Below are 72,089 nucleotides of genomic sequence, written 5' to 3'. Positions count from 1 at the left end.
CATGGATCCTTCCATCCATGGAATCCCAAGGTTTTCTCAATTCTCTTATTTTATGAATTTCTCCTAAATTCTAGTTTTGATCAAATTAAATATGGGTAAGCTCAATTATGTTACTATTCAATGTTAATGATATATTCATATATGAGTTCAATTCAATTGCATGTTTTCAAGGTATTTTACAATGACTCATGCATTATGACTACTTTGTGATTACCAATTTATCATTCAAGGCTATACATGCATCATGAGCTTATGAAGTAATGATTTTAATAATCTTTATTGATGAAGTATGAATTATGGATTTTCAATGAAGACAAAGGTTACTTAAAAGTGAAGTATGCTATCATTAAGGTTTTCCATAATTTTCTATGAACAACCTTGACGGTTTAGATAAGTATCTTATTAATATGTTATGATGTCATGATATGTTAAAGGAGCTATTCTTCTGATTTTTAAGTATTTATGATGAACTTGGTATTAGTAAATTCTTACCATCTTCAAAGCTTATGGTATATTACGTATGATATTCCGCTGAGAGTTACCAAGTGGATCTTGGGATAGAAGCTCACCCGTAAGTAGAGGCATGACATCGTTAGCAGAAATTCCACTGTCCCATAACTACGTGCCATCGTAGAAAGAAGGATCACCAGCTAGTATAGGCTTAATTCCTTATAAAGGGTCACTCATTAGTTGAGTCATGATTCCTTATTAGCTTAGTGGTTCCACTTAGGCATCACGCATTCTACCTTGGTAAGTAGCCTCTCTCTTCCCTATGTGAGAGTTACATCAAAATTCCATGTTATAATTCACATGGTATCATATGTTGGTTAATGGTATCTCTCACAAAGATTTTTGGCTCTCAAAATGACTTTTACTATCCCGCTTATGTATATACTATGTTACAAGTCCCTGCGATTATATTTTGATGCATTGACCACATGGTTATGATGTTTAAATATTTTTAAGGTTTTACTCATGTATTGAGATATTGGTCATGCATCACATGTTCATATTGATTATGTCATATTTTTATTATTCATGGATGCTTCTCACATACATAGTGCATTTCATGTATGTAACACCCCAAAAATTTCTACGCCAAGACCCATAGCATTTTTCATGTACGTATAGGATCGTACTCGACGACTTTAAAGGGCATTCATGAGTTAGGATATTCCTAAGTAATTCAAGGGTATTATATGTGATTTAGGGTCATAAGGGATCCCTAAAACCAAGTCGAGTCCAAAGAATTAGTCTTGGCTAAGTTTCCGAATGAGTTCGTATAAGGGTCAACTTCCAACGACCATATTTCCTGGAATATAACGAACTGGGTGGCCCACGACCTACCAAAATTTGAGTCTTCTTTCCAACGCCACGAGTTTACCTCATTCCGAGTTCGGAGTCAAAAGTTATGACCATTTTACTACAGACTAGTACTGTAGGAATTTCAGGCCTGGGCGAAATTTAGGCTTGGCGCTCCAGTGGCGCCCCACGCCACTATAGCGCCAGAAAATGGCCTCAGTAGTTTGGTCTTTGGCGCGACGCGCCACTAATAGATGTGCAGGGTTTTAAGCCTATTTTGACTTGGCGCTGCAGTGGCGCAATGCGCCACTATAGCGCCAGCAGGATTTTTGCCCAATTTCCAGATTTCTGATGAAGGGCAGTTTGGGCATTTTTCCTAAATATATATACACTAACATAGGACGTTTTAGGCTCATTATTTTCAGTCTTTCACCTCTCCAAAGAACCCTAAACTTCATCTCCTTCTCTCTCAAATCATCCTCTCCAATCTTTCTATCAAACTCAAGGATTCAACCTTCCCTTTGAAGACCTAACACCAAGACTTCTTCAATTCTTCTTCAAGTTCCTCCCTAAGGTATGTGGGTTTTCATCCATGGGTTCTTCCACCCATGGAGCCCAAAATTTTTCTCAATCTAGTATTTCCATTTTAAATAATGAAATCTTATGTTATTTTACATAATGGTTCCAAATGCATAGATTATGGTATATTTAGATTTATTTACTCCTATTGATATATATGCATATTGACAATTGATTTCAAGCGATAAGAAATTTTATGGATTTTCATACAACGATTCCAAATGTATAGATTCTTGAATATTTGAAGTTTATTACCTATATTAACTTATGTTGATTCTTATTTACATGAAATAGATGGTTTATTAAGGTACTTATATGAAGGCTTGAAAGTAGTTTTAAAGTGCATATGGTGGGTTATTTTTAAGATGTTTGATTTGATGCATTCATAGCACTCTCATGCATACATGTATTCTTTTAAATGTATTTGAAAGTTAAATGAAATGAATCCACCTAGTCTTCTTATGTTGAAATGAAGTTGGATTGAAAGTTTGACTCTAAATGAAAGTTTATGAAGAAAATGCCTATAATTAAGGGAGTCTTGTGAAATGATTGAATGATTGATTGATAAAAGGGCTTCTTAGCCAAATTAAGGTTTCAATGTGAAAGGACAATTCTCCCATTGAATCAAATGAAATGTCTTTATGAAATGCTTGATTGATAAAAGGGCTTCTTAGCCAAATTAAGGTTTCAATGTGAAAGGACAATTCTCACATTGAATCAAATGAAATGTTTAAGGTTATGATATGGCATGTTTGACCTCCCAATAAGCCGTCAATGCTTTTGAACATTTTCCCAAAATGGAAGGTTCGATTAGCATGATACCCGGAATGCCATCACTGATTATAGACCTAATTTTCTTATAAACCAAGGTTCATTAGTAGAATGGTAAATAGGGCATGGTAGTCATGATGATATTATAAACCAATAGTTTTAATGAGCTATTCCACCGATGATGATTTGATGTCTAAAGTTATATAATGCTTATGTTATTATGATATATAAATGTTATTCCATGGGATTTGACCTAGCACCGAATGTAGCATGTAGATGGGGACTCGACCTAAGGGGTTCTTAAGTAAAGTCTCATGTGGCATTAACTATGTGCCACCATAGGAGCCCTTGTTGGCTAGGCCTTTGTAGCCACCAAATGTTAAATAATTAAATGTAATCTGAATGGAGTTCTACCTGACAAGTAGTCTCCCCGTGCCAACGTAGGGGCTTATGTTGGATTCCATGTAATAGCTTGCATAGTCTTAAATATCGGTTATGGTCATTTCCCCACAAAAATAAATATTTTAAGGTTTCCTATGATGATGTCTAATGCATTCATTCACTTATGCATATTGATTTCTCATGTCTCTCTTATGTTATTCATTTCATAGCATACTCACATACTTAGTACATTCAAAGTTCTAACGCATACTTTTGCCTATATGATATCACCATGTAGGAACCGACATCGCTCCTCGATCTCCTCCACGTGGCTAACTCGTATTAGTTTGAAGATTTGCTTGTGGTGAGTTCCCATGTTTCGGGAACAACATCCTTTTTATTCTAATCTTTTGTTATGTAGAATAGTAAGACTTTTATTAAAGCTTTTCGTGGCACTTATATTGAGGGTGAGCTAGGGACATGTCTTAGCCCCCGCCAAGTTTATTAGTAGAGGTATGTTTGGACATAAATGGATGAAATGTTTTTATTTCCGCTTATTATTGTTTACCATTACCAATGAAATGCTTAATGAATGCTAAGAGGCTTGGGTGAGGTACCTTCGGGTATCTCATTCGCCGTGTCACGTCTAGGCCCTAGGCTTGGATCGTGACAATGTACTAATGCATACATTTTCCTACATTGTATCATAAAATAGTGTCCAACGATCATCACACACCTCCCACTCGTGGCTAGAGATTAAGTATTAATTCTTTATTGGGTGATTCCTCATGCTTCGAGGACAAGACACTTATCTTTTCATCATTTTTATAGCCTTTACTTTCATATATTGGATGATCTAGGAACTTGTCTTATACCCCTAACTAAACTAGTAGAGGCATGTTTAGATGGTCATGTGTTTATAGCTCCGTTTGGGCAGCCCGATGCACTAAAGCTCCCGCTATGCATAGGGTCCGGGGAAGGGCCCGACCACAAGGGTCTATTGTATGTATTCTTACCTTGTATTTCTGCCAGAGCCTGTTTCCAATCCTTAAACCTGTGACCTCCTGGTCACATGGAAGCAACTTTACCATTTATTTGGACAAATTATTTTGAGTTTTCTTTCTATTCGAGATTTTAGCTTGATACTTATCTTCCACTTTATGAGTTTATCGTTATCTTTTCTTACCTTATGTATGTGATGTGTGCTAAGAGGCTTGGTTGAGATCCTTCAGAATTCTAATCATCGTGTCACACCTAGGACCGAGATTGAGTCGTGACATCATGACACCTTTAATGTTTTCTTTTTTTGTAAGATACTTGTGCTTATGATTTAGAGTAGTCACTCTTAAAACTTGTATGGATGTTTAATGTTTTTGAATTTTAATATCTTATCTTAGTCATACCAAGTTGTTGCATTTTGTCCATAGTGTCTTTTGTAATTATAAATGGACAACTAAGAAAATAATACATAACAACATGTCATGACTACATAATAATGCTTTTGAGATATGAAAGTATACTTGATACATAATAATTTACCTGGCACACATCAATGTCATATTTTAAAACACAACTATGTATCAGATACATAAATGATGATACATAAATGCCATTATCAAGAGTTTGTTTAGTTTGTGATAAATGTGAACAACTTGCAGTTATGTATGTAATAAAATAAATACAAAATATAGTAATGCATCTATTAAATCATGTATTTGATTCACGAAAAAAAATACCAGATAAACAAGATTCTGTCTTTAAACAGTGCTACTATCAAAGACAATATTTATCAAACACATATAAATACATATGAATTTTCCTACAAGATGTTTTCATAATCCAAGCACAGTCCTCCGAATAACATTTTAAATCATATCTGCACATTATGTTTATCAATTTATTATATATATCAAATACATTCTGAAACAACACTGTCTCATGTACCACTCGAAAATAAACTACGGTAATTCACAAACATACCAAAATAGATAAATATATGTATCATGCCCATTTTCTTGATCAGATTTCTTACATTCAAATTAATACCACATGTATCTGATATATATTAATGGCTAATCTATATTACATGTAGCGGATACACATTAATGGATATGATACATTCATACAAATTGTAGCTAAACACCCATTCTTTGGTAATGATACATTCACACAAAACTAATTTATATGTATATTATACCTAATAATCACCACACGTTAATGCATAGATCTTAAAGAAAACACATTATGGGCAACCTTTACTTCTCTATTATATCTGGTAGGATTACAATACTTAGCAATTTACTAAATATTTTTCGTAATAGTTCGAAAATACAAATAAAAAAATCTTTGGCCATGATACATTCATAAAAATTAACACTACATATATTTGATATGTAATAACTACCGCAAATTAATGTATCGATCTAAAACAAACACCTTACAAACAAAATGTACTATTTTAATGTATCAGATAGGATTACAGTACTTAACAATTACTAAATATTTTAGAAAAAAGACATAAATTCACCACTGAAGCTATTTCAGTTTTTCAATAAGACACCTTAACTTTGCGGGCGTCCTATGACTCCCCTAAATAATTTTATATTGGTTTTAGTATAACATTTATAGCCACTTGACACAGAGAGTATAACTCACTCTCTCAAGGAGAGTGAGAGAGATGACCCAAAATATATTCTATTTTTTTTTCTATTTTTTTTTATACTTTTTAATTTTTATTTTTCTTTCCTTTTTTAATTTTTATTTTCTATTGAATTATTTGTTTTTTTAGGTCTTCTTCAACGAGTTGATAGAGATTTCCGTCGTCGTGTTTTTTTAATAGGAATGATGAAAAGGTAATAAAAATGAAAAGAAAAAATAAAGAGGGAGATGGTTACTATTGATCACCATTTTTTCCGGTGAAAACCCATTTTCCGGCGACAAAGAGCTGCTTTTTGCACTACTTTGGTAATAAATTTTGTCGTTGATGTTTAATTTTTTCAATAAAGATGATGAAAAGATAATAAAAAGTCAAATAAAAAATAAAGAGGGAGATGATCATTACTAGTCACCATTTTATCCGGCGAAAAGCCATTTTCTTGCAACAAAAAAAATGAAATTTTTCCTCCACTTTTATGTACTTCACTATTTCTTTTATCTATAATAATAATTAATGTGACTTTGAAATAATGGCAATTAAATTTTTTGATAGCGGCACTCGTCTAATGCTAACTCAGTTGCAGTGACTTAATCCTCTCTCACTTTTCCTCTTCTTTTCCTATTTGTCGTGAAGAGGAGAAGCATTTAGGGGGAGGGGGGTTGGATTTTTTAGTTTAGTTTTTACAAAATGTTAGTCTTTTTCTCTTTTGGTTTTTAAATTTGTGATATTTAACATGTGGAAATCAAGGATTGGTGCGTGACATCACATCTTTTTTACAAGTGGGGCTGATCCAAAAATGAGACAATAGTATTACTTTAAAATTATTTGAGGGGGTCCCATGCAAAGTTTAAGTGTCTTTTTGAAAAAATGAGACAACTGCAATGGTGACTTTATGTCTTTTCTCAATATTTTTTTAAATAACATGACTAATACATCCATTTCGAGATCACAAATCAATGCAATGCATCTCTCCGGCCTTTTTGTCTGTTGTATCAATACATAGTGGATATATTGCGAATCTAGGCTCATTTTTTTCACCTACAAATACAGTTTTACTCTAGTTTCATTTCTAATAATCAATGGAGATAAATTACCTTTTATGATGTATCAGATTTCTAGATTTTTTCTGAACTCATCGATCTCCAATTCAGCTTCAAGGCAGATTTGAGATTTACAAAATAAATAGTTTGTCCAAAATCTATTTTCTCATTTTTGTATTGTTCATAACTCACGTCTTTTTTCCAAATCCCTGAATATGTATCATGTATCATATAATGTTTTTAAAGTTTTTGAATATGTTACTAATTGGGAGAGATTTGAAAGAAGAAAAATTGAATTTTGAATTGTTTGAAGTTGATACAATTTGCGAGAGATTGAACACAACGTCATTTGCATGATTTGTGGAATTCATATTCAAATTTACGTTTCCTTTCCTTTTTAATCGTAACATAATTTTTTTCTAATGTATCCGCTTTTATGTATCCAAAAAATTGGGATGTATCCTGTAATGACCCATTCGATCGTTTTGAGTAATAGGACCTTTTAGTTAATAAAAGACTTATACCGCATATTTTTAATGGATATTTGGACTATTCGATAACCATAATTATTTAGTTGAGGGGTAAATTTAAATAACTAATTTAATTAGCGGGCTAAGTTGATAATTTATTTAACACTCTATACAAATTATTAAAGGAAAATGATAAGGTTTATTAATTTTGATACATAATTAAGTAGAAAAGAAACTAAATAACAGAGAGAAAACCTTACCTACGGCGCCGACGAGGGGAGTGCAATTGCTGCAGGTAAATCATCCATTGCATAAGTCTTTATCATGAATATTGATAGTTATATTATTTTATTATATTAGTAACTTGTTATGAAGAAAATCTGTAATGGAGATTGCTTTTAGTTTTTCTAATGATGATATAGTAGGTTAGTGCTACTGTTTCTACAATCACAACTACAAATTTAATAAGGAGGTATACGTTTCGTCAACGAAAACTACTCCTAACTTTTGCATTTTTGGTAATCTCGCAATTTCAACAAGCTTTTAATTTGTCTTATATAAAAAAAAGTGTCTTTCTAGTTAATCATTAAGGACAATAATTTAGATTCAGTATATTTATTGGATTAGTTTTATACAAAACAATGTTAGCATATATATATATATATTAAATAATATTACATGTAATTTTTGTATTGTATTAAATGAAGATCATTAGAATTATGTTATTTGGAGAAATTAAGACTTAACCCCTTCTTAAGATTTAGGAATATAAGACTTGAGATATTAATTGTATCTAAACTTAGGAAGTTGATCATAGATTTGGATAAGTTGTTGGTTCTAGGTTAAATATATATATAGTATGGAGTCTACGAACTCGTTTACTTATGAATACTATATATTTGATATATTGGAATGGTACTGAGGCATTGAAGAAAGGGAAAGTGTTGTTCAATTAGCTTGCTTGATTTTGGTTCTTCGATTGAGGTAGGTTATGGTTTCATTCTATATCATAGATAGACTCTTAATAGCGATTGATAGTCATTGAGTAATGTGTGAAGTTTACTATGTATTTAATTGTTGTGATTGGTCTGAAATCTTGAGATCGTGAAATCCATAATTTTGAACTTGCCCTATCAAAAATGGTGCCTTAAATAAAGAAGGCTTGATGAAATGTTGTTAATGACGTGGAATGTAATAATAAAAAATTAAAAATTAATGATATTTGGATTGAATGTCATATTCCGACATGATATATTTGGATCGGGTGTCACATTTTGACATGGTATATTTGGATTGAGTTTCACATTCCGGCACGGTATATTGGATTGAGTTTCACATTTTGGCACGGTAATATTAAAAGAAACAAATTAAAATAACTTAATGTTACCCAATCTCCAATAATTCATTTCCTAAAAGAGTGTGATAAGGAGGTCTGAGTCCTCATGTGTGGTCTTGATATTGTTGACTGGTTATGTAATGGTTCATTGTGTGGTCATTTGATCTTTATTTTGTTGGTTTCTACATGTTAAGTGCTCTGGTTGATTTCTCGCTACTACTTTATGCATATTGATTTCTATTTTGAGTCGGCCGATGATACCTACTCAGTACATGTTGTCCTGTACTGACCCCTACTTGTATCTTTTCTCTATTTTATTTTGTGGAGTGCAACGAATGTTCCATCGACTTCGACTCAACCTCAGATCTAGTCAATCTCAAGTTCATTGGATTTCAGGATGAGCTATCCTTCTATCTCATGATGGATTCTCTCGGTCAAGACATGTTGTCCTTAGTTTTCGAACACATTATGTTATTTATTTATTCTGGTGTTTGACATTTCCAGACTTAATTTTAGAATTTCTATGTCCTTTATGTGATGACTTTCAGATTTTGGGGAACGTTACGTTATTGACTTTAGTGACTATTGTTATTTCTTACTTTAATAAGGTTTTAGCTTCCACATTATTATCGTGTTTAATAAGTTGAATCGTTAATATAAGTTGAGGTTTGTATTGTTGGTTCTCCCACCTAGGATGTTAAGTGTGGGTGCCACCCATGGCCCATTTTGGGTAATGACAAACTTGGTATCAGAGTTTTAGGTTCAGTGATCTCATCACACAAGGACAGATCTAGTAAGTCTTGCAGAACGGTACGGGAACTGCTTTTCTTTTCTTTGAGAGGCTACGGGACTTTAGGAAAACTCTACTCCTTCTTTCTTTCATGATATTACTTGAATCCAATTGGTATCTAGGTGATACAAATTGGTATCTGACCTTCTTCACTTTACTTTTGCAGATGGTTAGAACTAGAGCAATAAGAGCACCTAAGCCAGTCGTTGGGGATGTACGTAGAGGAGGAGTAGCAACGAGAGGTCGTGGTAGAGGTCAAGGGAGAAAGCCTACTAGGGGCAAGGTTCAGACAGCTAGGTCAGCTAGAGAGAGAGCAGCGATCCCTCTACTAGCTGATGAGGTAGTTAGAGATGATGTGGAGGTGGAGGAGAAGCAGGTTTATGAGAGAGAAACACCACCCCAGCATACTCCAGAGATGATCCACCAGGTTCTCACCTATCTCAGTGGGTTATCCGATCAGGGACAAGCTCCCCCAGTACCTCATATTCCAGGAGTTCAACATGCAGTTGTTGTGGCTCCCTACATGACTACGTCCTTAGGAACAAGTATGTTTCCTCAATTGACTACAGGGTCGGTAATGAAAAGTGACCAGTATGATCTCTTTATTAAGTTCTTGAAGTTGACACCCAGTCTTCAGGGGTACTGAATCTAAGGATGCTTATGATTTCCTTGTTGATTGTCATGAGCTGCTTCATAAAATGGATATAGTAGAGCGATTTGGTGTTGAGTTTTTGACATACCAGTTTCAAGAAGACGCTAAAATATGGTGGCGGTCTCATGATGAGTGCCGACCAATAGAGGCACAACCTATGACCTAGGCAACCTTTTCTGACTATTTCATGGAGAAGTATATTCCCCGGACCTTGAGGGACAAAAAGAGAGATAAGTTACTGAATATAAAGCAGGGGAGGATGTCTGTTGCCTCTTATAAGGCTAAGTTTCTTGCCTTATCTAGATATGCTACTCAGCTTTGATTCAATCCAAAAGAGAGGATTCGCCTCTTTATGAAGGGATTGAGGTTAGATTTATGAATTCCAGCTTTACAAGTTGATGCTTTACCAAAATCTTTTTAGAAAGTAGTTTATTTTGTGATAGAGGTGGAGGGGGTGAAGCCATATAACTTTGCTAAACAGACAACGTTCAAGAAGTTTCGTAAGGGAGGTGAGTTTAGTGGTTCTTACTCCAGAGGATAGAGTTCTGGAGATTATTTAACCCATCCTATTCAGTCTTCATTGCAGGTTTCAAATGGAGGTCCGTTAAAGACTAGTTAGCCCTTTTTTAATTTTGGGGGTTATCTTCAGTCTTCTTCGTCTTCACAAAGACCCACTCTTGATCCTAAGACTTTTTATGGATGTGGTGAGCCTGGATATATCAAAAAATATTGTCCAAGGCAGAGTCAGGCTTGGCATAATCAGGGTTATAGAGTCCCAACAGTTAGAGGTGGAGGCGATAGCTATGGTAGGTGCCGTCATTCTGGAGGACGTAGTGGCCAAGGTCGTGGTGGTCGCTAGTTCAGCCGGGGTGGTGGACAGGTTGGAACTACTATATTAAAGCCTAGTAAGGGAAATGGTCAGACAGGCAATAGAGCCCATTATTATGTTTTCCCCAGGAGGTCAGAGGCAGAGGCATCCGACGGTGTTATCACAGGTACTCTTCTGGTCTGTGTTAGCTTAGCTTTCATATTGTTTGATCCTGGATCCACATTTTCTTATGTATCTTTCGCATTTGCTGATGGACTCAATTTACATTGTGACTTACTTGACATGTATATTCGTGTTTCTACTCCTATTGGTGAGTCTGTGCTAGTTGAGAAAGTGTATAGGTCTTGCCTTGTGAGTTTTGTGGGGAGTAGAACTTATGTAGATTTGATTATTCTGTAGATGGTTGACTTTGATGTAATATTGGGTATGACTTGGCTTTCTCCAAACTTTTCTATCTTAGATTGCAATTCTAAGACTGTGACATTAGCCAAGCTTGGGATGGATTAGTTGGTGTGGGAGGGTGACTATTTTCCTGCTCCAGTTCAGATTATTTCTTTTCTTCATGCTAAGAGGTTGGTGAGTAAGGGTTGTTTAGCCTTCCTAGCACATCTCAGAAATGATAGTTCTAAAGTGACTCCGATTGAGTCTATTTCGATAGTGCATGAGTTTATGGATGTTTTCCCCACAGACTTACATAGTATGCCACCTGATAGGGATATAGATTTTTGTATCGACTTGGAGCCCAACACTTGCCCTATTTCCATTCCACCTTATAGAATGGCCCTGGCTGAGTTGAGGGAGTTGAAGGCCCAACTTCGGGAGTTGTTGGATAAATATTTTATTAGATTGAGTGCCTCTCCTTGGGGTGCTCCAGTTTTATTTATAAAAAAAAGGATGGTAGCCTTCGTTTGTGCATAGACTACAAGCAGCTGAACAAGGTGACTATTAAAAATAGGTATCCCCTTCCTTATATTGATGACTTATTCGATCCGTTGGAGGGTGATTGTGTTTTCTCAAAAATTGATTTGAGGTCCGGTTACCATCTGTTGAAAATACGAGCATCAGATGTACCAAAGACTATATTTTGAATCAGGTATGGACACTATGAATTCTTGGTAATATCTTTTGGGCTTACAAATGCATCTGTTGCTTTCATGAGTCTGATAAATAGAATCTTTAATCCATATTTGGATCTCTTCGTTATTGTTTTTATTGATGATATATTAATCTATTCAAAGAGAAGAAAAGAACATGAAGAGCATCTAATAATTGTTCTGGGATTGTTAAGGGAGAAAAGACTATATGCCAAATTCTCCAAGTATGAGTTTTGACTTAATTCAGTGTCTTTCTTAGGGCACGTGGTTTCTAAGAAGGGAGTGATGGTGGATCCTCAGAAGATTGAAGAAGTGAAGAGTTGGGAAAGACCCACTAATGTCTCAGAGTTAAGGATGTTTAATGGTTTGGCTAGCAACTATCGCCGGTTCGTCAAGGAATTTGCTTCCATTGCTTCCTAGCTGACCAATCTGACCAAGCAAAAAGTTCCATTTGTGTGGTCGGGCAAGTGTGAAGAGAGCTTTCTGAAACTCAAGACCTTATTGACTACTGCACCGATTCTTGCCCTACCAGTAGAAGGTAAGAATTTCATTGTTTATTGTAATGCATCATATTTTGGTTTAGGTGTAGTGCTAATGCAGGAGAAGAATGTAAATGCCTATACTTCAAGGCAATTGAAGGTGCATGAATGTAATTACCCCACTCATGATTTAGAGTTGGCTGCAGTTGTATTTACATTAAAGTAGTGGAGACATAATCTAGATGGGGTAAAGTGTGAAGTGTATACAGATCATCACAGCTTACAACATGTGTTCACTCAGAGAGACTTAAATTTGAAGCAGAGGAGGTGGATGGAATTGCTAAAGAACTATCATATCACTATTCTTTATCACCCGAGAAAAGCTAATATAGTGACCGATGCCTTGAGAAGAAAAGTAGGGAGCATGAGAAGTTTAGCTCATTTGCAGGTTTCCAAACGTCCATTGGCTAGAGAGGTTCAAACTCTGTCTAATAGCTTTATGAGGCTAGAAGTAACTAAGAAAGGAGGATTCTTAGCCTGTGTGGAGGCAAGATCTTCTTTCCTTGACGAGATTAAATAAAAACAGTTTCATGATGAGAAGCTGAGCTGGATTCGTGATATGGTCTTGCATGGAGAGGCCAAAGAGGCTGTGATCGATGAGGAAGGCGTCTTGAGGATTAAGGAGGCGGGTATGTGTGCCCCGCATTGATAATTTGATTCAGACTATTCTTATAGAGGCTTTTATTTCGAGGTACTCTATATATCTTGGTGCAACCAAGATGTATCGCAATCTGAGACAATATTATTGGTGGAGCAGAATGAAGCATGACATTGTTGATTTTATTGCCTATTGTCCAAATTGCTAGCAGGTAAAATATGAGCACCAAAGGCTTGGAGGGACACTTCAAAGAATGCCCATTCCTGAATGGAAGTGGAAAAGGATTGCAATGGATTTTGTGGTTGGCCTTCCAAAGACATTGGGTAAGTTTGATTTGATATGGGTGATTGTTGACCGGTTAACTAAGTCTGCTCACTTTATTCCAGTCAAGGTGACTTATGATGCAAAGAAGTTAGCAAAACTCTATATCTGAGAGATTGTTCGATTACATGGAGTTCCGATTTCTATCATATCAGATAGAGGTACGCAATTTACTTCTAACTTTTGTTGGACGTTGCATGTTGAGTTAGGTACTAGATTGGATCTTAGTATTGCATTTCACCCTCAGACCGATAGGCAGTCCTAGAGGACAATTCAGATGCTGGAGGATATGCTTCATGCATAATAGATTTTGGTGGTCATTGGGATTAGTTCCTACCCTTGGCAGAGTTTTCATATAATAATAGCTCACTCGAGTATTGATATGGCTCCGTTTGAGGCATTATATGGGAGGAAATGTAGGTCTCCTATTAGTTGGTTTGATGTGTTTGAGGTAAGACCTTGGAGAACTGATCTTTTGAGGGAACCACTAGAGAAGGGAAAATTTATTTAGGAGAAGCTTCTAGCAGCTCAAAGCATGCAGAAGGAGTATGTAGACCGAAAGGTCAGGGACATGGAGTTTATGGAGGGAGAGCAAGTGTTGTTGAAGGTTTCACCCATAAAGGGTGTGGTGAGATTCAGTAAGTGAGGTAAGCTCAGTCTGAGGTATATTGGGCCGTTTGAAGTTTTAAGCGTGTTGAAGAGGTGGCCTATGAATTTGACTTACCTTCACGTTTGTCTGGAGTACACCCAGTGTTTCATGTGTATATGCTAAAGAAATATCATGGTGATGAAAACTATATTATTCACTGGAATTCTGTCTTGCTTGATGAGAATTTGTCTTATGAAGAGAAGCCTATATCTATTCTTGATAGGGAGGTCCGCAAGTTGAAGTCAAGGGAGATTGCGTCTGTGAAGGTCCAGTGGAGGAATCGTCCTGTTGAGGAGTCTACTTGGGAGATTGAGGCTGATATGAATGGAAAATATCCACATTTGTTCGTCAAGTCAAGTACCTTTTCTACCCTCGCTCTTTTTTTGAACGTTCGGGGATGAACGATGGGTAAATTGGTATTTGTTGTAATGACGCATTAGGTTGTTTTGAGTACTAGGACCTTTTAGTTCATAAAAGACTTATTCCGCAAATTTTTAATGGGTATTTGGACTATTCGATAACCATAGTTGTTTAGTTGAGGGGTAAATTTAAATAACTAATTTAATTAGCGGGCTAAGTTGATAATTTATGTAACACTCTATACAAATTATTAAAGGAAAAGAATAGGGTTTATTAATTTTGATACATAATTAAGTAGAAAAGAAACTAAATAACAGAGAGAAAACCTTACCTGCGGCGCCGACGAGGGGAGTGCAATTGCTGTAGGTAAATCATCCATTGCATAAGTCTTCACCATGAATGTTGATAGTTATATTATTTTATTATATTAGTAACTTGTTATGAAGAAAATCTGTAATGGAGACTGCTTTTAGTTTTTCTAATGATGATATAGTAGGTTAGTGCTACTGTTTCTACAAGCACAACGACAAATTTAATATGGAGGTATACGTTTCGTCAATGAAAACTACTCCTAACTTTTGCATTTTTGGTAATCTCGTAGTTTCAACAAACTTTTAATTTGTCTTATATAAAAAAATATCTTCCTAGTTAATCATTAAGGACAATAATTTAGATTCAATATATTTATTGGATAAGTTTTATACAAAACAATGTTAGAACATATATATATATATTAAATAATATTACATGTAATCTTTGTATTGTATTATATGAAGATCATTAGAATTATGTTATTTGGAGAAATTAAGACTTAACCCCTTCTTAAGATTTAGAAATATGAGACTTGAGATATTAGTTGTATCTAAACTTAGGAAGTTGATCATAGATTTGGATAAGTTGTTGGGTCTAGGTTGAAAATATATATAGTATGGATGTCTACGAACTCGTTTACTTATGAATACTATATATTTGATAGATTGGAAAGGCACTGAGACATTGAAGAAAGGAAAAGTGTTAGTCAATTAGCTTGCTTGATTTTGGTTCTTCGATTGAGGTAGGTTATGGTTTCATTCTATATCAGAGATAGACTCTTAATAGCGATTGATAGTCATTGAATAATGTGTAAAGTTTACTATGCATTTAATTATTGTGATTGGTATGAAATTCCGAGACCGTGAAATCTATAATCTTGAACTTTCCCTATCAAAAATGGTGCCTTAAATAAAGAAGGCTTGATGAAATGTTGTTAATGACGTGGAATCTAATAATAAAGAATGATAATTTAATTATATTTGGATCGGGTGTCACGTTCCGACACGATATATTTGAATCGGGTGTCACATTTCGACATGGTATATTTGGATTGGGTGTCACGTTTCGGCATGGTATATTGAATCAGGTGTCACATTCCGGCATGGTAATATTAAAGGAAACAAATCAAAATGATTTAATGTTACCCAATCTCCAATAATTTATTTCCCAAAAGAGCGCGATGAGGAGGCCTGAGTCCTCATGTGTGGCCTTGATATTGTTGACTGGTTATGTAATTGTTCATTGTGTGGTCATTTGATCTTGATCTTGTTGGTTTCTACCTGTTAAGTGCTCTAGTTGATTTTCTGCTACTACTTTATGCATATTGATTTTTATTTTGAGTCGGCCGATGATACCTACTCAGTACATATTTTCTTGTACTGAACCCTACTTGTATCTTTTCTTTATTTTATTTTGTGGAGTGCAGCGAATGTTCCATCGGCTTTGACTCGACCTCAGCTCTAGTCAGTCTCAAGTTCATCGGATTTCAAGGTAAGTTATCCTTCTAGATCGTGATGGATTCTCTCGGTCAGGGCAAAGTGTCCTTAGTTTTCGGACACATTATGTTATTTATTTATTCTGGTGTTTGATATTTCCTGACATAGTTTTAGAATTTAGATGTCCTTTATATGATGACTTTCAGATTTTGGGGAACGTTACGTTATAGACTTTAGTGTCTTTTGTTATTTCTTACTTTAATAAGGTTTTAGCTTCCGCATTATTATCGTGTTTAATAAGTTGAATCATTAATGTAACTTGAGGTTTTTATTATTGGTTCTCCCACTTAGGAGGTTAAGTGTGGGTGCCACTCATGATCAATTTTGGATCGTGACGTATCCGTATGACACAAATTTGAAGGAATTTTGTAAATTGCCAAAGGGTAGGGATATGATGTAATTTACTCCTTACACTATGGGGGATTCCCAAAAAAAATTTCTAAATAGTTTCACTAATTGGTCAAATTTATGTAGCATTTCCTATAGAATTTTAATTCGGTATACAACAATATACATCCAATACATAACAACATATAAAACATTCATCTTTTATTTTTACAAAAATATTTAAAAACTTAGTATACAATCTTATATACCAATATATAGTAATACAAAATTATAAGAAATATTTATATATCCATACATAATAATATAAAATTTTATACACTATTTTATAAAAATCGGACTCTGTTTGTTTGTTGGATCTAAGCACCAAATTTATTCAAAAGCAACTAAAAAATATACCAAATCACATAAAATTTCAAATTTAGGCTCCTTAATACGTAAATGATCTTTTGCAACAGTATCCACTTGATATAAAATTTATTTATGAAAATTTAATTTTTAAACTTTGAAGCTTCAAAGTTCAACAATAGTTGAATATCAATCCTTTGTTAGGTTTGAGAAAGAAAAATTATTAAGAATATGTTGTTAGCAAAATGGATTTTCATTATGAATTAAGGTGAAAAATAAGTGTGTTTGGTTAGTAGGTTGAAATGGGGATGGAAAGTGAATTAATAAGATAATTTTTGGATAGAAATTCAGTCTCATAGTAAAATAGTTGGGTCTATTTGATTTTTTTATGGTAGAAGTAGCAAAAATAAAATGTTTTGATGTGGGTTTGTGAATTTTTTTAATAAGAATCTATTGTTAGTGATGGTAGAATTTTATTATGTAGAAAGAAATGAAATTGGATCAATATAGGTAAGCATTGAAGCTCACTTTTAATGCACGAAGATTTCAACTCAGAGACTAGAAACAATTACTAGTGGAGGACAACTTAGAAATTTTCATTAGAGTGTGGGGAAAAGAAACTTTGGCCACCCAGAAAAAATAATCAATTTTTTCTTCATCTCTTCTCTCACAAATTAAATATGCAAATTTGGAGCCATAAATTAAAATCGGAAGGATTGATCGGAATTCTTACATTCAAATTAATACAACATAGATCTGATATATATTAATGGCTAATCTGCATTAACTTAGAGGATACACATTGCTGGCCATGATACATTCATATAAATTACTGCTAAACACCCATTCTTTGGTAATGATACATTCACACAAAACTAATTTACATGTATCTGATACCTAATAATCACCAAACGTTAATGCATAGATCTAAAAGCAAAGACATTACAAACAATTTTTACTTCTCTATTATATCTAGTAGGATTACAGTGCTTAGCAATTTACTAAATATTTTTAGGAATAATAATGTACCATGAGTAATATATCCAAATCGAAAACACAAATCAAAAATATCTTTTGCCATGATACATTCATAAAAATTAACACTACATATATTTGATATGTAATAACTACTGTACAATAATGTATTGATCTAAACCAAACACCTTACGAGCAAACTTTATGTAACATCCCCTAAAAACGTTGTATACGATGTTTCAATTTTTGCCTAAACATGATACAGCCTCTGTATTTTGGTCATAACTTTTCATAGGAATATCCAAATTGAGTGATTCAAATTTCTGGGTAACCACAAGATCATTACCTACAACGTTTATGAAGACCATATTTTAAGATTCGGAGGTTAAGTAGGTCAAATAAATTAATCTTTGTAAGGTAGGATGCTGTGACGGAAATGAGTGTTTATAAAAGAAACATCATATCTCACTGTAGGTTTATCCAAATTAGTTGATTCTTGAACGATATGAAACTAGACTTCCATATCTACAATTCTTATGAAGACACCAAATCCTAATAAGGAATTTATCTTATTCAAACGTAGCTCCCAAAAGGAGTATTCTGTCAAAGATAACTCATTTCACCTACCATAGAAAGATCTAGATACATTTGACATCACTCATGACATAAATTGTCCTCCATTTAACATCATCCATGACATCAATATATTCCACTAAATTTTCAGATTTTTATTTATAATTATTTTATTTATTGTTAGGTCCTCTTTCCCACCTATAAATACCCACCCTATTTCCTCATTTTATTCATCAAGCTTTCTCAAGCAAATCTTCTCTCTATACACTTCTTTACACATTCTCAAATATAGTTTTAGTTCTTAGTAGTGAAGAAATACTATTCCGGTAATTCATATATTCCGGATAGTACACAAAACGTTCCGGCAAGGAGAGAAGCTAGGACTCAAGAGTGGTCATTAAGTCTTCCGGTACCAACTAAAGCTTCGGTTTCCAGGTATGTAAGGTTTCAATGAGAGTATTCCTTCCACTCTCATGTCTAAATTATTTTGATTATATGATAAATTATGTTTATTTTCTTTAAGCTTTACTCTAAGTTATGTGGGTGTTTATCCATGGGTTCTTCCACCCATGTAGTCCAAAAACTCTTTCAATTAAATATCTTGATTTCAAGTAATATTTTCTTATGTTAATTCTTAATTTTACTTAATAGTATGAATCATGGTTAAACTAATGATTATTGCTCTATTTTGATGCAACATAATTTCATATGTATAAATTGATGGTTTACAAGTAATTCTTTTATTTATCTATTTAAAAGTTCTTGAAATTCATGGTGGGTTGTTTAAAGCATGATTTTTAATTAATGGATTTCAAAGTATTTATGAATATTTATTTACATACATATTTGCAAGTTGAAGTGATTTGAACCCACCTAGTTTTACTATGTTTTTAATAAAGTTTGACTTGAAAGCTTTGACTCCAAATAAATATTTATGAAAGCAATATCTATGATCAAAAAGGAAGTGTTATGAAATGAAAGAATGATGAAATGATATGAATGATGGATTCTTTATGCAATAAGGACAATTCTTGCATATTTGAATTATCAAATGTTTTAATGAGCTATTCTACCGAATATGATGTTTGAATTCTCAAGTTATATGCTATGAATATTTTGAAGTATTAAACTATTCCGTGGGATTGACTTAGCACCGAATGAGGCATTGAGGTGGGATTCGGTAAGGGAATCCTAGTAGCAACCCCTTGTCTCATTAACTATGTGCCAACATAGGAGCCCTTGTAGGCTTAGGCTAATGGATCCATAAATAGCCCTTAAAGTTAAAGTTAAAGAAATGAATGAAGTTGACGGAGTTCTACCTGGCAAGTAGTCTCCCCGACCAACGTAGGGGGTTATGTTGGATTCCATGTAATAGCTCGCATGGTCTTAAATGTCGGTTATGGTTAATTTCCCACAAAATGAATATTCTAAAGGATATATATATGATTTATTATGCATACATTAAATTATGTTCCATATTACATAAATGTTTTAATGTTTTCTCAATGTTCATGCATCCTTACATACTTAGTACATTCAAAGTACTAACGCATACTCTTTTGCCTACATGATATCACCATGTAGGGATCAGTGCTCCTCCTCATTCTCCTCCACGTGGCTAGTTGATATTCCATTGAAGACTACTTTTGGTGAGTTCCCATGTTCCGGGAATAATACTCCTTTATCTTTCTAGTTTATGATATGTTAAGATATTTTACTATGGAATTTCTTCTATTATGATTGAGGGTGAGCTAGGGACTTGTCTTAGCCCCGTTAAATCTAATAGTTAGAGGTATTGTTGGACATATGTAAGTTGAAGATTTATTATGATTTCCGCTTGTTTATTTATCATCATTACCTATGAAAGGCTAAAAGAATGCTAAGAGGCTTATTTGAGGTACTTTCGGGTTCCTCATTCGCCATGTCACGTCTAGGCCCTAGGCTTGGGTCGTGACACTTTACTACTTTAATGTATCAGGTAGGATTACAGTACTTAACAATTTACTAAATATTTTAGAAATAGCAATGTATCATGAATAATACATCCATCTCGAGATCATAAATCAAAGCAATGTATCCCTCCCACATTTTTTCCGTTGTATCAATACATAGTGGATACATTACGAATCAAGGCTCATTTGTTCACCTCCATGTACAGTTTTACTCCCATGTCATTCCTAATAATCAATGGAGATGAATTACCTTCTATAATGTATCAGATTTCTAGATTTTGTTTAAGTCATCGAGCTCCAAAACAGCTGCAATGACAGATTTGAGATTCACAAAAGAAATAGTTTGTCCAACAGTTATTTCATCACTTTTGTATCGTTCATAACTCATGTCGTTTTTCCAAATTCTTGAACTTCTCAACAAAATAGATATATTCGTCATGTATCATATAATGTTTTCAAAGTTTTTGAATCTGTTACAATTTGGGAGAGATTTGAAAGAAGAAAATTTGAATTTTGAATTGTTTGAAGTTGATATGATCTAGGAGAGATTGAAAGCAACGTGATTTGCGTGATTTGTGGAATTCATATCCAATTTTACATTTCCTTTCCTTTTTTAATCGTAGCATAAATTTGTTCTAATGTATCAGCTTTTATGTATCCGAAAAATTGAGATGTATCCGGATGGCACAAATTTGAAGGTATTTTGCAAATTGCAAAAAGATAGGAATATAATGTAATTTGCTTCTTACACTATGGGAGATTCCCATAAAAATTTACTAAATAGTTTCACTAATTGGTCCAATTTATGTAGTGTTTCCTATAAATGTTTAGCCCAAAACTCAATTTGATACACAACAATATACATCCAATATGTAACAACATACAAAACATTCATACTTTATCTTTACAGAAATATTTAAAAACTTGATATACAATATTATATACCAATATATAGTAACAAAAAATTATAAGAAATGTTTATATATCCATATATAATAATATAGAATTTTATACACTATTATATAAAAATCGGACTTTGTTTGTTTATTGAATCTAAGAACCAAATTCATTCAAAAATACCTCAAAAATATAGCAATACATCCAAAATTTCAAATTTAGGCTCCTTCATACATAATCGATCTTTTTCAACAATAGCCGCTCGATATAAAATTTATTTGCAAAAATTTAATTTTTACACTTTGAAGCTTCGATGTTCAACAATGGTTGAACACCAATCCTTTAATAAGTTTACGAAAGAAAAATTAATAAGAATATGTTGTTAGCAAAAGTGGATTTTCATTATGAAGTAGGGTGAAAAATTCATATATATGTAACTATATAATAATAGAAAATATATAAAATGTATCTTTGATTTATTTGAAAGGCTCTGGTACAAAAAAATGACTGTCAAGTTAAAGTCGATTCATTGAAGTTAAAGAGGAATCAAAAAGTGATGGCTAGTGTTTGGAGAATTAGGAACTATAGTGTAATTTTCTTTAGAAAAGATAAAACAAACCTACTAATTGATGGCTGATATGCAACAAATAAAGAAGAGAATAAAATGTATCAAAGAGATACGTTATCAGGTCTTTCAAAGGCTCAAAACTGTTCCATATTTTGAAAAGCCTTTCAGTGACATAATATTTAATGGAACAACCAAATAAAATGAAAGAGGATGTCACTAGCCGAAAATCGAGGGTGATAGCACTTGTCCTTTCCCACCTGACAAATCGGCCTAAATCCAATAAATGTGGAAGGTAAAAGCGGAAGACAATTTAGATAAATAAAAATAGATAAAATGATAACTTAGTCAACTATAAAATCCCCACTGACTGATTGTCACATTTACAAGCCTTCTAATTACAAGATACAAAATAAATACAAATCTCAACCTTTGTCTCTCGAATAGAACAAAGTAACAAGTAAAGAGGAATAGAAAAGATGGTCGGCATCAACATCTATCTCTCGAATCACCTCAGAAGCCTCGGATGAAAATAAAAAAAGTTGGGTCACTATCCGGACTTAGAACCTACACAAGTGCAGTTAGCAAGGAGTGAGTACTAACAATACGGTACCCAACAAGTAAATAACTAAGACTAACAAAAGCTAGTAAAATACACGTACTCTTGCCACACCATCCAACCCCTAAACTACAACATGTACAGAAATCAAGCCCAGTCTTATAACAACACAATATTCATAGACCACAACAACAGTACAATTCAATTCACAAGAAAATCAACATATTCAATAATACAGATCTGCGAAATATCAGGGGTAAAATCATGCACAATAGCAAAAGATGTATGATGCAATGAAATTCGATGCAATGTAAAATATCGTGATGCATGTCTACCCTAATGATACACATCCGTTGATCACCTCAGGCCGGAACCCATGGAGGCCTCACATAGACCATGTATCTACCAGAAAAGACCTCGGCTATAACATCCGCCGGAAAAGACCTCATCCAATCATCTTGATCGGTAGAAACCTCAGTCTCAATATCCAGTATCTCACTCATATCACTTCTTCAGCAAGCACAGATAAGTGTATGCATAAGTAATGCGTGAAAACAGAATGGATATTCATATATAATGTAATATAGTCCACAATCATATAATTAATCAATATCATATTAACAACATATAAATATATCCAAATATTGATAACAAGACCAAGGTTCTATCACATCAAACACTATATGTCATCTCATCTCAGTTTTTCATTTATTATCCCACTCTTTATCATCAAGTTCATATAAATATCAATAGTTCTTACCACCACTTTCTATCAATCCTCAACACATAAGACACGAATACATGATCCAACAAGATTTAGAATAGGTTTAGAAATTCACTCCCTTTTGAATATGCACCTGACAAGCAAAGGTTCTCGGGACTGCTTTTACCCCCAAAAGAGGAATACGCCCCAAAAAGAGGAATACTTCACTTGCCTCGAATTCGATCCCACTAATACAAAACTTGAGCCTTGTACTTACGTTGGCGGTTCGAATCAAGATAATCTATTCAAATATGCAATCCTAAAAAGAACACGAGTCTAATGATACCCAAATCAATATTTTTGAAAACCGAGTCGAATCTAACCCGAAACACCCAATTTCGTAAACGAATAGAAAATTCAATTTTTTTACATGAAAACGATCCTTGAAGTATTTAGAAACTAATATTGAAAACCAATTTGAACTTAGAGTTGAAATCAACTCTCAAACACCAATTTTACTAAAATTCATGTTCTTAAGAAAACTCCAATATCCGAATTTGAAATCCTGACTCAAATTTGATATATTTCTCAAAAAATATCTTACTCATGTTTAGAAAAGTTTAAATATGAAACTTTATAAAAAATGGAGTTAAAATCGACCTGGAAATTCTCAATTTAGCAATCTTTAACTTTAACGAGAAAATCTAAATTATACGCGGTTAATATGATGAACATAATTAATGAATCGACAAATTTATGCCAAAATCAGGTTACCCATAATATAAAGATCCTAAATATTCCTTTTTCATCAAAGATAGAGTACAAATTGATAAAACCTCAATTTTCCCCATGAAATTTATGGATAAGAAAAGAAAATCAGATGAAAAAATCATGAGAAAATATTGACCTGAGGATCGGATACTAACCCCTATATTAATTTGAGAAGAATGTCGCACGAGTCACTCCATTACGAGCTCTAAAACTCCCAATATGCTCAAAATATCAAATGAACGCAGTCTGAAATTTTAAATATCAACAACAGCTGTGTTTTTGCAGTAGATCAACGACTAATTCTTTATTAAAAAGGTCGTAACTTGTTCATACGATAGCAAAATGACCCGATTCTTTCTCCTAAATGTCTTAAATAATGATACAGACCTACTCATTCAGTTGAAACTCAATTTTAAACTTGTTTGCCCGATCAAATATCATTTTTTCTCGGTAAATAATTATTTCTTATTTTGCAATAAAAGACCAATCTCGACTTAGTGAAAATGCACCAAACTTTGCAGATAAGTCCTATAATTCATGCTCAAAATTTTAAAAATTTTGAAATAATTTTTTGATCTTTAAAACTAATAATGAACCTTTTAATTACCACAATTTGGTGAAACAACGGCAAAGCACCCAAGAAGCTTTAAAACTCACTCAAAACTGATTCAGAACTTCCCAAATACAAACCAAATATGGTACCAACTTGAAAATGGTATTTCGGACTCTATGGAACCGACAGAATTCGAATTCGAGGTTTTCTAGACCCAAAATTCGAAAAATTGCAATTAAACTAACTTAGGCCTCTAAAATATCAAAATGAGATCGAGACTTTCAAAAATTACAATGAAGCCCTCTAGTGTTACAATCACCTTCTAAAACCACTAAAATCATCAAAAAACCAATCCGAGCACCCGAACCCCAAATGTTAACCAAAGTCAAACTTGGATCAAATTTAAACTCAATTTCCAACTTCGGACCTAAATTCCAACTTCAACTCCAAATTTGATTCCGACAACTCTTCTAGACCAATTTCCACATTCCAAAACTGATGAATTTGACGGAATTCCATTCCGAGACTCGAAAGTCCAAATGACTTCAAAACTCAAAATTGATATCTTCAGCCTTTAAAACTCATTTCTCTAGCAAAACTTCAACTTTTTGCAAGATTTCTAAAAACCAACTTTCAAACCCAATTTAAAATGATTCGAGGAAACTGACATGAGGGGTAAAATAGTAATTTTATTGAAAATGTTGAAAATGACCTTCAGGGTCATTATATCATCCACCACTAAAACCCATGTTCGTCCTCAAACATAAAGTAAAAGAAAGAAGGATACTCGATACTACCAAGAGCCCGAGGCATAACCTCCAAGTTCAGTATTTGTTTTTTCCCAATTGAACTCATCCTTAGACCATATCATCAGGATCAACTATCAAAACTAAACTTTTGAATCAAAATTAAAAAATTACAACCTAGGAGTGATTACCAAACCACAGGCTAATCCATGAACCAAATCTGAACCAAAACTCTCTAAATCACAGCACAACCATCAGAATGAACCCTTTTCTCACATAACCATGAGAAGATTCTTCACTACTACCTGCTAAAACCTGGCGTGAATCTAGAACCAACCACCAAACATGTATAATGCACACACCCATCACTAATTTTAGTTAAATTTCTTTTTCTTAACCTAATTCTTCCATGAGCTTTAGTTGCAAACACTTGATCTTTATATAATGCGTACTCATCAAGGGAAAACCCAACTAATTTGATCCAAAGAAGGAGATGATCAAGTAACCACCCGATGAACAGTACATAAAAGGATACAAAACCTCTAATAACACCGCCAAAAAAACTAGAATAGTAGATGTGATTATAGTCAATTTCCAAACGGAAAAAGTAGGCCTAATGGTCCTACAAGTATCAAATCACACCTAGCTAAATATGTCCTTAATGACAAGGTAAAAATCAAGACTGTCGAGAAACTGCAATATATAAGGTAGTTCTTCTATAAGTTCTCTTAAGCAAGATGACACTTGTAGAATTTCTGAATACCTTCAACTTCCATAAGGCAAAACCAAATTCGCCATATCTAAAATAACCAAACTTGCACCATCATCTTACCCTACTAAAAAGGGCACGGATCGGATCCACCACTAGGAATCCATCCACGAAAGTGAAAATATGCCATGAATTATAGACAAAGAATCATACACTAAACCCTGTCTGAAACAAGGTGGGTGGTCACATAAAAATATACGGAACCAAAGTCGAATATCACAAGATATTCCTTCCATAGTGTCCATAACGCACATTCCTATTCACCTGACCCCACAATAATCCAGCCTAGTCTTATAACAATCGTAGACACACTCGATTTATCAACTTTTTCATACTCTCTACAGTACTCCAGTGAAGATAACACTACCAATACTACTAAAACATCATAGTCACACCGGCTAGTTACTTTATTCTCAAACCACCACTAGCATCCAAGTTTTCTTAGCAACACCTTATTGTTCCCAAGATTTCAAAATATGGAGCTCTTTCTTCCCATTTAAGCATCCCATGACAGGTGTGGGTCTCAACTAATTGTTAACACTCCAAGTTTCAAATCTCACAGTACTTTTCAATTAAGATAATTATTTTGAATCATGACCATTATCAATTCCCCGCAATCTTACATTTACCCAATTTCAACTGCACTTCAACCATCATATACATCATGTCACACTTAGAAGAACCTTTTCTCACCCCAATAATTTTGTATAATATGAAAACATGACCCAATACCAAATGCTTGAACTCTTTGATGCACCAGACTCGTGTTCCTTTTTTTTTAACTCATTTATCATCATTATTTTCTTAGCAAAACATCCAAAACATATTACCTTTTAACATAAATTAAGTTTCTCAAATAAAAACTTGATTGAACTCTTTTACAACCGAAAGTAATAAACTCCACAACTCAAACCATGCACAAGTTTGTCCAAATGCTCAACAATCAGCACAATCAATCATTTCTTACTTTGCCAATTCATACCTTGACAAAAACCAACCACCAAGAATGTAGACTTACGATGAAAGAAATTTTGATTCAAATCATGTAAACCAATACCCTTATCAATCAATATTAGCTCATACCTTGAAGATTTTATGCAATCACATAACTTAGCTTACCATTCAACACTTATATGTCGGTCTTACCCTATCCCTCATTACGAACTCAAATTGTGACAATTGTCAGACTCGAGACCACTATAGAACTTACCACAACACTAAAGCCAAATGTCCATAGACTCTACTCTCAAAGCATGTTCAACCCGATTGATGAACACCAAATATTATTTCCATAACCAAAACAAGAAGGATGAATCCATGTATTTCTGAACCCAACTTTCCACATAACTACGCTACTCATCAAGTGGTAGCAACTGAAATCTTAGATACTTGCAATTCATCATTATCATATTGGATCCCCTTAATCGAAAGCCATCACACATAGTTGCATCCTAATCAGAGTCCATCCTGAACTACTTTTACCATGCTCAACCACCCTTGCCATTATCATGGAGTTAACCTTATCATCCACGTGATACCTAAAACTTGTTATACTATCTAATCCCATGAATTAACCAATTCTCATATGTATTCTCTTGCTGGTACACTCATATGCCTTCATGCAAGTATACTTAACAGAACTTTCTCCACCCATAAGCTTATCCTTTCAATATTAATCCACTCTTTTAGGCTCATAAAGAACTCACCAATCCCTAATTAGATCCTTGAAATACACATCATCATTCAAACACATTAATTCCCCACCAAAGATCCACTAGTATAATTTTCCTTATAAACCATGCCTAACTCCAACATCCATAGTAACAACCCATTGGTTTCTAAAATGTGAATGCAATATCAAACTTCATTGCCCGAGTAGGTGAAATAACTGATAACACCTCAATAGCTAGTATTCGTGCTTGCCAACCAATATCTCTGTTCCTATATATCACTAGTACCATACCATGAGAGCCCAATAGATCCACCACTAAAATACATCATACCCACTGGAGAGATCATTCCCAGATGGTTTACATCTTTCTACCCATTACGTAATTCCATACATTATCAAAATATTTTAATCTCCATCCGAAAATGATATACACCTTTTCGTAGGCCATGTCGATAGCAAAAACAACACAGCCCATAACCTCACCTAAGTAAACACAGATATCGTCGTAGTAGACGTATCATAACCCTTACTAATTATCACGATCCAAGCTTAAGGTCTAGACGTGACATGGTGAATGAGGAACCCGAAAGTACCCCAAACAAGCCTCTTAGCATTCTTTGAGCCTTTCATAGGTAATAACGATAAATAAATAAGTGGAAATCATAATAGAAAATCTTCAACTTACATATGTCCAACAATACCTCTAACTTTTAGATTTAACGGGGCTAAGACAAGTCCCTACCTCACCCTCAATAATAATAAAAGATCTCAATATATCATAAGCTAAAATATAAAGGAGTATTGTTCCCAGAATAGGGAAACTCACCAAAAGTAGTCTTTAAACGAAATCTCAACTAGCCACATAGAGGAGAACGAGGAGGAGCACAGGTCCCTATATGGTGATATCATATAGGCAAAAGAGTATGTGTTAGTACTTTGAATGTACTAAGTATGTAAGGATGCATGAACATTAAGGAAACATTAAAATTTTTATGTAATATGGAACATAATGTAATGCATGCATAATAAATCATATAGATATCCTTTAAAATATTCATTTTGTGGGAAAATGACCATAACCGACATTTAAGACCATGCAAGCTATTACATGAAAATAAACATAACTCCCTACATTGGCCGGGGAGACTACTTTCCAGGTAGAACTTCGTCAACTTCATTCATTTCTTTAATTTTAACTTTAAGGGATTTCATGGATCCATTAGCCTAAGCCTACAAGGGCTCCTATGTTGGCACATAGTTAATGAGACAAGGGGTTGCTACTAGGATTCCCTTACCGAATCCCACCTCAATGACCCATTCGGTGCTAAGTCAATCCCACAGAATAGTTTAATACTTCAAAATAGTCATAGCATATAGCTTGAGAATTCAAACATCATATTCGGTAGAATAGCTCATTAAAACATTTGGTAATTCAAATATGCAAGAATTGTCCTTATTACATAAAGAATCCATCATTCATATCATTTCATCATTCTTTCATTTCATAAGACAAGGGGTTGCTACTAGGATTCCCTTACTGAATCCCACCTCAATGACCCATTCGGTGCTAAGTCAACCCCACAGAATAGTTTAATACTTCAAAATAGTCATAGCATATAGCTTGAGAATTCAAACATCATATTCGGTAGAATAGCTCATTAAAACATTTGGTAATTCAAATATGCAAGAATTGTCCTTATTACATAAAGAATCCATCATTCATATCATTTCATCATTCTTTCATTTCATAAGACTCTCTTTTGATAATAGACATTATTTTCATAAAGATTCATTTGGATTCAAAGCTTTCAAGTCAAACTTTATTAAAAACATAGTAAAACTAGGTGGGTTCAAATCACTTCAATTTGCAAACATATATGTAAATAAATATACATAAATACTTTGAAAGCCATCATGTTTTAAACAACCCACCATGAATTTCAAGAACCTTTAAAGAGATAAATAGAGAAACTACTTGCAAACCATCAATTCATACATATAAAATTATGGTGCATCAAAATAGTCCAATAATTATTAGTTTAACCATGATTCATGCTGTTAAGTAAAAATAAGAATTACCCATAAAAAATACTACTTGAAATCAAGAGACTTAATTGAAAGAGTTTTTGGACTACATGGGTGGAAGAACCCATTGATAAATACCCACATAACTTAGAAAAAGCTTAAAGAAAATAAACATAATTTATCATATAATCAAAATAATTAGGCATGAGAGTTGAAGGAATACTCTCATTAAAGCCTTACATACCTGAAATCCGAAGCATTACTTAGAATCGAAGGACTTAATGAATACACTTGAATCCTAGCCTTTTATCCTTGCCGGAGCATTTTGTGTACTATTCGGAGTATATCAATTATCGAAATAGTATTTCTACACTACTAAGAACTAAAACTATATTTGAGAATGAGTAAAAAAGTGTATAGAGAGAAGAGTTGCTTGAGAAAGCTTGATGAACAAAATGATGAAATAAGGTGGGTATTTATAGGTGTGAAGGAGGGACCTAACAATAATTAAAATAATTATAAAGAAAAATCTGAAAATTTACTGGAAGATTGTGATGTCATGGGTGATGTCAAATGGAGGACTATTGATGTCATGAATGATGTCAAATGGATCTAGATCTTTTCATGATTGGTGAGATGAACCTTCTTTTAAAGGAATACCTTTTTTCGGAGCTATGTTTGAATAAGATAACTTCCTCATTAGAATTTGGTATCTGCATATGAATTGTTTCTCTAGAAGTTTTCATATAGTTCAAGAATCAACCGATTTAGAGCATCTTACAGTGAGATATGATTTTTCTTCTACAAACACTCTATTTTATCACAACACCCTATCATACAATGATTAATTTATTTGACATACTTAACCTCCAAAAAGTAAAATATGGTCTCACAAAAGTTGTAGGTAATGATATTGGTGTTATTCAAAAATTTGAATCACCTAATTTGGACCATCCTACGAAAAGTTATGCCTAAAATTCAAAAGTTATATTATTTTCATCGAGAATTGAAACATCATATACAACGTTTTTAGGGGATGTTACAATAATATACAACCACTTTATACAATCTTTGTATAAATTTTGATCTCGGTCAGTGCAACGTTATCATAATAATACAATACGCAACACATTCCTTTATGACAAATTTCATAGTCCGTAGTCCCCAAAGTCACAGTGCCCACCGCATACTCATTCCCCTAATTATATCATTCTTCATAGTCAAACTACTTTAAATGTGGAATAAGCCACACCAATATTATTTTTCATTGCTAAATAACTAACCAAATAGGATGAGATGTTCATGAGGTCTCTTAACAATTGTTTATCTTTCAATGTCATAACCTAGAAACATATCATTGAACCACAATCTTACTCATCCTTTTCGAGTCACAGAGTATTCCAAGTCTGACTACATATCCTTCCCACAATTATATCACTCACCTCAATGCCGGATCTGAAACTAACACCAATCGACGACACCTTAATTGCTCACACGCAGGACCAAGCATAACTCATCTCTATAAGAGAAAGGACGGAGTAAAAAGATAGGAATTAAATTAGATGAAGGATGCACGATAAAGAATCAAGAAGTGAAAGTATTTCCTAACTGTCTTCATAGCCTCTCGAATATAAGTACAGACGTCTCCATACTGATCCTCGAGACTCTACTTAGACTTGGCTTGTACATGTGAGACATATAAACCTTGGGCTCTGATACCAATTTGTCACGACTCAAAAATCGGGTGTGATGGCACTTCTCATTTTCCACCGGACAAGTCAGCCTAAATCCAATAAATGTGGAAGCTAAAAAAGGAAGACAATTTAGATAAATAAATATAGATAAAATGGTAACTTAGTCAACTACAAAATTTTTCATGGACTAGTTGTCACATGTACAAGCCTTCTAATTACAAGATACAAAATAAATACAAGTCTCAATCTATGTATCTTGAATAGAACAAAGTATAAGTAAAGGTGAATAGAAAAGATAATCGGTATCAACAACTACCTTTCGAATTACCTCAGAAGCCTCGCATGAAAATAAGAAAAGCTGAGTCACTATCCGGAATTAAAACTTACACAAGTGTAGTTAGTAAAGACTAAGTACCAACAAACCAGTACCCAACAAGCAAACAACTAAAACTAAGCAAAGCTAGTAAAATAAGCCCTTAGACTACAACCTGTACAAAAATAAGCCCAGTCTAATAGTTTTAACAACACAATATTCATATACCATAACAACAGTAAAATTCAATTCGCAAGCAAATCAACACAATCAATAATACAGATCAGGGAAATATCAGGGGTAAAAGCATCCATAATAGCAAAAGATGTATAATGCAATGAAATGTTGTGCAATGTAACATATCGTGATACATGTCTGCCTTAATGATACACATCCACTGATCACCTCAGACCAAAATGCATGAAGGCCTCACATAGACCATGTATCTTCCAAAAAAGACCTCAACTATAACATCCACCGGAAAAGACCTTAGCCTATCATCTTGATTGATAGAAACCTCGATCCCAATATCCAGTATCTCACTTTGATCACTTCTTCAACAATCACAGATAAGTGTATGCACAAGTAATGAGTGAAAATAGAATGGAGATTCATATATAATGTCATATAGTCCACAATCACCCAATTAATCAATATCATATCAACAACATATAAATATATCAAAATATTCATAACAAGTCCAAGGTTCTATCATATCAAACACTACATGTCATCTCATCTCAATTTTTCCATTTATTATCTCACTCTTTATCATCAAGTTCATTTAAATATCAATAGTTCTTAATATCACTTTCTATCAATCCTCAAACACATAAGACATACATGATCCTACAAGCTTTACAATAGGTTTAGAAATTCACTTGCCTCGAATCCGATCCCACTAGTCCAAAACTTAAGCGTTGTCCTTACATTGGCACTCCGAATCAAGATAATCTATTCAAATATGCAATTCCAACAAGAGCAGGAATCTAATGATACCCAAATTAACATTTTTGAAAACCGAGCCAAATCTAACCCAAAACACCTAAAAACCCAATTTCGTAAACGAATAGAAAATTTAGAAATTTTTACATGAAAATGATCCTTGAAGTATTTAGAAACTAATATTGAAAATTAATTTGAACTAGGAGTTGAAATCAGTCCTCAAACATCAATTTTACTAAAATTTCTGTTATTAAGAAAACCCCCAATATCCGAATCTGAAACCCTAACTCAAATCTAAATTATTACTTGAAAAATATATTATCCTTGTTTAGGAACGTTCAAATATGAAATATCATCAAAATGGAGTTAAAATCGACCTTGAAATCCTCAATTTAGCAATCTTTAACTTTAACGAGAAAATCTAAATTATATACGGTTAATATGATGAACATAATTAATGAATCGACAAATTTATGCCAAAATCAGGTTACCCAAAACACAAGGATCCTAAATATATCTTTTTCGTCAAAAATGGAGTCACAATCAATAAAACTCCAATTTTCACCATGAAATTTACGGATAAGAAAAGAATACCAGATGAAGAAATCATAAGAAAATGTCGACTTGAGGATTGGATACTAACCCCATATTAATTCGAGAATAATACCGAAAGAATCACTCCATTATGAGCGCCAAAACTCCCAATATGCTCAAATACCAAATGAACGCAGTTTGAAACTTTAAATATCAGCAACAAGTGTGTTTTCGCACCAAATCATCAGCTAATTCTTTACTAAAAAGGCCGTAACTTCTTCATACAATAGAAAAATGACTCGATTATTTCTCCTAAATGTCTTAAATAATGATACGGACTTTCTTATTCAATCAAAATTTAATTTTGAACTCGTTTGCCTAATCAAATATCATTTCTGTTTGGTAACAATTATTTCTTATTTTACAATAAAATTCCAATCTCAGTTTAGCAAAAATGCACCAAACTTTGCAGTTATGTCTTATAATTCATGCTCAAAATTTTAGAAGTTTTGAAATAATTTTTTGAACTTTAAAACTAATAATAAATCTTTTAGTTGCCACAATTTACTGAAATAACGGCAAAGCACCCAAGAAGCTTAAAAACTCACCCAAAACTCATCCGAAACTTCCCAAATACAAACTAAATATGCTACTAGCTTGGAAATGATTTTTTGGACTCAATAGACCAACGAAATTCGAATTCAAGGTCTCTTTGACCACCTGAAACTCGAAAACCCTCAACTAAACTAACTTAGGTCTCTAGAATACTAAAATGAGCTTTGGACTTCAAAAAATTACAACGAAGCCCTTTCTAGTGTTAAAATCACCTCCCGAAACCATTGAAACCATCAGAAATCCAATTAGAGCACCCGAACCCTAAATATTGACTAAAGTCAAACTTGGATCAAACTTTAACTCAATGCTCAACTTTGGACATAAATTCCACGTTGCAACTCCAAATCTGATTTCGACTACTCTCCTAGACCAATTTCCATATTTCGAAACTGATGGAATCAATAGAATTTCATTCCGATACTTGAAACATTAAAATGACTCTAAAACTCAAAATTTGACACATTAAGCCTTTAAAACTCATTTCTCTAGTAAAACCTCAACGTTTTACAAGATTTGTAAAAAACAACTTTCAAAACTCAATCTAAAATGACTCAGGGCAACTGACATGAGTGGAAAAATTGTGATTTTATTAAAAACATCAAAAATGACCCTCAGGGTCATTATAGAGGATCCGCTGGTAGATCAATGTAAGTCTGTAAAGTTAACATTCTTTTTATATAGTCAAAACTTAGTAAAATAAATTGTTACAAAATAAATCTTCATATGATTCATGTTGGTATCTCCAACGTCTGCTCCCAGCTTATATTGGGTATAGCTGACCCATACAAATGGCTCTTGAGGTCCCCACTATTTCCATCCTGGAACTATTTTCTAGCAATGCACATTTCCAAAGTTTTAGATTTCAACTTGCTATGGATAAATCCGTTTGAAATTCTAATGGTAAGATTTGGATCTTCTAGACTCAGGATGTTGATTTCAAAGTTATTGATGTTGACGACTAGGAGATCATTTGTGATATGAAACATGTAGAGTATAAAAATGCATTTCTCATGACATTTATTTATGGAAAATGCAAAGACACTCTTAGAAGGCCTCTCTAGGATAGACTATTACATCATGATTCGTCTAATCTTCCTTGGTGTACAGATGGGGACTTTAACGTTATCACCTCTACTACTGAGAAATTAGGTGGAATCCCACACAACATGCAGAAAAGTTTTGAGTTTATTAGTGTTATTGAAGCTTTTGGTCTCATGGATTTGGGGTATCATGGCTCATACTTCACCTGGTGTAATCAGCGAGATATGAATAAAAGAATTTGGAAGTGACTTGATAGAGGTATGGTATCATACGATTGGTTATCTACTATGCCTCACACCTCAATTACTCACCTTTCTTCTGCTGGTTCTGATCACAATCCTTTGCTACTAGAAATGAATGCTAGACAAGACTCCGCTATAAAATATTTTAAATTCTTAAATTATTGGGTGGATCATCCTACTTTTCTAGAAACTGTAAAGTCTTATTGGGATAGAGAAATGTCAGGGAATCCAATATGGTCCTTCCACCAGAAAATAAAAAGGCTTTCATCCATCCTCAATAAATGGTCGAGAATAGAATTCGGTGATATTTTTGCAAAGGTTAAAGAGTATGAAGATTTTATGAAAAGTGTCGAAGACAATCTGATAGCGTCCAATAATGATGAGAACATGATGAAATTTCATGCTCTCAATGCCGAATACATCAGATTTCTAAAATTAGAAGAAAACATTATCAAGCAAAAAACTCAGCTTCATTGGTTTAAGGATGGGGATGCTAACACTAAGTATTTCCATGCCTTAATTAGAGGTATAAGAAGACCATTATTTATTCACAAGGTTACCAATGAGGAGGGATATTGGATTCAGGGTGATAAACCGATTGCTAGAGCAGCTTGTGACCACTTTCAGAAAATATTTACCGCTGAAGGGTCTCTAATTTCGAAGAATATTTTGAACTACATTCCTAGAATGGTTACAGATTTTTAGAATGATAGTCTTCAAGACATGCCTAGCCTTAAGGAATTGAAAACATGTGGTTTTCTTCATGAATCCTAATTCTGCAGCCGGTTCGGATGGTAAGAATGGAAAATTTTTGCAAGCTTGTTGGGAAATTATTATAGTGGACCTACTAGCAGTGGTTAACTCTTTTTTTTGTGGTCATGTTATGCCTAAATTCTTTTCTGATGCTTGTTTGGTCTTACTCCCAAAAGTAGACCATCTGAATACACTTTCTGACTATAGACGCATTAGCTTCAGTAACTTCACCAACAAGATTATATCAAAGCTTATTTTCCTTAGGCTTGCTCCTATTCTTTCTGGTCTTATTTCTCATAATCAGTCAGATTTTATAAAAGGAAGAAGCATCTCATAAAATATCATGCTAGCACAGGAGATTATACATGATATCAGAAAGCCTACTATTGGAGAGAATGTGGTTATCAAGTTAGATATGGCTAAAGCATATGATAGAGTTTCATACTCCTATACTTGTCTGGTACTGAGAAGAATAGGGTTCGGTGAGACCATCATTGCTATGATTTGGAGAATCATGGCTAATAATTGGTATTCCTTCATTATTAATGGGTCTAGACATGGATTTTTTTACTCAACCAGAGGTCTCAAACAGGGTGATCCACTTGCTCTTGCCCTATTTATTTTAGATGCGGAAGTGCCATCCCGAATGATAAATAGTCTTCATAATTATCATTTCTACCATAGTTTTTAAATGAAGGAAAGAGGCCCACAGATTAATCACTTGAGCTTTGTGGATGACATTATTATCTTCTTCTCCAGTAGAAAGGAAATTCTTTAGATTATCATGAAGACCTTGACTCTATATGAACAGATTTCGGGGCAGCTTATAAACAAGAACAAGAGCCACTTCATGATGATTTCTAATGTACTCTAAGACAATGTGAATACAGTCAAATAGGTCACAGGTTTCACTCAGAAGCATAGTCCCATTACTTACTTAGGATGCCCGCTTTACATTGGCCGACAGAGAGTTATGTATTACACAGACATGATCTCAAAGGTTGTTAGCAAAATTAGAGGGTGGCATTCTAAAATACTCAGTTACAATGGTAGAGCTACACTTGTGAGATATGTTCTTCAGTCGCTCCCTATTCATATTCTATCAGCTATTACTCCCCCAACACTATTCTTAAACAGATTGAGAGAACTACTATTGATATTTTTTGGCGTTGGAAGGATAACAAGAAAAAATATCACTGGTCTTTATCGAAAAATCTTTGCTACCCTTATGACGAAAGTGGTATTGGGATGAGGCGAATTACAGATGTTTGCAAATCTCTTCAGGTCAAGCAATGGTGGATATTTAGAGCTAAACCAACTTTGTGGGGTGATTTCCTTTGAGCCAAATACTTTCAAAGAGCCAACCCCATCATCAAAATATTTCACACTAGACAGTCTCTTGTGTGGAAACACATGATGCACAATAAACACATTGTTGAACCTTATATTCAATAGACGCTACTATCGGGTTCTTGTTATTTTTGGTGGGATGATTGGCTTGGAATTGGCCCCTTATCTAACTAAAGACAGGAGTTAGGAAGAGCACATAATGCATGAGTGGCTGATTTTCTTATAGATGGGCAATGGAACATCAATATGATTAATCAGTTGTCTCCAGAGCAACTCATTCCTCTTATAGTTTCTACCAGAATTCAGCTTCAAGAAAACACACCGGATCAGGCCATTTGGAGGTTGAATACCAATGGAAACTTCACTTGTTCTTTGGCATGGAAGCTTGTGAGAAATCACAGAACAAAGACTCATTCCGATCACTACACTTGGCACAAAAACATCCTCTTTAAATGCTCCTTTTTAGTGTGGAGAGCTTTTAGAGGCAAACTGCCAACGGCGGAAAAAATCACCTTATTCGGCCATGATTCCACTTCTTGTTATTTCTTCCACAGTCCAGGTTCGGACATCATTAAACATATTTTCAGCACGGGGCATTTTGCTAGAAATATTTGGCATTATTTCTCAGATCCTCTTGCCATAAGGCATGAAACCACACCCCTCAAGCCTCTTATTATGAGTTGGTGTCTACACAAGTATCACACAAAAACTCACAAACTTATCCTTCACTCCACCCTAATATTTATATGTTGGAATTTGTAGAAGAATAGGTGCGCGAGCAAATACGGGGGAAAGAGCTCTAACTTGGCTAGAGTAAAATTTGCAGTGTTCAAAGATATCTCTAATATTCATAGAGTTTCTTTCCCCTATATTCATTGGCCTTCAAACTGGAATCACACTATTTCTTGCATTGATAAGTGTACTCATGAGATGAAAATTACCCAAGTCTCGTGAATTAAGCCAAAACTTGGTTTTGTTAAGATAAATACTGATGGTAGCGCTTTGGGTAATCCCAAAGTCATTGGAGGGGGAGGCATATTAAAAGAGACCATATTGGTAAATTCATATTCGCTTATCCCATACCACTAGGGGAAGGAACCAATAATCAAGCAAAACTAGAGGCGGCCATTTATGGACTAAGATGGTGTATTCATCTGGGCTTCCAGTATGTTATTCTAGAAGTTGACTCGGAGTTTCTCACTAAATGGATTAATCAACAAACTAAACCTCCATGGACTCTTCACTAGGTAACTCATGACCTTTTTGATATCTCCAAATTATTTCACTTATTTCCTTGCAGTCACATCTATAGGGAAGCTAACTACACTGCGAATTGAACACCCAGTTGCAGCGTATGCAGTTCTCATCCGGTTTTTGTTTAGGTTACTTGGTGATCCTCATTCTAGCTATTCTTGTTTGTAATTATAGCCTTATGAATTCACCCTAGGTTTTTTATTTAAATTCTCCTTTATGATGTAAAAGAAGAATCTCTTTTATTTATGCTTTCCTAGTCTCTTTATATTGAGAGGAGTCTTCTCTTGTAGGGGCATAGTTTCTAGGTTTTATTTGTTAGTCTCGGGGATGAGTCGGCTGCCCTTAGTAGGTCGGTCAACTTATGAACCACAATAGGATCGAAGGTTAGGTTTATGTCCCCCTTCTTGTATTTTTCTGTTTTATTTATGATAAAGCTTGGGGGTATGTGGCTCAACCTCTGACCGCCACGAGGGGTGAGATCCTTGGGTAAGGTCCGTTTATTAAAAAAATAAAAATAAAAACCAAAGAAAGGTATGTACCATTTTAGCTTAGTTATCTCATCACTAGAGAGATCATCCAAATTTGATGTTTCGATATAAGCAGTAGAGAAGAACTGACATCAACGCGACTGAAATCATTGATTTGTTTTGATTGCTCGTAAATAGGGCTGTTACTGTTTTCTTCAGGATCATCTTGAATGAAAGTCTCTTGGAGATAAAGTGCATACTCCAGGTTCTACTGCACCTCACCCATAGATGACCTATCTTCACTTGACAAAGCTAAACATTTCATCGTTGTTTCTCCAACTTCCTGATGGACTCTAGTCTTATTTTGGCCGCAAAATTGGGATCTCTGATTTGTTTCAACTTTCCCTTCTTCTGCAACTCCACTGCCCATTCAGATAAGCTAACCATCTCCCATGGAAGAGATTGAAATAGGGTAGATCTAGCACAAAGAAATTCGAATAAAACAATTCCAAAAAAATAAACACATCAGATTTTTCTGTCAGCTATCCCCTTATTAAATATTTAGAGGCAGGGTATCCCACAGTTGGCCCTATCTTGGACAGTCCAAAATCAATAGTTTTTGGCACAAAATTCTCATCAAGCAAAATATTTGTAGACTTGAAATCAGGATGTATGCAGTGACGGTTTTAGAATTTTAATTAAAGGGGTTCGAAAAAAAATATAGTATTTATTTAAGATTTGAACTTGGAACCTCATGGTTAGTTTTGAACCCTTCAACCATTAAATCTACCTCTAATATTCTACTTAAGATGTTCAATATTAATATATAGATATAAAAAATTTTAAAAATACCTTATATATATAATGTAATATTTTACCGAGAAGGTTCGGGTGAGCCCCTGGATTACCTTAGGTCTGCCCCTAGATGTATGGCTGCCCCGATGCATAATTCCAACGTCTGCTCCCAGCTCATATTGGGTATATTTGACCCACACAAATGGCTCCTCAGGTCCTCATTCTCCAGATACTCATAAATTAGAATCATCTCATATTTCTTTATCACAGTATCCAATAAATGAAGCCACATCTTAATTTCTATTTGGAACACTATGGGAAGCAAACATTAAGATGAATGTGACGAAATTGAAATTAAACAAAACTAGATATGGATGGCAAAACTGTAAAGCATCTATGACTGTGCAAACTACTCCTCTTTTCTAGAGCAAAATCGGAAACTCACAAGTAGATCTCATGATCGGAAGGCTTTGCTGTCAGGGGCAGAAGTAGAGGTAATCCAGGGGTTCACCCGAACAATGGTTTAGAGGTCGACTTACTGGTTTAGGAGTTCAAAACTAATCTTGAGGTACCAAGTTCAAATCTTAAACACTATATTTTCTTTTTCCGAATCCCCTAATGAAAATTTGGATCCACCACAGTTTGCTGTTGAAAAGAACTGTACAATCATGACTCCCCTTCATTAATTGCATCACGAAGAAAGTGACAATCTACCTCAATGTGCTTTGTTCGTTCATAGAAAACTGGATTTTTTGCAATGTGCAAAGCGGACTGACTATCACAAAATAATTTGATCGCCTTGGGATGTTGTATACCTAAACTCAACAACAGACCTTTCAGCCACTTTAACTCACAAGTGACCGCAACCATGGACCTATATTCAGCTTCTGCAGAAGATCTAGAAACTGTGTGTTGCTTCTTTGTCTTCCAAGAGATGGGAGATTGACCTAGAAATACTAGCCAATCTATCAACGAATGACGAGTAAGAGGACAAGCCGACCAATCAGAATCACATCATCCTAACAAAATACCTTATCCTAGGGTGCTTTTCAAATAACGTACCACTCGTAAGGCCACTTCCCAATGTTCAATTCGGGGTTCTTGCATGAATTGAGGCAAAATATGAACAGAGTATGCCAAGTCCGGTCGAGTGACCCCTAAATAAATCAAACGCCTAACTAATCTACGGTAGACCTTCGGATCCGACAACAAATCTCCATTTGCAAGACCAAGTTTATGATTTTGCTTAATAGGGAACCCACTTGGTTTTTGTCACAACCTAACCCCGTAGAATATGGAGGGTGCCCAAACTGGACACTCGCATGTACCCTTGCTAACTATAAGTAAACTTGTCTCCTATTTGAGTCATAGTGTGCCAACAAGCAAGATAATATATAAGCCAATGAGGCTATCGTATCATATAGGCACAACTATACATACATATATATACACAATCAACATACATGTCCACAGACCTCTAATAGTAAGAACAGTAATATAAGACGGGATAAGGCCCCCGTCGTACCCGTGAACAAATAAATATGTGCATCAAGGGTTAGTATCAAAATCTAGGCTCCAGCACAATGGAGCGCTTCTAAACTGCTGAGTCAAACTCCTACGCTGGCGGATTCCCAAAATGTGTATTTATACCTGCGGGCATGAACGCAGCCCCCCAAGAAAGGGGGGTTAGTACGACATATGTACTGAGTATATATGCATAGACATCATAAGGAAATTACAATTGGCATAGGGATGCAGGGGCAAGTATGACACCTAATCATTTACTGTACCTGTAGCTTATAACATAAAGTCGTATACACTATCATCATGTACTGTACCCATCTCGTTCGGGTACTTGGTGTAACAACTACATCACTCTGTTATCATAAGCATATATATACTATTAGTGCTATCTCATATAATAATGTCGAGGAACGTACGGCCCGATCCATATATCATATAATAATGCCAAGGAACGTTCGGCCCGATCCATATAGCATATAATAATGCTAAGGAATGTTTGGCCTAATCTATATATTATATTATAATACCGAAGAACGTTCGTCCCGATCCATATAGCATATAATAATGCCAAAGAATATTCGGCCTGATCTATATATTATATTATAATACCAAAGAACATTCGGCCCGATCCATATATCATATAGTAATGCCGAGGAATGTTCGGCCCGATCCATGTATCATATAGTAATGCCAAGAAATGTTCGGTCTGATCCATATATCATATAGTAATGCCGAGGAACGTTTGGCCCGATCCATATATTATATAATTATATTATAGCCGGCCCGGGACTCGGTGAAAGATGTATTATAGTATACATGAGTAGAGTAGTAAGTAACCATATGCAATTTAAATCATTAGTAGAGACTCGACAATGTGCGAAGATTTAGCTATCGTCTGAGGACTAGAGTAGTGGTGTAGCCATCTCAAGTGCCCTTTAAATGCCATTAGGGCCTATATCACTTACAATCTCGGGGACCCTAGACATGCACTAAAGTAATACTGACAGTTCATAGAACCAGGGATACCCGTCGTCATATAGTCCTTAGGACTAGGAGTTTATACATCCAGTACTTCTCAACATATAGAGTTCAAGGAAAGTAGTTCAATTTACTACAAGAGTTTGACATTCAGAACTGAATAAGAGATACGAATTACATTTAAGACTTAAGAGTGGAGTTACCCCAGAGCTCATATCACATTTTACTTACATCTAGGATATGCCAAACGAGAAGAGAGGATAGTTTACGTACTTACTACTTTCCATCACATAGAAGCCTTGAGAGGCAATAACTAAACTAGTATAGGAGTTCTACCATCGAGAAGTGAATAAGACTTATGAACCATACTTGGAGCTTTAAGAATAGAATTACTCCCAAATTTCATACACATCTCACACTTGTGCTAAGCCATACCAAGAAAAAAAGAGTTAGCTCCACATACTTACTACCCTCCATAATATAGAAGACTTGAGAGCCATAGCTCCATTATTATGGAAGTTCTAACATTAGGAAGTTGATAAGACTCATAAATCCTGCTTGGAGCATTATGGATGGGATAATCCCCAAAGCTTGCATCATGTAATACTTATATCAAGATGTGCCAAAAGAAGAGAAAGGATAGGCTTCACATACTTATTCCAACAACATGCCAAAAGAAAGAATAAGCTTTACATACTTATGCCAAAACATTCCAAGAGAAAGAAGATAGCTTCATATACTTATGCCAAAGACATGCCAAAAGAAGGAAAGGTTAGCTTTACATACCTCTTACGGATTTCTATTACACGTTCACCTCGTCGTCTCTTGAACCTATTTAACATGAAAGTAATACTAAGGTTAATGACCTTTCACTTTCCAATTTCCAACTCTATGCCCAAGTACCCATAGGGACCATTTCCTTATCTATTTCCCTTTACTAGCTTATTACTAGTTCCGAAGTTACCGAAAATCGGGCAGTATCTCCCCTATAACTTTAACATCCCCGAGATTTCAACTCAGCCACGATGTCAACAACCATACCAACAACAACAACCAGCAGCATATATAAAAGTAAACCACCTCAACATTACACACTACAACTCCAAACAACTAGCTTAAAACTACGATACCAAAATAGAGTTTTTAACCTTAATTTCATAAAATCTTTAACCATAATAAATGGGGGGTCATGTGGATGAAAAAAGAAGAACCCACACCCTTTTTAAACCACCTCCCAGCCCTGCAACACGCAACCAAATCAGCTGCAACCACAGCACCACAATCACAACACACTACTCGACTTTGATTTAACTATAACGACTTCAATTTAGTTTTTCTCTAACATAAAGCATCCTTATGCAATTTTTTCACTTCCAACCTTATTTAAGACATGTAATATACCTTATAACATCATCATAAACTCCACTTTGAAAGAGAAAACCTTACCTTGCCCGAAACTCTCCAAAACTTGCCTCGGAAGTTCCTTTAGCGCGGCTAAAACTTTGTGGCTGCTTGCTAACATTTTGGTGCTAATCCAAACCATAAATTTACATTACTAACACCTTCATAACACCATGTTATTCCCTAGATAATTAATTCACGGAACGAAATCGAAGAACTTACCTTTTTGTTTCCTTCGAAAATCGTGGCTCTCAACCTCTCTCTAGTTTCTTCTCTTCATTTCTTTCTCTAGAAATTTCTTGAATGAAAATGAAACTTATGGGATAAGGATGAAGATAATGAGTCATCAAAATACATATATAGGCTACTTTAGGGGGTGACACGTGTCAACCCCTAAGTGGTAACACATGTCAAGCCCTAAGTGGTGACATGTGTCAAGCCCTCATTGGGCCAACGCTCCCCTTCCTCAAACCATAGGCTTCTATGTGGTAGGTGGGGTCCACCTCCTTGCTCCAGCTTCTTCCACGTGGAACTCTCCCTTGCTGCCGCATGGCACTCTCTCTTGCGGCCATGTTTCATTTTGTTTTCCTCCTCGTATGTTCGTAATCTCATCTTCTTTTATGAACCTATGTAATCCTTGATATGTAAGCTTGGTATGTACTCAAGTAGCTTAAGTATGTAACAACTCCAAAGTAATAGCTTACACAATTAATTCGAGTCCTACGACTCACTACTTAGCCTTCAATTCCTTCCGAATTCTTATAACCCTATTTCCAATCTTCCTTATCATGGGGTATCACATTCTCCTTTCCTTAGAGTTATTTGATAATGTTATAGATTATCCAGCTCATATGGTATCTTTTAAGAGGCTTAAGAACCTTTAAAAAAACTTAAGAGCCTTTCAAGAAATTTACGAAGCTTAAGAACGCGTTCTAAGGTACAAAAGTACGGGGTATAACAGTTTTGCACCTAACGAGCCTGCTTCAGAGACAATATCAAGAGTATACTTGCGTTGACACAAAAACAACCCTGATGAACTACGAGCTACTTCAATACCCAAAAAATATTCGAGAGACCCAAGGTCTTTCATTTTGAAACAATCACTCAAATAGGCTTTGAAAGTTGCAAATGCAGCAGAATCATTCCCAGAAACAATAAGATCATCAACATAAACCAAGATATTAATCTGAATATTCCCTCTAGTAAATGTAAAAAGAAAATAATGAGAATAAGATTGTAGGAAATCATACCCTTTCAAAGAAGTCACCAATTTTGCAAACCAATATTTAGGGGCTTGTTTCAACCCATACAGCGATTTGCGCAAACGACATACCAACGTAGGATCTGGACTTTCAAACCTTAGAGGGAGATTCATATACACCTCCTCATTAAGGTCACCGTGTAAAAATGCGTTATGAACATTCATTTGGTGAAGTTTCCAATTTATGGATGCTGCAATGGCTAGGAAGGCTCGAACAGTAGTCATCTTGGCAACCAGAATAAAAGTTTCATTGTAGTAAATCCCTGCTTGTTGATGATTTCCCAACACAACCATGCGCGATTTGAGTCGTTCCACATCTCCATTTGACAAAAACTTGATCTGGTACACCCATTGATTACCAAGTGCTTTCTTACTCGGAGGAAGATGTTCCAAAGTCCATGTACCATTGTCTTCCAATTCACGTATCTCTTGTTTCATTAAATGTCTCCAACCTTCGTGTTCCATGGATTCTTTGAAGGTCTTAGGATCCTTACCCAAAATAATAGTTGCAAAAAACTTATGATAATTTACAGAGAAATTATCACAATTAATATAGTGTGCCAAAGGATAGGGAGTACTTGAGGATTAATTGTTAACCGAAGTAGTAGGAGATGGACTATTACAAAAACTGAGTATGTCAGATGATCACGAAGCAAAAAAGAGGGAAATTTCTCCCGAAAACCATGCCCCAAGAAACCTTCCACATCCGTGGATGGAGTATGGTGTTGCTACCCCCCGCGCTGCCAGCGGGCGCTAGGTTCCCAGCTGGCTGGGCAGTGGCTGAAGGCTGCAGCTCGACAGTCTCCGAACTATCAACTTCACCCCTTAAATTATCCCCGTACACCATAAAATCACCATCAATTTCAGCATCCACATCAAAAAAATTAGACGAAATACGAACATCATCCGGACATGCAAAAGGAAACACATCCTCCACAAACTTCACATCACGAGAGACAAAAAATTCCTTCGTATCAAAATCAAACAACTGCCACCCCTTCTTACCAAACGGATATCCCACAAACACTTTCTCCTTCGACTAGCAAATTTATCACCCTGAGTTTTTTTATTATGAGCAAAGAACAAACACCCAAAGGTACGAATAGCATCAAAAGAAAGAGGTTTATGAAATAAAACTTTGAAAGGTGTTTTATTTTGCAAATTGGGTGTGGGGGTACGATTTATGAGATGAGATGCTGCAAGAACACATTCACCCCAGAAAAAAATAGGCAAATTGGCCTGAAATCTTAGAGCCCTCGCAACATTTAATACATATTTATGCTTTCTCTCTACTCTCCCATTCTGTTGCGGAGTACCCACACAAAAGGTTTGAAACAGAATATCAGTGGCAGAAAAATAATCAAACAAACAATTAAATTCGATATCATTATCACATTGTACAACACTAATTGTTCGATAAAATTGTCGATCAACTATAGCAACAAAAGCCATAAACATCTGAAACACTTCTGTTTTATCAACCAACAAGTAGATCCAAATAGCTCGGGAAAAATCATCAACAATTATTAGAAAATAACGAGCTCTACACGATGAAACATGTCGATATGGACCCCACAAATCACAATGTATTTTCTCAAATATTCTAGATGTTTTACTATCACTTAAAGAAAATTTATTTCTAGGATGCTTAGCACGGAAACACACTTCACAATCCTTTACTAAACTACTCTTATCACTACTAACATGAAGAAGCAACTTAACTACTCTCTCGGAAGGATGCCACAATCATCGATGCCACAATTCCAATGCTGACGCTGCCATGACAGTAGACACATATTGCACCACGTTCGGTTTGCTAAAATAGTATAGTCCGTCCCTCCTAACTCCCATTCCAATCAGCTCCTTCAGTGGGTCCTGAATAGCACACATATAAGAATTAAAGAGACAATAGTGCATAAATTATCAGTAAGTTGGGGGATGGAGAGTAAATTGCAACGTAAATAAGGCACATAAAGGACATGATGTAAGGTGATTTTATCTGACAGTTGAACGGAACCTTCCAAAGAAACCAACACATTTTCACCATTAGGCAAACCAATAGGACAATCAACAATATGAACATCAAACAACCAAGATTTCTCACCGATAACATGATGAGTAGCACCGGTGTCAATAATTCAAGAAGAAATGTTAAACTTACCATTCAAGCGATTTTCTGGAATTATAGCATTACCAAAAAATCCCGTAATAGCCTTCCATTGATCGGAAGTAAAGTGCTAACCCACGGGCAGCGGTATTTGATGGTGGTGAAGGAGGTATGTTGTCACCCGCCATGAAAATTTACGATGAAGAAAATTTTTTTGGCTCAGATACCATGAAAAGAACTGTACAATCTTGACTCTCATTTATTCATTCCCCAAGAGAGAATGTATATGTGATACAATATTAAAATAAGAAAACTAAATATCTCCTTAATATGCTACCAAATATATAAAGAATTATATGGTAATTATTTTTCTACAAATATGCTATCAAATATTATACTGCAATAGTTGTGCCAAAAATGCATACATAAGAAAAGGAAAAATGTACCCTAGGAAACACAAATATGTAAACAAAACAGAAGTTTGAGGAAGCTGAAATTTTACCACAACAGAGAAGATTTGGAGAAGACGACACACTGAAAAGTCTTGCTGTGTGGCGGGCTTTGGATAGTTACTGACTTGTTGTGGAGATCTCAATCACTGTGGAAACACACAACTATGACCTTTTCCTGAGTGAGTTACTTTATCGATTTTTAATTCAAACGTCATTAAACTATGAAAACTTTACCAACAAAGTCAGTTAATCTATTTAATTATTTTTATAAAAGATAATATATAAGTATCTTTCAATTATAATCTAAATCGCTAAGATATACATTCACTATACATAAGTCCTATTATTCTCTAAATTATTTTAAAATGTAATAAATACATTCTAAAACCTATACAATTACTCACATTAAGGGAGGTGTTTTACACTCGCCTCCACATAAGCGTCATGTCAGGGTCATGTCAGATTTACAAAAAATTAAAAAATTGTCAGATTTAAAAAAAAATAAAAAATTGTCGGATCTAAAAAAAATATATTTAAAATCGTCATATCTAAAAAAAAATATTTTTTAAAAAAAGAAATTTAATTTAAATTGTGCTCACCATATATTACCTAAACTAAATTTCTAATATGCAATTTTTTTTTTCGAATTTCATGTTAAGTGTTTGAGTAAAAAAGAAAAAGAAAAAGAAAAATTCTTTCTATATTATACAAATTGATGAAATATCTGAAAAAGATCACCGACAATTTAAGTATGTTGTGAAAAAAATATTTATATTTTTAAAATTAATAAATTTGGGTTCTACTTCATAATGAAAAAAATAAATTTTAATTAAAAAGATATTAACTTAAGTTTCAATGTTAACTACTTATGTGTATTAATTAGTAATGAAAATGTGCAATTGAAAATGGACATATGTTCAAATTAATCAGATTTTATACTTTTTTTCTGTCTCTCACATGTCTCAAAGAGAGTGAACACACTCTCTATGCCACGTCAGCACTTAAGGGTATGTTTATTACACTTTAAAATAATTCAGGGGGGCAATAAGACTCATGTATATTTAAGATGTGTCCTAGCGATTTCGGTTATAATTGATGAGATACTTGTGTATTATCCCTTTTTATAATTAAAATTTTTTAATATGAATTTTTTATTTTAAATTATAATTTTAAGATATAAAAAGATATCTATTTAAATCATGTTAATGACCCGACTCGCTAAAAAGATAATATTGATCCTTTTATTTCGGTTCTTTGCTTATAATAATTTAGGAGAAAAGCGGTAAAAAAAATTATTTTGGAAGAAAAGCCTATTTTTATTACGGAAAAGGATCAAATATATCCTCATACTATTAGAAATAGTTTAAATATAACTTTCGTTAAACTTTCGGTCTAAATATACCCTTCCTGTTATACTTTCGGTTCAAATATACCCTTTTCATTGTACTTTGGTACTAATTTATCCTTTATTTTAATGAAAGAATACTTGAAAAACTCAAAATTAAATAACTCATTCTCAATTTTAAACATCTAATTTTTTTTACGAATAAATAAAATTTTCGAGTACTAATCTGAGTTTTTTTTCCTTAGAAATGATAATACAGAATGCGTTGCATAATTTTAAGTACTAATACATGAAAATTCTAAATATTAATTTGAATTTTTTTTTTTTACAAAATGATAAGACAAAAAATACTGCAAAATTTTAAAAAATTTAGTCACATCTCTTATTCATGTAGATTAATAAGATATAAAATATAGATGCAGAATTTCTTTTGCCAAGAAATACACTGCTAGTGTGTCAAAATTTATCAAATGTTGTTCAAAATATTGATTAAGCAACATATGTAAATTATAATATAATCATCATAGTAATCAAAGTCATGATAATTGAAAATGTAATCTCGTGTTGAACTTAAATTTATGTTTTTTTACTGAAGTGACACATCTCAACTTTTTAATTTTAAAATATAAATAATTTTTGAAAAAAATGAAGATTTAGAGTTATACTTAAAATTGGGAATGCGTTATTTAATTTTGAGTTTTTCAAGTGTTCTTCCGTTAAACTTAAGGACGAATTTATATCAAAGTATAGTGAGAGGGGTATATTTAAACAAAAAATATAACATGATGGGTATATTTAGCACAAAAGTATAATGAGGAATATATTTAAACTATTTTTAATAATACAGGGGCATATTTGACCTATTTCGATTTTTTATCAGCACCTTTTTATTCTGTACTATTCTCACAAGTCACAAGCTACAAGCCACAATTCAAGCAATGAATTTCATAAATTTGCGACAAAATTCAATTGTTGACGAGTCCCTAAAAAATAGCATCTCTAGTTCAAGCCTATTTTTAGGAAACTAATTAACGGTATTTTAAGATAATTTATCCATGCAATGAGCCAATGACTTACACCATTAATGTAATTTAATATGTTATAGCATATTATACTTATTTTAATTAGGTTTTCAATTTAATGCTATTAAATAGAGACTGCAAGTACCTTCAATTTGGTGACCTGATGGTGTAACTTGTATTCTAAAATCTCAATTTTATATAATGTGTCTTGCATTAGAAGAAGGATGACTTCGGAAACATGTGGTTTCAAACAAGTTATAAATATGTGAGTGACTATAAATTAATATTATATTTTTAGTGGGTTGAATTATTAAAATGGCTTATTTAGATATTTTTTTATTTCTTAAAATTTTGGATTTTCAATAAAAAAAATTATATAAGCAAATTTTAATGTAAAAATCAATTAAATAGATTGAGTGACTTTGTAAAGTAAAATTTTTATAGTTGAGTGATTTTTGGATTAAAAATAAAAAATTGAGTGACTTTCTACGAGAAAAGTTCATAGTTGAGTGACTTTTGGGTTGAAAACTAAAATATAGTGACTTAAAAAAGTACCATTTGAAATATTATCTCTCAAGAGAAGACAATTATTTTCATGTTTTACTCTTAGTATTAATTACTATTTTCAAATCATTTGTCAAGGTCTAATACTAAGTACCAATTAATAGAGATAACATGATAAAATAATCGTGTCAATCATTATTTTTCTTAATAGGTGTATCAAGTGCAAATGTAACAAATAAAGTGAACGGATAGTGTATTATATATAATAGTTATTTTTCTTAATCCAAGTATTTATATATTTTTATTTAATCTCATTAACAACATAATTAGAATAATTTTTTAAATCAATTTGTCACCAAATTTAATGTTCTTTTTTCTAATTAAATAGTACCCATATTAATATTGTGTTAAAAACTCTGAAACTTTTTTTTTGGTAAACTGCCTTTTCATTGCTACCGGAAGAAGATTACATTGAAGAGATTACAATTGAGGAGGGATGGCAAGCCTAGCCTTCCTAAGAGATTGGTTACAGCTAGTGATGGCAAATGAGCGGGTTGGATTAAATTTGAGCGGGTTAAAAATGAATGAATATGAAATGGGTAATAATTCAACTCGCTCATATTTTATATGAATTGGGTAACAAATGAATTGAGTTAAATACTAGTTTACTCATATTTATCATATTTTCATGAGTAAATAGTACTCTACTTTAAAATTTAATATGGAGAAAATATTTCACTATTTTTTTTTATAAAAAATGTTGAAAATATTTTATTTAATTTTACTGTATCATAAAAATAAATACGACATCCGATGCGGGGCGTGACTTCTAAATTGAGACCCAGCAACTAACTAGACTCAGGACCCGACTTCTAAATCGAGACCCCGACCTCCGACTTTCGACTCGAGATCCGACACCGACCCTAGTGTCAGGACCCCACATTCAAATTAAGATTCGATCCCGATATCTAAATCGATCTGGAATCAAAATCCGACACTTGATCTAGGACCCAAGCTTGACTCTTGTACTAAAACCCGACATTCTAACTGGATCCACATCGATATGCAACCCCTATAACTGATTCGGGACTTAATCTTGACACCGAACTAGGGACTTGAGTCCGATCCTGAATTCGAATTGGGATCCGACATCCAAAATAGGACCCAATTTTTAAATCAGGACCTGACCCCAATACCCGAAATGGGACCATATCTTTATACTCAACCCCGGACCTAACTTTCAAATTGAGATTTGACCCCAACATCCGACCTCAACAACAAATCTGAAATCCAATCTCGACCCTGATTTGGGACTCGATCCCGACTCCCAATCCAGAACCTGATAGCGATAGTTATGTAATATATCGATATTGTATAAATAGTTATGTAGTGTATATGTAATATATCGATATTGTATAAATAGTTATGCAGTGTATATGCAATGTATCAATATTATATAAATGTTGTATAAACATGTATTAGTATTGTATAAAGGATGTACAAAAATGTATATATGATGTATAAATAATTATGTGGTGTATATATAATATATTAATAGTGTATAAATATGTATAATCATATATTGATATTATGTAAATAATTATGTAATGTATCGATATTTATTTGACTATCATGTATTCCACCTTAATAAATAAAAGAATAAATAAAAACATAAAATGACATAAATATTTATTATTTCCACAAAAGATGTGAAACAATTATAAAAGAAAAATAAAATAAAAAAGAGCAAAAAAATAAATAAACTAAAGCAACATTTTTTTTTAAATAAGAAAAAAAATGCACAGTTGAATGGCCATTGGCCATTTTTTTGGTAAGACAAAAAGGCATGGCTATTTTTCTGGAAAGAAAAGTCTGAATGGCCGCTGAGTGTAATTTGTCCCTAAAACAACACCGAAAGAATAAACATAAGATTTTTCTATCAGTTGTCCCTAATAAATATTCAGGGGCAGGGCCGCCCATAGTTCCTTTCACGACTGTGCCAACATGGGTTTGATCAAGCCCAAGCCGTATCTTGGACAGTCCAAAATCAGTAATTTTTGGCACAAAGTTCTCATCAAGCAATGCGTTTGTAGCCTTGACATCACGATATATAACTGCACTTGTATGAATGAAGTGCAGACCTCTAGCTGCACCAATGCATATACCCAGCCTCTGCTCCTAGATCATAGTGGTTAGACGTAGATCTGATCCATATAAATGGCTTCTGACATTCGCATTCTCAATGAACCAAAGAGGGATAGAGGAACTGAGAGAGCATCTCAGTTTTTGTTCGGAACTATTCAATACCTTGTGAGGACTCAGGCTTACACCTTTTCAGGGACACCTGAAGAAGCCTAGACCACCTACCGATTTCAAGAACCAGGTTCTTGAACTAGTGATACGAAAATAAAACTGTAAAGACAAGGCACATAATTTATTGTGGAAAACTTCCTTGCTCGAGAGAAGAAAAACCACAACCTACACCTCGTAGGATTTCCCCCAAAACTTCACGAACTTTCAAAGAGCATTTTAGATTACAACTTAATAATCAAGGAACTAACTCAAGTACCTAAACTCTAACGATTAACTATAATTGCAACTCAAACTCTCCAAGAAGTCAAACTCACTTCTTGTTACCAGACTCACTTTCTACCTTAGAAAATTATAAATCAATAATATTCCTAAATAGAGTTCAAACACATAAAATAAATTTCAGAAAGAAAACCTAACTCTAGTTCTTATTTCTTCAATGTTTTTGCTCTTGAAACACCACCTACTTTTTTGTTTGAAAAGACTCGATTTCAGATTTGTAAAAGCCACACAAATTCTTTGTACACCATTCTCCTTTTATAGCATTGGTTTTTGAAGACCTAGTTGAGTCCTACAAAGAAAGCACAACTTCTATTTTATTGCTTTTTCTTATAGGAGTCCTGTTGTGACGTCTTTCCTTTATTTTTGCGTTTTTGACTTATACAACAATTTGTTCAGTTTTCCGCGTCTGCCCACTGCACCATCCAGCACGTGAACCGGATTCCCATAATCTGGTTCTCAATTGTCATTATCAAAACCCTTCTTGAATAGTATCAACAAATTTCCCCTTTTTGATGATGAAAAGCCTTGTACCCTTCTTTCTTTCTCACCTGCACATATGTTAAAACCAATAAAAACCAACTTCCTCCTTTTGACATCTCAAAAAGAAAAGTAAGGAAAAATGGCATGAAGAAGAAAATGTAAGTATACTGAATCAGAGCCAAAAATGGTAACCCAAGCACCTGTTGGAGGAAATACAAACTACTCATAATCTGAGGATATTCGCCATCCAAACAATAGTAGATATCAAAAAAGAACACAAAACAACAGAGCCAAAACACATAACAAGATAGCACTGCATTTAAGCCTAGAAGGGCTCCAACATAGTCCTTACAGAGCAAAAACAACAAAAAGATAGTTTTCACAATCTAACAAGGTTAGAGGAAGAGAAGAGGCTATGGAGGCTAGGATAGAGGAGTAGATAAAGAAGGGGAGTTAGCAATAAGAAGATGCAGCTTGTCCATACGAGTATTGTTTTCCTGTTGCTGCCTAATCAATTGGTCCTTTAGAGCAACTACTTCGCTTTGAGTACTAGCAAGATCATCCCTCAGAGTGCTCACCTCAGCTTGCAGAGCATTGTTCTCGTCTGGGCAACATTGAGAGACGCCATCAGCTAGGCAACTGGACCAGCCACCCTTGGACCAGGTACATGAGCCGGATTGACAATTGGTAGGCAATCACACTCTGTGAGAGTGGTTCTATCAATCATGTACTTCTTAGTGGCCCTACGTCCTTCACCCAGAGGCACATTGAATGCCTGAAAGACAAGAGCGAGCCAATTCTCATAGGATAACTGGTGAGAACCAGGTTTAGGATCAACCACCCTAGCCATGTGAGAAATCATGATAACATGCCAGTTTATACGATCATCTAGATCAAGATCATTAGCCAATCCCATGTCCCTAAAAGTGGCTTCATGCCTTCTTTCCCCACGAGGAACAATCGCCTTATGCACTAATTCAAACAACAGCTTGTGAAAAGGTGTCATTTCACCCTTCATGACTTTCCAAGGCCGGACATTCATTCTTCCTTGTGTGAACTTGGATGTGAGTATGCAATTTTCATCTTTAGTCCAAATATATTTAGTCAGCACAATAGTAGGAATTTGCAAAATTTCTCCTAGTCGAAATGAATAAAAAACAATATCAATTCCATGAACCCTAGAACTAACCACATTATCCTCTAAGACCACCAAATTGGTATAGAATTCAACCACTTCAGATTCATGAACAACTAAAGGATTATCCACAAAAAGATGTCCATATCATTGGAAAGTTAAACGCCTAATCAACTGTTGAACCATAGGAAACTCCCTAACCTACGGATTAATACTCCTTCCCCAAAGAATAGCTTTAGACCCGAAATACAACTCCTTTCCCATAGCAAGAAAATTTTCTAGATTTTTGTTAGGCTTGACCCTTGATGTGGTGGGTTCAGGGCGTACAACCTCAGGGAGTTCATCAGAACTGGAGTCAAGGTCAATAGGAGGGAAGGTAGGATGTAAAGGAGACTTACCCCAAGTTCATGGTCGTTTGCGACTTGATTCAGCAGCTTTCTCTAATCAGCCTTCCTTTGGCTATGAGTGAACGGAATGCGAGTCCTAACCCTTTTAACCGCAATATATTTTCTGGGCCTCTTGGGTGCAGACCGGCGAAGTTGATTTAGTGGGACATTATCAGTCAAAGTGGAATGGGGTTAAGATTGGGACTGAGATAAGAATGGTGGGTAAATTGGTATTATAGGATGGTTAAGGGACACATTGGAGGGTGCAATGGGGGATAGAGAGATAGAAGAAAAGTTAGGGTTTGCTGGGATTGGTGGAGATGGTGATGGAGTGAAGGGTTCTATGGTGTTAGGGATAGACGAAGGGATGTGGTTTTCAGGGGGAGGTGGTGATGGTAATGAGGTGAAGGGTTCCGTGGCGGTATTTGGTAGGAAAGGAGGTTGATGAGTCTAATAAACAGGGGAGGATGGTGGCATGGTTGTCGGCGAGTTGGGGTAATCTTCCCCCTGAGTAGATGCCTCCGGTGATTCCCCCTGAGAGGATGCAGGGTTCTCATGATCGGATGGAAACTGAGAAAGATGGGATTTACGGGTGATTTGATAGAAACTAACAAGTGATTAGAGGGTGAGGTGACGGTTAAGATCTTGAGAGTAGTGTATTGGTCAGTTATTATATAGAGAGGATATATGAAATTCCCTCCCATTTGGAATGCATAGTACAGGTAAGGGGACCAGGTTCAGTTAGATATGTGAACATGTATTTATGATGTGTCGCAGCAGTAAAGACAAGGAGGATGAGTGCATACCTGTTAAGTGGAGGACTTGGTTCTTATGTGCAGTCAATTTGTTTCTCCGCCTTGTTGTAGGAAACTAAGGGTAATATCATCAGACCTGAGTTGTAGTGTTCTTCTGAAGATGGTGTGTACTTAGTGCAATACAAAAATGAGTCAGTAAGTCACATTATATCTAGTCACATTATATTTAGATACCAACTCACTACCTATCAATTGATTTTCCAATAAGGAAGGAAGATGGTTAATTTTACTGATAAATGAGACCAAGACTAGCCTATTTTTCTCAAATTGGTCTCTTCCCAATGCTTTGGTAAAGATATCAGCCACCTGATCTTCAATTTTACAAAATCTCATCACTATGAGTCCCTTTTCAACATTGTCTCGAAGAAAGTGATGTCGTACATAAATGTGCTTAGTTCGTTTGTGTTGAACTGGGTTCTTATCCATGTTCATCGCATTGGTATTGTTACATCTTATTGGTATGCATACTACAATGATTCCAAAGTCCAAGAGTTGTTGTTTTATCCATAAGAGTTGAGCACAACATGATGCAACAACTACATACTCCGTTTCAGCGGTGGATAGTTCAACCGAGTTTCGTTTTTGTGTAGCCCATGAAACCAAACATGGTCTAAGAAAATGTGCCATACCTGATGTGCTTTTTCTATCTACAAGATAGTCTGCATAGTCTACGTTAGCAAATCCAACTAGATCAAATGAGTCTCCTATAGGATACTAGAGAACCAGGTTCTGAGTTCCTTTAAGCTATTGTAGTATTCTTTTGACGGCCTTCATGTGTGACTCTTTTGGAGATGACTGAAAACATGCACATAGCCCGACACTGAATATTATGTCTGGTCTACAGGCTGTGAGGTATAGTAGGGATCCAATTATGCCTCTGTATTTTATGTCACGCCCCGGGAGGGTACCCTAGACGTGATCAACACTCGAAAACCATTGCTGGCCTTCAAGCGAACCACTTGGTCTAATCACACTTTCATTCAGTCACATTCTATCAGCAAAAGGCTCAACTAACAAGAATATTATTAAGAAATAAGGCCAAAGACCAACCACATATCCAATCAACAACTAGTAAGAATGAAACTAGTCAAAATAAAACAAATCAACATCATCCACATTCTAGTCTATGAAGCCTCTATTAACAATCTAAGAGGTGCCAATGACAGGTTCATGGCAACCACAAATCAAATAAAGGAAAACTAACTCAAAGCTGAAAATATAACTGTGGTATCCTCGGGAAATAGGGAGGACTCACCAACTAGCTGGAAGCAAATAGATCCTCAACGGTGCGCCTGTTGATGATCTCTAGTACCTGTCTCTGCATCATGAAATGATGCAGGCCAAATGTCGTCAGTACGTGGAATGTACGAGTATGTAAAATGGCAGAATGAAACAGCATCGGGATAGGATCAAATCAACTCAGGATCTCAACTCAAAAGAAGGAAGAACTAAATCAAGATGTCCTAGGTTTAAACAAGAATATGATTTAGACAAGACCAATCATATACTACCCAATCCAATCCATTTCAATTTGACTCAGAGTACTATCAAGACTTATATGGGAGTTTCTCTTATCCGATAACTATCACTGATAAGCTAGTGATAGTACAACAAGACAACGTTGTTGCCACATCTGTGCATACCTTGCCAGGGTAGGAACGAATCAATAATTATGGACCCATAATCAATCAAGTCCTATCATGTCAGGACAGTAATTTGGGAAACATCCGACTTTAACGGTCCAATCCTCTCCTACGTTTGGCGATGTAGTTATTGGATTCGAGTTATTACTTATTCTTACCCAATTCGGTGCTCGATACTCCTCCCAAGACTTAATGCTCATAAAACTCTATCCTATCAGTTCAATCTAATCATATCGACAAGTCTCATGTGGACCCCTATCAATTTATCAATTTTATCACCATCAAACCTTTCAACAAATCATACTATCCAATTAGTTTCAATCACATCTTTCAAGAGTAGTTAGATATACTTGTATGACAATAATAAGTTATGTTCCTATTTTATGTCATTCACATTCCTAGCTATCCCAATTCATGATTTTCATTCCAATCAATACATATACATAATTATTTACAATCAATATATATATGGCTACAATTTAAGAAATAACATATGAAAAGTAATTGTTCAAGAATTCAAGTCATGAAGATCATCAATCAATTAATAGTATGTAAAGATATTCTAAGGTTTTAGGAAAATTCAAGAAAACGTTCATGAAGGATTCCAGTCTTTCACAATTCTTATCCAACACATCTATGAGGTATATAGAAGAACTCAATCCATATTTTAGGTTAGACTTACATACCTTAGAGTAGATCTTAAAGAAATCTTGATGTTAGGTCCTAAATGGAGAGTTTGAATTCTTGAGTTTGAGAGCAATTTTGTTGGAGATGGTTTGAGAGAGAAAAGGATGAAGTTTGGGGATTTTGAGAAGGCTAAAGATTGAAAAACAATGCCCTAAAAATGCGTCCAAGATCGTATAATATATAAAAGGGAATGGTCCAAGTTGCCCTTACTAAAATCTGGAAAAATTGGCAAGTCCGCAACAAGTCCGCGTTGTGGACTTGTCGCGCACCTCTCTGGTCGACTAGGCAAAATTTTTTACTCCAAAGTCTAAAAAATGCAATCTTAGTTGCGTTGGAAATAAGATTCAAAGACCTTTAATTTGATAGGTCATAGTCCACCTAATTCGTTATATTTTAGGAGATATGGTCGTTTGAAGTTGACCCTTGTACGGACTCATCGAAAAACTTAGCCGATAGATTATTTTTGGACTTGGCTTGATGTTAGAGATCCCTTATGACCATAAACCACATCTAATACACCTTAAATACTTAGGAATTGATTTTATCTCATATATACAATTTGAAGTCTTCGAGTTCAAGCCTATAGACCTATAAAGAAAGGTCTGAATCTTAAAGTAGAGATTTTCAAGGTGTAACCTTTTGTGTCACCGACTGGGAACCAGTTTCATCCTTGTCAAGTTTAGTGGTAGTGGCAATAAGTGTATCATGTACTTTGGCATCATGCATGTCAAATTTTTTCAGTAGTTCTTTGATATACTTTAGTTGATGAATCGATGTTCCTGATGATGACTGATGGATTTGAAGTCCAAGAAAGAAGTTCAACTCTCCTATCATACTCATTTCAAATTCACTACTCATAAGTTCTGCAAACTCGACACCCAAACGTGCATCTATTCCTCCAAAAATGATATCGTCAACATATACTTGCACGATCAAGACATGAGAGCTCTTTTTCTTAAGAAATAATGTATTGTCAATCTTGCCTCTTGTATATCTATGTGTAAGAAGAAATGTGGACAGCCTGTCATACTATGCACGTGGTGCCTGCTTGAGGCCATAAAGAGCTTTGTCCAATTTGTATACATGGTTAGGATATTCGTGGCTCTCGAAACCTGGTGGTTGATGAGCATACACTTCCTCTTGCAGATATTTATTCAAGAAGGCACTCTTCACATCCATCTGATATAATTTGAACTCTATATGTGCGGCAAATACAATCAACATTCTAATAGCTTCCATTCGGGTTACTGGAGTAACTGTCTCATCATAGTAAATCCCTTTCTCTTGATTGTAGCCCTAGACCACAAGCCTAGCCTTGTTACTTGTGATTGTTCCTTGATCATCGAGTTTGTTTCTGAATATCCATCTTGTTCTTATCACTGTTCGATCTTGAGGCCTGGGAACCAGGTTCTATACCTTACTTCGTTTAAACTGATTTAACTCCTCTTTTATGGCAATGATCCAATCTGCATCTAGGAGTGCTTCTTTAATGTTCTTGGGTTCTATGACTGATAGATTTGTTGAGAAGGCACATAAGTTTCGTACTTTGGATCTAGTTTGGATTGCTGAGTCGAGGAGTGAGCAGGTTCTGTAAGGAATGAAAGCTCTTGTGTTTCCAGTTGTTTGTCTGACTGCTTTCTGCTGAGACTGAATAAAGAGGACCAGGTTCAGTAGAGATTCCGTCCATAGCTGGAGAAGTATCTTCTGTAAGCTCATTTGATTCATAGTTTTGGTCTGGAGTTCTGTCATTATTATTTGAAGGTTAAGTGTCTTCATAGTCAGCATCATCAGCATCTCTTTGTAGAGGATCAGTCATTCCCATCTCATCATGATTACCCTACACATCTCTCTTGACCAAGTGATTAGCTTCGTCAAATATAACATGTGCACTTTCTTCAACACGATTAGTTCTTTTATTGAGAACTTTATAGGCTTTGCTTTAAGAAGAGTACCCGAGAAAGATTCCATCATCACTTTTGGCACCAAATTTTCCTAGAGCATCCTTGCCATTGTTGTGTACATAACATACACAACCAAAGGCCCTGAGGTGCGCTAAGTTTGGTTTTCTGCCTTTTAATAATTCATAGGGTGTTTTATTGAGTATAGACCTAATCATACATCTATTAATCAAGTAACATGCAGTGTTTATAGCTTATGCCCAGTACTTTTTTAGGAAGACCACTGCAATCAACATGGTTCTTGCCATGTCTTCCAAGGATCTTTTTTTTCATTCCACTACACCATTTTTGTGGTGTTCATGGTGCATTAAAATTGTGATCTATACCATTTTCCGCACTGAACTCAAGAAACTTGGAGTTTTCAAATTCTATTCTATGATCAGATCTAATACTCATTAATTCACATTTTAATTTCTTTTGAACCAGTTTCACAAAAATTTCAAATACATCATATGTCTCATCTTTTGAACTTAAGAAAAGAGTCCATGTGAATCTAATGTAATCATCAACGATAACAAGCACATACCTCTTACCTCCACGATTTTGAACTTTCATTGATCCACATAAGTCCATGTGTAGCAATTCTATGAGTTTCTTTGTGCTTATCATACATTTTGGTTTGAATGATGATCTTACATGTTTTTCTTGTACACATGCTCCACATACTTGATTTTTATTGAATCGTCTCGTTAGCAGTCCTCATACCAGTTCTTTTGAGATCAGTTTGTTTATTGTTGAAAAACTTGCATGCCCCAATCTCTTGTGCCATAACAATCAATTGTCATAAACTGCACTTAAGCTTTTTAGCATAGATAATTCTGAGCCCATAATATCAACCTTGTAGACATTTTTTGTGCCTTTTTCCGATAAGGACTAGTTTTTTTTTTATTTTGCACTAGTTACCCTACATGCAGTAGATGCAAAAAGTACATTATTCCCTCTGTCTCACATTTGTGATACGCTGAGAAGATTATGTTTTAATCATTCATTCCTCTATGGAAACCATTCAGTAAGAGGAAGTTATCTTTGTTTCCCGTCATGTGTCTTGAACAAGCGTTATTGAAGTACCACTATTTATGTCTTTCTCTTTCCTGTTCCTGCACAATTAATCAGAGATTAATTTTGGGCACCCAGATCCACTTGGGTCCTTGTTTGTGAGTGAAAGGATGAATTAGGTTTTTCATAGTCCATTTGGGTAGGTGCTTATGTTTGTGAACCAGTTTTATGATTCCTGTTCCATAAGATGCCCTTTTTACATTTATCTTTTGACACATGTGTGTTTGATGACTATTTTGTCCACAATGAATACATGGCATATCATAATAATTTTCACTAGATTTTATAGAATTAATCTTGAAACCTATTCCATGTTTAGTTGAGGATTGACTTCTTTGGATATCATCAAGCATCATGGATGACTTAGTCCATCTCATATTGATCTCCAATTCCCTTTTAGTTTTCTCAAGTTCTTCAAGTAGAGCTTCATTCTTTTTAGTTAAAGATTGTAATTCGTTATTTAACCTTTTTATAGTTTCATCTAGAGCAAGGTGTACATTGTTTTGTACATCTTTTCCTTTCCTAGAAGAGTTCATCCCATTAATTTTTTCTTGAAGATTATTGTTTAAGGCTTCTAGAGTCTCATTCTCTGTTCTCAAGGATGAATATTCATCAAACATCTATTCTTTTGCAGCACATATTGCATGGTATGCATCGATGAGGACACTAGATAGTGATTCTAGTTTCCTTTTGGAATAGAGGTTAAGATTTTCTTTGATTTGATGATAACTTACCTTGGACTGCTTGTTTTCCTCTTTATCTTCTTCTGAATCTAGTCCAGCCATCAGCGCTAGGATTGTGTTGTTTGACTGATAATGATTCTCCTCATTATCTGACTCTGCAATTGCCACTAATGCTAGGAAGTCGTACTCCCTTTCTCCTTCCATTGCTAGTAATGATTAATTTTCAGCTTCAGTCCCATCAGATTCTTCTCCAGAAGAATTTTCCATTGCTGCAAAAGCTTCCTTCATAGTCATGTCAGCCTCTTGATTGGTCATTCTTCGATTTGTAAGAATGTATTGATCACCCCTGACTTCCTTGGTTCTTTCAGAATTATTCCTTTTGTACTCCATGGCCCAAAATGGATAGAATTTGATGAAGTGATCTGGACTTCCACACTTATGACATAGTTGCTCTCTCAAGTCTTTGTCAGTGGTTCTTTGAGATTGTCTCCTGTGACTTGTTTGACCTTTTCTTAGCATTCTTTGAAACCTTCTCGTCATTAGTGCTATATTCTCCTATTCAAAATCATCTTTTTCAATGGCTTTAAGAACCGGGTTCTTGTCTTGCCTTTTGCCTCCGATTTCTTTCTCTTGGTTCTTCTTTGTTTCATAGGTCAGCCGACTTCATCCATCATCATAGTGTCAAGATCGCGTGCCTCAGTAATTGCTTCTACTTTGCTTTCCTGAGATTTAGGAAGAATACTTAGGATTTTCCTGATAGTTGTTTCAATTGGAATTACTTCTCCCAGAGAATAAATTTCATTGATTATGATAGTGAACTTGGTATACTGTCTTGCATTGTTTCTCCATCCATCATTCTAAATAATTCATACTGTCGATTCAGATAATCGATCTTGGATTTCTAGACTTGATTGGTTCCCTCATGGACAGTTTGCAAGGTGTCCCATATTGCCTTTGCATCTTGACAAGCAGAGATTTTGTTGTATTCATCTGGACCTATTCCACAAATTAAAATCTTCTTAGCCCTAACATTGTTTTGAATTGCCAGTTTATCTTATGTATTCCACTCCCTTCTGTCTTTTGGTACCTGTGTTGCCCCATCAGTTCTAGTCTTCATAAGAATAGTGGGTCTGGAAGGATAAAATTCTAGAGATCTGGACTATCTTCTATCAGGTGATCCATCATCCTATTTTTCCACTATTCAAAATATTTTCCATTGAATAGTGGCAGCCTTGTCTGTGATTGTCCTTCTTGTGCAGTAGGTGGTGCAGCCATTGATCCTTTTCAAGATTTAAATCTTTGAGTGAAAAGACCCACTCTGATACCAATTGAAGAAACCTAGACTACCTAAAGATTTCAAGAACCAGGTTCTTGAACTAGTGATACAAAAGTAAAATTGTAAAGACAAGGCACAAAACTTATTTTAGAAACTTTTTTGCTCAAGAGAAGAAAAACCACAATCTATACCTCGTAGGATTTTCCCCCAAACTTCATTAACTTTCAAAGAGAAGTTAGATTACAACTTAATAATAAAGGAACTAACTCAAGTACCTAAACTCTAACGATTAACTATAATCGCAACTCAAACTCTCCAAGAATTCAAACCCACTTCTTGTTATAAGCCCCACTTTCTACCTTAGAAAATCATAACTCAATAATATTTCTAAATAGAGTTCAAACACATAAAATAACTTTCAGAAAGAAAACCTAACTCTAGTTCTTCTTTCTTCAATGTTTTTGCTCTTGAAAAAACCATCTTGCTTTTTTGCTTGAAAAGATTCGATTTCAGATTTGTAAAAGCCACACAAATTCTTTGTACGACATTCTTCTTTTATAACATTGGATTTTGAAGACCTAGTTGAATCCTACAAGGAAAGCACAACTTCTATTTTATTGCTTTTTCTTATAGAAGTCCTATTGTGCCGTCTTTTCTTTATTTCTGCGTTTTTGACTTATACAAGGATTTATCAAATTTTCCGCGTCTATCCACTACACCATTCAGCACATGAACCAAGTTTCCATAATTTGATTCTCAGTTGTCATTATCTAAACCCTTCTTGAATGGTATCAACAACACCTGTGCGCCATCACACAAAACACCCATGTAAACCTTCCCAAAGCCACCCTCTGCAATGAGAAACTTCTCATTAAAGTAGTTAGTTGCTTCCTGCAAAGCTTCAAAAGGAACTTGATCACTTTGTGTAAGTTGTTCCCTTCAAGTGTTTGATTCCCACGGTGGAGTGCAACCATTAATAGATAAATAAATCTAGATTTGGTTGGGAAAACTGCCCCTGTTTTCTTAAGCAAAATCGGAAACTCACAAATAAATCTCATGATCGGAAGGTTTCAATGTGGCAAAGTTGAAACATATATAACAAAAAAAAATAACACTAACAATAATTTAAGTAACTATAATTGAATCATGTAGATGAAAATTACAAATATATGTAAACAAAACCGAAGCTTGAGGAAGCTCTGATTTTAATGGAGATTTGAAGGAGAAGACGAGAGACTAAATAGTCTAAGGGGTCGTTTGGTAGAGTGTATTAAAATAATGTTAAATAAAATGTATTAGTAATGCTCGCATTAATTATATATAGAATATTTCTTATGCACTGTTTGATTTAGTGTATTAAAAAATAATATACATTGCATAAAATATTTATTTACAAAAATATCCTTAACAATTATTATGGAAAAGATGTAAAAGGAGTTTTGAGGGGTAATTGAGTCTTTAACCATAATAATGCAAGCATTAAATTCCCTTGCATTACTAATACCTAGAAATCCGTGGTATTAATAATGCAAACCTTAATACACAATAGAGATACATGCCATGAAAAAGTGTATCAAACAAGATCCTACTTAGACACTTAATTAATGCATGCTAACACACTCTACCAAACAATGCCTTACTGTGCAGCAGACTTGGATAATTGTAGGGAAACTGTAGAGTGAGACGATTGTCTCCTTTCCATTTTTTCATTTTTTTAATTTCTTGTTCAACTGGGACACATTGCACAAATTAATAAGTAAAATTTAATTGGCTAAAATAAAATACTAATCATAATTTAGATAATTTCTATTTTTACTATATTATAAGAGAAAATTTTCAATGCCTGTTTTGATATTTGGAGGGTCTTTTTCTGACTTGAGTTAAAATGGAATAACATGATTTATCTAAACAAAAAACACTTATAGTAGCTGTAATAGAAAATTTTAATTAGCAAAAGTGACAGGATTTGTTGTTAATGTGGGTAAAAGTTCTACATACTTTGGTGGTGTGGATAATGTTACTCAAATAGACAACGCTGAATAACTTGCAATTCTCTACAGAGACTCTTCCTTTCAGATGTTCCTCAAGTGCAAAAAGGATATCAAGAATCCAGTGTCAACCCTTAATTGATAAAATGACGGAGAGGATTACTCACTGGACTTCTAAGCTCTGTGATAAAGTTTGTTGAGGAATCTATGCAAGAAAAAGGACAAGCTTTGGGTTCATATCTATTATGGTAAAGGCAAACCTATCTGGACTGTCAAGCCAAAACAGACAACTTGGATGTTACGAAAGATTTTCAAAGCTAGTTTTACCAATATATCGCTCCTGTGGGACCTTCCCCAGAAATTGCAGATGAAATAGATTCATAAGTTAAGAGCATCTAGATTCTAAAGATAGATAGTTTACTTTTCTATTGGTCTTTACCAATCACCAGTGGTAATTTCCTTAAACAAAGTACAATCATTTGCTGGCTTCTTCAAAAGTTCAAGCAGCAAGAAGCTCCCGGTATACATCTTCAATGTTTAAGTGCTTAGCAATGCATAGCATATCGAGGGAAGCATTCAAGTATGACCAGTCATGAAACTAAGCAATTACAGTTTGAATTATGATGGAATTTGACATGGAACTTTATTACTTGTTCTAAAAAAAAAGTTGAATGGTAATTGATACCTGTGCTGGTGGAAGGTAGCATATAACCGGTGGAATAGCCAAGGTGCACGAAAGATGCGACAGACACCACCAGTATAAATGAAATGAATGGTGATAGAAAAACAGGTCCTCTCTCAACAATATGATCATATTCAAAAAAACAATTCTGTATCAAATACCGGATGACGCTTACCTAATGTAGCATCATAAGGTGATCAACAGGAAATAGACAGAAATTCCATGATGCAAAAGCTAACTTCAGCCAATGATTTTGCATATCTCCCTACATTCATTCTTCAAAGAAGGTTGACACATGGATGACAACACTGGCCAAACAATTTGGATCTCCCGAAGAGACTGACCAAACCAGGATGCAACTTTACTGTCCCAAATCTATCACTCGTTTCAAGAAACATTTCATGAGAATGGGAAATTGTTATTACTCCTCAGAAAATGATATTGCCATATTACCAAAACTGACCCTGCCATCCCTATTGTCAAATGATGGAAAAGAGGGAACATATAACAATAAGAAAATGCCAACTTCCCTTTGGCTGTTAACAAATAAGAAATGTATTACTTACCATATTTTTGTTTCCCCAAGGTTGCTACATGATGAGGGAATAAAAGGTATCAAAGAATTACGTTATCAGGTCTTACCAGAGGCTCAAAATTATTCCATGTTTTTAAAAAGCCTTTCATTGAGTTATTATTAATGGAATGATTTTCTCTGTATGAAAAACCTATTGAAAACAACACACAACATGTGAACCAACCGGACACCCCCAATCCAAAGGTAGAGCAATGCATGTTTTCAAAGTTAACATTCTTTCTATATACAACTCATAACTTAGAAAAATAAATAGTTACAAAAACAAAAAAATAAATCTTCATATGATTCATGAACCTAAGTGGAATTATCAAACACCTAGGGAAGGTATGTACCGTTTTCACTTAGTTATCTCGGACTTATAACCTCATCACTAGACAGATCATGTGAACTTGATGCTCTGATCAGAGAACCAATAAAACTGGTATTTACATGACTGAAATCACTGCTTAGCAGTGATAACTCGTCAATAGGGATGATACTGTTTTCTTCAGGATTATCTTGACTGACAGCCTCTTGGAGATGAAGTGCATACTCCAAATTCCACAGCACCTCACTCATAGATGGCCTATCTACACCAGAATCAGCTAAGCATTTCACCGCTGTTTCTCCAAACTTCCTGAGGGAATCTAGTCTTACTTTGCCCAGAAGATTGGGATCTATGATTCGGTCCAATTGTCCATTTTTATGGCACTTCATTGCCCATTCAACTAAGTTGATCATCTTTCTTGGACGAGATGAATCTATGACAGTTCTAGCACAATAAACTTCGAATAAAACAACACCAAATGAATAAACATCAGACTTTTCTGTCACTTGTAGGGATCTATAATATTCAGGGTCAAGGTAGCCAAAAGTTCCTTTCACGGCTGTGGTAACATGGGTCTGATCAATGGGCCTTTTCCAGGATAGTCCAAAATCAGTAATTTTTGGCACAAAATTCTCATCAAGCAATATGTTTGCAGACTTGACATCACGATGTATAACTGCGTTGGTATGGAGGTAGTGCAGACCTCTGGCTGCACCGATGCATATCTCCAGCCTCTGTTCCCAGCTCATACTGGGGAGATCTGACCCATACAAATGTCTCTTGAGGGTCCCATTCTCCATGAATTCAAAAATTAGAATCATCTCATTATTTTCATCACAATATCCAATTAATGAAACCAGATAGGGATGGCGTAACTGAGAGAGCGTCTCAATTTCTGCTTGGAACTCTGCAATACCTTGTCGGGACTCCGGCTTAAGCCTTTTCAAGGCCACGTTTGTGCCATCACACAAAACACCCCTGTAAACATTCCCAAAGCCACCAGATCCAATTAACAACTCGTCATCAAAGTTGTTCGTTGCTTCCTGCAAATCTACAAAAGGAACTCGAAAACTTTCAAAAGGAGCGAGACAACTCGAGTTTGAAGCATTTGTTCCCTTGGAATACTTGTTTCCCATGGTGTTAATAGATAAAGGAACCTGGTCCTAGCTAAGCAAAATCACAATAAGGTTTGAAGTTGATAACAAAATAGTAGTTAGTAGTTTAAAGAAAAAAGGAACCCTAATTGAGGAATCTAGAACAATTGCAACTATAATTGTGGAGATGAAACACACAAATATGTAAACAAAACAGAAGCTCTGGTTTTACCACAACACTGGAGAAGACGAGAGACTGAAATTTCTTACTGTTCAAGCGGCCTTTGGAAACTGTTTGAGTGAGAGGGGCCAAATTTGATTACTAGTACTATAAACTATAGTTAATTACTATTGTAGCATTTGGCATAGATTCCTTTGTAAATCGATTTTGAGTGAACTTTCTCTTTATCTCTTATATCTTATCTTCTATATTCCTATATATTGGAATTGGGATGGTTTGTTAGTTTATTGACATTCAATGAAAAGTTTGAGGGTATAATAAGCTTTAAACTATTTTGCAAGATAAATTTGCTTAACAAGGTTGTCTTTTGTGATTTGTTATTTGGATTATGAACCCGTTTGGATGGGCTTTAAGCTGATCAAACCAACTTATAAGCCTCTTTTTAGCTTTTGGACGTGTTTGCCTAATGCTAACTTTAAGCTATAAAGTTCTTAAAATCAGTCATAAATGAAAAGTTAGGATTTCTAACTTTTTTTTAAGTGCTTAAAGCCATTTTGTTTGACCATGAAAATTACTGTTATATCATTTATATTTTAACTAAATTCTCAAACTACATTTTTTATTCTTTTAACCCTAAAATTCAAACACTTATTTTCAACATAAGCATTTTTATCCAAACACTCAACTGCTTATTTATAAAAATGGCTTTCATCACTTCAAAGTTCTAAAAACACTTCATACATAAAAATTACTTTTTTAATCCAGCTCCATATCAACTACTTCAAAAAAAGGTCAATGACCTGGGATACTCATGTACTTAACATTATTTGTAAGTTGAACTCTTACACTTATAACTTTGCCAACTAAACCGTTAAATTCATTTAAATATAATATTTTAAAATCTTTAACCGTTGATCGAGCTTATGTGGCATATATTTTGCTCAGTCAGATGAGTGTGTGGTTACACGCTCTTTGAAGCGAGTGTGTACATTAAATTTTGATTAAAATCTAATAAAAAAAGGTTGAAAAATAACTGAATAAGAAAAGTAGTTTAATGATTTTAAAATGTTAGTTTTACGCCCCTCTAAAATTAGGTTTACGCCGGAAAAAATGGTGGTCACCACCTTGAAATATCAGGGCTCGCTGTATTTGCACCTTTCTAGCGTTGCTCCGGCATTTTTGTTGTTGAAGCAACTCCGTAGGATCATTATTGTCTTCATCTCCTTCAATAGAGACCCGATCTGTTTAGATTTGTCTTTTCCGATAAGCACACACTTTAAAATCAGCAAACCTTTTCTATTTTTTTATGCTTATATGTATATGTTAATGTGTATATTTGAGTTGTTGTGTGATTTAACTATCACGACTGGCCGGCAATTATAACTCCGATGAACTTTACCCATATTGTGTTCCACTCCAGTGAGCTTCATTTCTCCGACAACCCCATATTCTGCATTTTTATATAATTTTTCATATGTAAATCAGTGGATTTGCTTGTTTTACATAGCAGAAACAAAGATGGAGCTCCTTGATGAGCTATTACCGGCAAAAATGGCTATGAGTTTTTTTTGCTAAATATCATTTCTAGCCACTTTTAAAATAATTCATATAAAACTTAAATTTTTAAAAGAAAATAGAGGATAAAAAGGTATTGTTTAGTAAATGAATTTAAAAATAGCGTGGCCAATGACATAAATATAACGTGGCATTGACTTTTCTAACGTGCATATGATGTGTCATCCACAGAAGGGCATAAAATTCTTATTTTGAATATGTTTAAGTGCCTATTAGAAACTTCGTGAAGTAAAAGGATCCAATTGACAATGTGAGCCAAATATAAATCAGAAGATGTTCCACACCAGTCCAAATCAATTGTGATAATTCGTACTATGATCTATAGGGGACAAAAGTGTAGTGTGAGTGCCAAATTAATGGTATTCAGTGGGCATAGGCCGACTGAGCTCCACGGATAAAGCAAGTATAATTAATATATAATCAGATAAATATTGCACAAGTAACTAATCAGGAATTATCAAAATAATGACAAGAAATAAGACAAAGAGACTAGAGACATAGATAAAGGAGCAGAGTCAAAGAGCTCACCTGAAACACAATCCAACAACCTACTAAAAGGAAGAATGCATCATAGGAGTCTATTAATAAAAATATAGTGCTAACTGACAACTCTAACCACATAATCACCTGGGAACTATTCCAACTGAGCCTAGCAGAAAAGACCAACCACCATCCAACTCAAATACCACATAGACCAACTACCAATATAACCGAAGGTATCAACTACAAGTACAACAAGATATAAGAGTAAGCATAATCAGACAATAACCAACCGGACGCCTATACCCCCGAAAGGTGCAAACAATGACAAACATACCCTCAGCCCCCATAAAGCTAGGTGACCACACCATACAAGTATACTAGTGATAGAAGATGCTAATGAATGCAAGTTTATAGTAAAATCCAATGACATCATCAGTGGCTCTCAAAGATCAACAACAACAACAAGTGTATAGACCCACCCCGACCCTCGGTCTGCTAGGTGGGACCCATGTGGCTCCCTCATCTAGTTCCACCGTGCACTAGTTAGAGGAGCCCATAGGGACGCGGAAAGTCCGTATACACTGTCTGGGCCAGAACTATGTCTTATATAGACATATAGAATCTCCGTCGTAGTACCGGAGAGCGAGCAACTAAGCCGATGTAGAAAAAGCAACGCCGCACCGAATAATAAAAGTATAAAGTAAGGCATCCCAGGTACAGATAATGTATATAAGGGCGACACCGCACCGGATATTAATTAAACTGAGTGCATCTTTGATGCCTATGAAATTATCATTATAAAAGGAGCATGCCCTCGATGCCTCGTAGATCTCAAAACTAGTATGCAATATCCCAGGAGGTATGACTTCCTTTAAAAAAATAGTTTAAACGTATTAAAAGTGTGAGAGATCCTTCTCCAAAAGCAATAGTTAAAAATCAATGAAATACCAGCATCGTACCACAAAATGAATGAATATGGTCAATCAATGCAAGCATGCCATCACCAACATCCAAATAAGAACCACACAATAAAAATAGTAACATCGAGCTAAACCACACCGTCCTGACAAAAAGGGACTAACTTAAGATCCAATCGCTCCTTGAGTACGGCCTCGGGCTCAATCAAAAGGTAATAGACAAAGAGGCATCCTAAGCCTATTACTAAACAAAAGCGAACAATAGAAATATGACTTAAAATCAACAGGGGGAGCAATATCTCTAGGATCGATGCCTTACCCAAAAATATGCGTCACAACTCCCAAAAAGCATTGCTAAGACAAACCTACGGCTACGACGAGCCCCAGAGGTCTTAGGTACTAGCATAAAAGGGTATCATATCCGTAATAAGCCCTACCGAAAGCTACGGCTATCTAAGAGGGAAATAAATACTTGATAAAGCACCTAAGGTTCAAACCTACATAAGCCCATCAATATCAACCCTAAACAGGATAATAATTCTAAGTCAGCAACACAATTGAGGCCCACAACCTAATCTAAGGATATCACGAGACTATTCTAGCTTAAAGCTCTCACAGGAACAAGAAAACGAAATCGGATGAGGAGAATGCTAATCTCAACAAATATTCACCTAAGTTACATGTAAAATATACTACACGATATCTAATAGAGTTTAGTCAAAAGGAGGAGACCGTAGCCTATTTCGAAGCCAAACACGCCCAATTCGAATCCTCAAATTTAAAGTTCCTGAGCTCCAAAACACCTCCAATTTCCACCACGCTAACAAAATAGTAACCACCTCATCAATATGGACATTTTTAGACACCAAGTTTATATTTTTTAGAGACAGACCCAAAATCGGATCTAAAACGAGATTGTAGGGCACGCATCAGAATCTCGAAAACAACTCTTTGAAAAAGGGAATTTTAGCTTAATGAACTTATGTTCCAAATTATAATAATTTCGATGCTCAAAATCAAGAAAAACAGGCCATGCATAATTTTCACCATTAATAGAGAATTCTAGAAAAGGGGCAATCCCATAAGGACAAAATTTACCTTAAACGACGCTTCAATGGACGAAACTAATCACACCACAATGTTTCTTGTGAAAACCCCCCACAACTTAGCTCCAAGAATCGCTGAAAACAAAGTTTAAACGGCCAAAAATCAAATTTCAAATTTCATAGGAAATCTTGCTCGAAAATGAGAAGAAAATGAATAAATTTGAGATTTTACCTCACATGTAACCTTCCCTCAAGATTTTGAGTCACCAATAGATTTCTCGCAAA

General features: G+C 34.8%; 1 protein-coding gene and 1 pseudogene across 1 annotated transcript; both read right to left on the bottom strand.

Annotated features, from left to right (window-relative positions):
• Nucleotides 1-38,921: 38,921 nt before the first annotated feature.
• LOC129870342 (receptor-like protein kinase HERK 1) lies at nucleotides 38,922-63,875 on the bottom strand (annotated as a pseudogene).
• Nucleotides 63,876-66,355: 2,480 nt separating this feature from the next.
• LOC129880365 (receptor-like protein kinase HERK 1) lies at nucleotides 66,356-68,055 on the bottom strand. Its single transcript, XM_055954356.1, has one exon. It carries the CDS (start codon nucleotides 67,642-67,644, stop codon nucleotides 66,547-66,549), a length of 1,098 nt encoding a protein of 365 aa, XP_055810331.1. The 5' UTR covers nucleotides 67,645-68,055; the 3' UTR covers nucleotides 66,356-66,546.
• Nucleotides 68,056-72,089: the final 4,034 nt, after the last annotated feature.

Source organism: Solanum dulcamara, chromosome 2 (genome assembly GCF_947179165.1).
Source record: "Solanum dulcamara chromosome 2, daSolDulc1.2, whole genome shotgun sequence".
In the NCBI taxonomy this organism is placed as follows: Eukaryota; Viridiplantae; Streptophyta; class Magnoliopsida; order Solanales; family Solanaceae; genus Solanum; species Solanum dulcamara.
This window is presented reverse-complemented; position numbering and strand designations above follow the sequence as displayed.

Excerpts from the sequence above, each read along its gene's own strand:
- LOC129880365 (XM_055954356.1), bottom strand. The coding sequence starts at position 67,644 with ATGGGAAACAAGTATTCCAAGGGAACAAATGCTTCAAACTCGAGTTGT.